This window comes from Mytilus californianus, unplaced genomic scaffold, assembly GCF_021869535.1.
Source record: "Mytilus californianus isolate M0D057914Y unplaced genomic scaffold, xbMytCali1.0.p SCAF_1, whole genome shotgun sequence".
NCBI lineage: Eukaryota > Metazoa > Mollusca > Bivalvia > Mytilida > Mytilidae > Mytilus > Mytilus californianus.
In genome coordinates this window covers 69,605,782-69,677,870 of record NW_026262581.1, presented here as the reverse complement: position 1 = coordinate 69,677,870, position 72,089 = coordinate 69,605,782, and the positions used below count along the sequence as shown (strand labels likewise).

Sequence of the window (72,089 nt, the reverse complement as noted above, 5' to 3'; positions counted from 1 at the left end):
TAATGATTAAAGTGACACTACCCAAATTCAACTTGATTTGTGTTTTATCAGTGGAAGTCAAAATTAAACATTGCATTGTATAAAGCATTGATTGTAGCTGATTCAACTATAATCATGGACAAAGGAAGATAACTCCAATAAAAAAATTACTTGATATTTAGAAGAAAATAAAAATTTTGAAATTTTTCCATTTCTTAAGGGGCATAACTCTAGAATGGTTAAAGTGACGCCACCAAAATTCAAACTTGATCTGTGTTTTGTGGTAATAAGCATTGTGTATAAGTTTCATATCATTTGGTTGAGGCAAACTAAAATTAGAGAACGGAAATGAAAAATTCAGCAATTTTTCCATTTGTAAAGGGGCATAACTCTAGACCGGTAAAAGTGACGCCACCAAAATTCATACTTGATCTGTGTTTTGTGGTAATAAGCATTGTGTATAAGTTTCATAACATTTGGTTGAGGCAAACTAAAATTAGAGAAGGGAAATGATAAATTCAGCAATTTTCCATTTGTAAAGGGGCATAACTCTAGACCGGTAAAAGTGACGCCACCAAAATTCATACTTGATCTGTGTTTTGTGGTAATAAGCATTGTGTATAAGTTTCATATCATTTGGTTGAGGCAAACTAAAATTAGAGAAGGGAAATGATAAATTCAGCAATTTTCCATTTGTAAAGGGGCATAACTCTAGAACGGTAAAAGTGACGCCACCAAAATTCAAACTTGATCTGTGTTTTGTGGTAATAAGCATTGTGTATTAGTTTCATAACATTTGGTTGAGGCAAACTAAAGTTAGAGAACGGAAACCAATTTTGGGACGTACGTACGTACAGACGGACAAGGGTAAAACTTAATGCACCCTCCGATACGGCTGGGGCACAATAAAGTGTAACAAAAGAACCTAGCATCATATTGCTAGTAGGGCCAGTAGCATTGTTTGGTGAATTTGTGCTTCTTTTTTTTAGTTTGGCTAATGGACAAAAAATGTTTGGTTCAAATCTAAATAAAATGCTTTTATCTCCCTATTACTTACATTGTTCATAGAATGGATACTACTTTGACAATTCCTTGTACATGAGAGTTGTCTGTCAAATCTTTATTTCACAAAGAATGAATTGCATAACAATGAACTGAGCTCAAAGCAAAGCACTTTAATAATACACTTAGACAATGAGCTCAATCCAGTGATATACTTTGTACTACAGGTCCTTCATAAACATACTACTGGCCAAAACCATATCTCACAAACATGCCATACTACATGGTTGGATCAGAAGTCCTGAAAAAGACATGAACTTTATTAACATATTTTACGTATATACACCGGTTAAAACTTTCACAAATTTGTGGTAAAATTATTCAGTACATGTATCTAGCAACTATCAATCGCTTCATGCACAAATTGATATAGGTTGAGTACCCCTGTGTCAGAAATAAGAACATACCTCCACCTAATTTTAGTTAACTGATGAAGAAACATTCAAAACTATAAAATGTTATCTAATAGACTAGCTGCAATGAAATCCCAGTTTTCTAAAATGGTAGGTGGAACCTAAAACTCAAAAGATTTTAAACTATGCATTTTAAATATTGCAAATATACATGCAATAATAATTCTCAAAAATTCGTTATATTTTTCCTCATTTTGTCTTTTGTTCGAGACTCTATATTGACCTCTAGATGTCTTTCAATTACATCCAGTTTGGCGTGGGTTGATGTTTGATTGTTGTACATGTTATATATCGACGTGGGATTTGTTTATACAAATTAGGCGTGAAATAATTTTGGTTAAGTGAAATCCTTTAACTTACTTCCAAATTATTTGGTTAACTGAAATCCTTTAACTTACTTCCAAATTAATGTTAATACTGAGGGAAAAAATTACATTGCTAAATAACCACTTTAAAACACATGCAAACTTTTTGAGAGGAAGGCATAATGCATGTAACATCTATAAGGTCTTTTTTTAAACCATTCTAAACTACTGATAAGTGATAAAGTTTGTTAACTGTTACTTACCTTCAAAAAGGGGGTTGCATTCACTTTACTACATATACATATAAATATAATCAACAATACTGAGTGCAACACCTAGGATAAATAGAGGATTGTTTTGTAAGAATAGTTGCTTAAATAAGCAGGCAATATTCAAAGTAGAATAAAAAATATAACAGGACTGTGTTTTACAGTAATAAGCATTGTGCAGGGCTCACGTTACCATGCTACTGGGGCGACAAAGTCGCTTTCCCCGGTCGCCACTTCGCTTTGACCGACCTTCAAAAGCGAAATCTAGTCGCCCTGTTGTTTACGATACTCGCTTTCAATCGCTTTCGTCATCGGCAATATTCAACATTTACCAAGTCGATGAAACAGCAATTTTTCATTTGAAAGTAAAGAAATTCAAAGACGTAAACAATTTATTTTCTTAAGGAGGTTAAAGCATTGATTTTAAAGTTGGTTGCATGTTATTTTCATAAAGACAATTTTTTTATCACTTCTGGTACTTGTTACTCAATTGTAGATCAAATCATTCTAACTTTCGGCAAAATAAGCTTGTTACTTCATTAGAACGTGCTGAAATTAAAGATTTCGTGCTGTTGTGCAATACACTGTGCAGTTGCGCAATACTTAATAAATCTGTCGTCAGACTATAAACAAAAAAAGTTCAATTAATTCCCAGTCATATTAGAAATTTATGAAACTGTAAAGGGAGCTTGCATCAATCGATATAAACAATTCACTTAAGTTTCATGAGAATTGCTGACAGCATTTTTGAGCTATTGTCCGAAAACTGGGAAATCACCCCTTTTTTAATGAATAAAACCCCATAACTCAGAAATGTAAAATGTAAAATTTATAAAATTTTAAACGGAGCTCACATCAATATAGATATAAACAATTCACCAAAGTTTCATACGAACTGCTGAAAGCATTTTTGATTTTTGTCCGAAACTGGAAAATCCCCCTTCTTTTAATGAATAAAACTCAGAAACGTATCATCTAAAATTTATAAAAAACGAAAGGGAGCTCATGTCAATAGATATAAACAATTCACCAAAGTTTTCTGCAAATTGGTTAAAGCTGTTTTGAGTTAATGTCCGACATGTTGACGACGGACAACGGTATACCATAGTAGGTCCCATAAACGGGCGTATAAAAATGACAGGGTGTCATAGTCATACCACACCAAAACCTTCTGAAAGAAACACTTAAGTTGGCAAACAATTTTTTTTTTTTTTCATTGACAACCCTGTATTACCTTGCAGCAGTATAGAGTCTACATGCATTACCTTGTATATTTCATGTACATTGAACTTAAAAATGTGTGGTCATTGTCAAAGTTAGTTATGTCAGTTATAATTTACACATTTACTGAAACATGCCAGAGAAGTGCATGTACAAACTTTTGAATTTAATCTGCAAACTGGGAAAGCCATCCTTTTTTACGAATAAAATCCCACAATTTATTAAATTGAAAGGGAGCTTGCATCAATAGATATATATAAACAATTAACCAAAGTTTCATGACAAATAACAACTGCTTAAAGCATTTTCGAGTTAATGTCCGAAAACATGGAAATCCCCCTTTTTGAATGAATAAAACCCCTTACATTGTAACTGGATAAGGTAAATTCTAAAATTCCAAAACAATCTAAAGGGAGCTCACATCAATACATAAATACAATCCCATATAACTCTGAAACAGGAAACCTAAAATTTATAAAATAATCAATTCACAACAGTTTCATGCAAATTGGTGAAAGCGTTGAAGAGTTGGTGAACAAAGCATTTTTAGAGTTAATGGGCGTTAACATGAAAATCCCCCTTTTTTAATGAATAAAACCTCACATTTTGAAAATGTATATTATAAAATTCCTAAAAATCTAAAAGGGAGCTCACGTCAGTAGATATAATCAATTCACCAGAGTTTCATGCAAATTGGTGAAAATATTACTGAGTTAGTGAACAACATGCTAGAAACAGACAGATCAGGGCAGACAGACGGACAAAGACATACCATAATATTTCTCATGAACAGGCGTATGAAAACTGTAGGGTACCATTCCAGGCCAACACCCTCTGAAGGAAACACTATAAGGGAGCTTCCTTTCCATTTTTATGTGGGAAAAAGGGGGGGGGGGGGGGGGGGGGGCTAGGATGAAAAAATTTTGCCTGCCTTTTTTTTTTAGTTCGAGATGTAATCTGTCCTGCCTTTTTATTTTTCACTCTTTTTTGTCCTGCCTTTTTTTCTATTAGTTTATCCCGACTTGTTTACATAAATTGTCATCCTGCCTTTTTTTTCATATTGTCTCATCCTGCCTTTTTTTCATATTTCATCCTACACCCTTATGAAATATCTTCTCATATTTGGACAGTTTTCACATTGACCCATCAATACTGGCATTTTAGAGGGTAAGAATGCCCTTTACCGTCAGACGTCAAACAGTCATTTTCGGTTACCGTTAGCATCAAATTGGTTAACATTTTACCGTGATTCGTCAACATATCCTTATCGTGATTCGTCAGAGGTCTCAAATAATTATCGTTACCGTTATTTTTGGGGAAAAATTAACGTGATTCGTCAAAATCTGTCTATTTTTTTATCGTCTTGAAGAAAGTATTTTATCGTCATGCACCAAAAATTACTGTTAACGTCATTTGGCAGGATTTTTTACCGTTATTCGTCATGAAGGTACCCCCATTACCACCCTCATTTTAACTTTCACTTTATAAGAATGTCACATGACCAACATTATGGGAATTGATTTATGCAAATGACCCATATTCCATAGGAAAACATAGTCTATATAAATAGAGCCTCAATTAGTTCATTTTTCTCTTCATTAAAGTAAGTTTAATCGACCTGCCACCCGCTATTTTCTCATATTTGGACAGTTTTCACATCGACACATCAATACTTGCATTTTTACTTTAACTTTAAAAGATTGTGACATGACCAACAGAAAAAGTCATTTACAATGCATTACATGTATGAGAGCTGATTTATGAAAATGACCCTTATTCAATAGGAAAACATAATCTAACACCTCGTTCATTTTTGATGCAAATAAGCTGAATGGCCGAGTGTGTTCAATTTGAAAATAAAGAGTTAAAATGCCGGAATCGCAAAAACAGATGTTGGACACCAGAGTAATCTCGGACAATGAATATGAGTTTTGGGCAATTTGTAAGGGGGGAGGGTTAAAGGGAAGCAAATGCTCTTTAAATTATGCATGTTTCAAAAATTGGGGAAAAATTACACAGAGAGTTGAGTCATTTTTTTTCAGACTTAATTGAAATAATGACTAATGTAGAATTACCTTCTAATTCTATAAAAAAAATTCACAACTACTGAACAGGAACAATCATGGTACTTTTTTACCTATGAAACTACACTATGACATCTGTCGATGATCTGATCTGCAAAACCTACAAACAGACACAGAAATATCATCAAATAGTGAAATAAAAGATTCATTGCACCTTGTATGGATAGTTCCGACACGTGTTACATGGGGAGCCCGTTTGTTTACAAATAATAATGTCACGTGATCACGCAATGACCGTCACAAATTTTTATCACACAATATTACTGTACTTACACAATTCACAAATGCATAACCCATTTATCTTGCGGACATGCAATGGGAATGTGCACGGTTATCAAAAACTACAAAAATATTGCATGTACAGTTAATGAAGAAGTTATTTCATCAAATAGATAAGATTTTCACTCATGTCATGACACAAATCGACTGGGTGTCATCGCCATCGGGGATAATTGATAAATGGGATTAAATTGACCGCCAAGAAGGTGAAGAGAACCACCTCTAGAGAACCTTAACATTGTTAAGTAATACTCACCAAAATTTCTCTATTATTAACGCTATTTTCTGTTGGAAAATTTCAGAAAGATGCTGATAATCTTATTTGGTGACACAGATTATTTTCTTGTATCGGCGCGAAATATATTCTTACTCTTAATGCTTGACATAACAAAATTTGTATGGAATTATATTTAACTAAAGCTCAGCGTAAATATGCAGAAGCATGACAATACATTGATAATAAAATGTGTAAATATTTCTGTAAAAGAACATAATTTTACTTTACCAGTATACTTCACTAAGAATTACATTTGAGCGCAAGAAAATCTCTATAATGTGAATCGGCTCGGGGTCGAAGTTCAACATTTCAACGGAAATTTTTGCGTGTGCTTGCGTTGCTTTAGATCGAGGCCACAGCTTTTCAACCAATCGGGGAATGTTTACTTGGGCATACATCTATTTTTACTGCAGGTTTCGACATGTTTAAATCGGGATTATAGAAAAATGGAATGTTGTTGGTAGATACAGAACAGAAAATGATGAACACTTTTAGCAAAAGATAAATTGGATCGGGGGTCTGTGAATTCAAATTAGTTGTACAACTCTCCTTACTCTTGGGAAGCGTGTGCTTTACATCGAGGCTTGCGTTGCTTTACATCGAGGCTTTCGTTGCTTTACATCGACGCCATAGTAGTTCAACCAATCGGGGAATGTTTATTTAGGGCATACATCTATTTTTACTGCAGGTTTTGGCATATTTTAATTGAAATTAGAGAAAAATGGAATGATGTTAGGAGATATAAAACAGAAAATGATAAATATTTTTAGCAAAAGATGAATTGGATCGGGGTTCTGTGTATTCACATTATTTGTACAACTCTCCTTACTGATGGCAAAAAATGGAATTTCCGTGACCTAAATGGTTCGCGAAAATTAATATTTTTATATATATATAGTAATCAGTACGCTACGGAATTGACCATTTAACTTCAAAAGGGGGGGGGGGGGGGGGGTTATGGTTTTTTCCAAAAAAAATATTCTGATTCCCAATTTTATGAGAAAAAATATAGTGTGGTCAAGCAGATGACAAAATAATGTTCTGATTCCTGATTTTCCGAGTACAGTATATTAAAGTGCTAATTTCGAAAAAAATATTTGGTGATAGCGTTGAAAAAGTAAATAATTTTCTTACTCAGAAAAAAAAACATACCCCTTTTGAAGCTAAATGGTCGGTCCGTAAATGTATTTTTTCAATATATGGACATGAATAGTATTCTGGACAATGCTGAAAGTAAAGAAATGCTGGTACCGACGTTTATATTTCAATATAAAAGACAGGAAATATATATACATAAATCAAGTCTAATCAAAAGATAAAATCCCTATCAACTCACCAACGCACGATTGATCCTATAAATAAAAAGTGTCCGTGTAATACATGTATGAGTGGCCGTTCGTGTCATTGGCGGTATGTACATACCGTATGAATTTTTCAACGCGTTGGTTTTTACTTTCAACGTGTTGGTTTTTACTTTCAACGCGTTGGTTTTTACTTTCAACACGTTGGTTTCACTTTCAACGCGTTGGTTTTCACTTTCAACGCGTTGGTTATTACTTTCAACGCGTTGATTCGTAATTCATACGGTATGAAAAACCAACGCGTTGGTTTTCAATTCCATACCGTAAGTTTTTCATTCCATACCGTAAGTTTTGCACTTTTGTCAACCAATCAAAATGTTTGTTACAAAGTATTTTCTAAAATTTTCTTATAAAAACACTTCATGTCTGCAGCTTCCCGATATTTTTTGCAAGAGTGGTAGACATGGGGAGTCATTGATTCCTTTCATCTGAATTCCAAACATTAAATTTCCAATATTTCGTTCCCCTGTTATTTCATTTTATTTGTCAAGTATAAATTAACCATATTTTTAGTCATTTTTTCTCCCAGTTCCTGACCCTAACTTATCATTCCCTCTGCTCTAACCCACTATTTTCACCCCCTCATTCCCGGGTTCCAATAACCATGCACACCTACTTATAATACTGTAAATTTAGTGTAAATACTTTACTATATATAAATTGCATATAATTTTTCAAGGAACCTCTGATAGCAATTTTAACCTATCTGAACATTATAACTTTGAAACCCAATTGTTGTAACTTTCATGGGTGCAGCTCGTTTCGTAACATGGTCGTTTCGTACATAGACGATTCGTAACTAACTAGGTCGTTTTGTAACTGAGACGTTTCGTAACCTTATCACAATATATAATAATATGAGTTGTAGGTTATGGGAAAAATGTTGAATAAAAGTTTCTACAAAACATTTGTTATTGCTTTATGGAAAATTATATCTTTTGAAGGAGTTTTCCACCTAAATAATTTTCTTTGTAGAGTGTACTGCTTGAATGTAAGCTCTGACGAGAACTCAGACTGTCAAGACATATTTTTGGACTTATCATGTAGTTTTTATTAACCCTAAACATATATCAAACATGTGTACATTCCTCGAACATTTTCTGATATATCATCGTCCATTGTATCTGAAGTGCTAATCCGGCTGCAATAATTCAGCTTTTCCTTGAATCGATCTAAAAATCGCTCCCGGTCTCCCCTACGTGTAGCCATGTAGTAAGTCAGTAAGTATCTTCAACAACGGAGAATACATTTTCCCGCCAAACTTAACAACAATCTGGAGTCCGTCCGAACGGTTAATTAGATTGTACTTTGTTAGAAAGATTTTGATTGGTAGACATAAGTGGAAAACTTACGGTATGGAATGAAAAACTTACGGTATGGAATTGAAAACCAACGCGTTGGTTTTTCATATCGTATGAATAACGAATCAACGCGTTGAAAGTGAAGACCAACGCACTGACAGTAAAAACCAACGCGTTGAAAGTAAAACCAACGCGTTGAAAGTAAAAACCAACGCGCTGAAAGTAAAAACCAACGCGTTGAAAGTAAAAACCAACGCGTTGAAAGTGAAAACCAACGCGTTGATAATAAAAACCAACGCGTTGAAAGTAAAAACCAAATTTCATACGGTATATTCATACCGCCAATGACACGAACGGCCACTCATATGTTCAAATAGGCAGCAAATCTTGAAGAAAATCTTTCAACTTATTTCACCATTTTTGGACGGTAAGCTGCGATTGGATCATAATTGTGACACGTGTTTAATCCTGATCAATACTATTAGAGACCTACAAGCATGAAAATTTAAAAAAACTAAAAACAAAATATATGCCTATATATATCTAAAAATAATGGAAATTATTACATTGGTAGCAATGAATTACATTGATTTCCCAGTCAAATAAAAACCGATAATTTCACATGTGAAATAAACGTGGTTATTTCACTCTCTGACGTCATACAACAATAGGCGTTGTCAAGACGTCGATAACGTCGGATCAAAACAAATTGTGAATGCGTAGAAAAAAGATATAGTTCCTTACATTTTCTACATTAATTTCATTTAAAAAAGCCATTTGCCAATGTAATAAAAAGAATAACTAATCAAAGAATTCAAATATCGAAAAATATTCAACTCGTGACCGAACAACACTGATAATTAATTCATGCGCTACGCGCATTCGTGAATTAATGTGTTGTTCGATCACTCGTTGAATATTTTTCTCTATTTGAATTCTTCGATTAGTTATTCTATAAATCTATTTTTTCAAAACATTTCTTTCACTAATGAAATAAGAAATTCGTTCTTTTTATACATTTATAGGCTGTTATTGAAATCATATATATTGAGTTCATATATATATTTGGGAGCAAACGGACGATTTTTATTATTTTTTTAAGGAGGAATGGGGAATGGAATGGCACATCCTGCATTTTTTCAACAAAAACGGATCAAGCCTGTTATTTTAAATGTTTAACCTCCCCTTTTTCCGTTTTTCCCCAAATAAAAATCAAATGTTAGCTTGCTTACCTCTTAAATCTTTTTCATACATTACTTACTTGAATACGTTCTCATCTAAAATTTAAAATTCTCATTCACGGTCATTTGCCATAATTCGTACTCAAATAGGTCGAATTATTGCTCATAATACAAACGTATGCAAAAACGAGAAAAATAAAGGAAAACACGTTTTTCTTTTTATCAAACACTTGAAAATCGAGAATCTGGCATATTGAACACCTGGTGAATGCTGAACTGAATTGAATAAATTAACTTGCATTTCTCAGGCCTGTATGCCAGCATACGAACCTGGTGTATGCTAAAGTCTACATTTAATTTATACATTGCATTTCTCAGGTCTGTATGCCTGCATACGAACCTGGTGTATGCAGAACGGCCAATATTGAATCAAATGTTGTATTTCGCAGGTCTGTATGCTAGCATACGCACCTGGGTGTTTCCAGAATCTTCAATGTAATGCATATGAATCAGTAGAGCATACAAACATGGTGTTGCCAAAATCCTTTACTTCAGTAGTTGTGTTTTAACACCGATTTCGATTTATTTGTTTTTAAACTACAAGTCTAAGACTGACCTCTATATTTTCTCCCGATCGGAAAACAGAAAAGCGTTAAATTGCAAGGCAAACCGGTTCTACGGCGTTTACTGTTGTAAATCTAAAAATGAAAACCGATTCTCAAGTTCCACGACTATAATCACTTTATTGACATGCAAGTTATCCGTTTTGTTTTTTGCAAATTAAAATTACGGAAAAATGAGGCGATCATACATTTGTACAAGGTTCCAAGCAGTAGGACAACCGGATGTGCCTTTTTGGCCAAAATGTGATTCGGCGGCGCTCAGTAGTCCTACGCCGAAAATTGGACTATTTTGCGTCGGCCGACGTCAACTGAAAAATGGCGCGCTTTTGTAATTTTTTTTCATTCGTTTACGGCAAAGTACCGACGGTAAATACTGTTGATTATAAGCATATCTATAAGAGAAAAATATATGAGTTTACATATTATTTTCATTTTAGAACATTAAAATAAAAGGAAATCTTATTTTTTTATATCTGAACATAGAATTTCGGATTTTGATTTTATGCACTGTAGTATTAAATAGCGATATTAAAAACGGGTACAAAAAAATACATATCCTTCGATTTTCTAAAAAATTTTACATCCTATTCTCGCTAGTTTTTGGCATCGAAATTCGTAAAGAACAGGGGTGTTCAAGCCAGGGCAAAAATTTGTACCCATTTTAAAGTAGGGTTCTCTATTTTTTATAGGTTTTTCCTTGCAAGGTCGATAGATTTAGAAATTGGAACAGTTTCTGTTTTTAAAGTAAATATTCATTCAACTGTCATGAAAAGGTGAATCCTTAGATATTTAACTCCTTTAAAAATAATAATATGTGTCCATAAATTGTAAAATTATAGATTTTTTTCGAAATTTAAGAAGGCGCCATTTTCGTCTATTTTTCTATTACGTCTATTGGTCTGCTATAATTATTAGATGTTTCTAAAAAAATCTCCGCCTCGATTTTTTTTATACTTTCAAATAATAATCTTTGGTACATAATGTATATGTTATGAAAAAATTAGGCATTTCTATCGAGTAGAAATGGAGAACGGTCATCTTTATTTTGTATGTCTCCACTATGGGGGCGTGGTCCTCCCTTAACCTTGTTTCTGAAGTACACGATAGCTATTCTTCTCTCGAAAATAATTATCAACTAAAAATTATTGAAACATAACAAATATATTTTAAGACATCAATAAGTTTTAAGTGCTAGGGATTTTTTGAAGCAGAATTGGCGGAATCGACCTCATCCGAATTAAGTGGTGTCAGTACATAGATCAACGTTGTCAATTTCCGGCGCCGAAAATGTCAACGTAAAATGTAATTAAAAGTTGGATTCTTCTTTTCTTTGTAGCAAATTTGCTTATCTTAATGTCAAGGAAGTCATGCGATATGTTGAATCCATATCAACGTTGTACCAAAAAAGGCCGAGCTTGGTAAAATATCAGCTTAAGGCCTACATAAACATGATAAACCATATATATCTTTGTCTTTGCCATCGTACTTCGTGTATCCATATTTATTTCGTGAATATTGTTACCGGCCGATGAGTCTTTTATGAACATTTACTCTAAATAGGTTTATAGATAAGCTATCTTTTTTTCATAATTTTCCTTTCGTTATTGTTGTGTGTTGTGTTTTGTTTCTTTTTTGAAAAAGAGGGGAGGGGGGTCTCTTTTAAATTTTAATTCAGGCTGAGACTAGTAGTCTTAGATTCAGGCAAAGGCGTGTGTCATTTTTAGGGGCTCGAAATACTTAATTTCTGGTTGACAGTGTAGGTTTTAAACTCTTCATGACTTTACTTTTTAAAAAATCCATGTGCAGTTTCTTAGGGCATGACTATTAATATATCTATGCATAAGGGGCACGACCATTTGCTATTCTAGGTAGGTGGTGGGAGGGGATTCCTGGTCCGTTTGCCCTGGGTCCTTTTGCCCTTATACCCATTTGGCCTGTTATTTTATTTTATTTTGATGTCTTGTTTAATGTAAATTATTTGAATGAAGTATGTAAAAGTTAGTTGACAATTTCGTGAATAAAACGCATAAGCCATAACGTTGGAGGTAGTAGGATTTTTTCTGGATAAACTATTATTTGCATCCATTACTACACATGCTTTTATTTCGAAATATATTTTCATTTATCCTATTCATGTTATTTAGGGCTTTTATACATGTAGCTTACTATGCAGTATTGGTTCTGCTCATTGTTGAAGGCAGTCAGAAACCTATACTAATTAACCTTTTCGTCATTTGGTATCTAGTGGAGAATTGTCTCATTGGCAATCAAACCCAAATTTCTTATTTTTATATTGGAACTGTTTTCGAACTGAATGGGAACTGTAGTACCTTTAAAAAATAACTACATGTACTTTCAAAAAAACCAATTACACATAAAAAAATCAACGAAATATTTCAAAGGATATAATGTAACTAGCCATATGAAATATTTTTTGTATGATTTGCACCTCTTCTTCTTTCGTTGGCAGGGGCTTTGTTGTATGGTTGGCTGTATCATAACTTGTGATAGGATATAGTTATGCAGTGTTGAATGCTGGTCTGGAAGGCACCCCCCAAATTGATAGGGATAAAATAATTAAATTCTTTCACTCAATCTCAACAACAGGGCAAAAGTCAAGGAAATGAATCTAAGCATACTAGATTTTATTTTATTATGTGATAAATACTTTAAAGTGAGCTTATTTGATCAAATCTAGCCTTGTGATACAATTTCTGGAAAAAGTATCAAAGCAAAGTTGAGTCCTTCTACAACATTTGGGTAAATGTCTAACTTTCCATGAATAAAGTCCAATAATTCTGGAATGACAAAACTTGAATTCGCCAAAAGCAAAAGGGAGCTTTATTTTAATTACACTTATGCAAAATAAAAGGGAAACACTTGAGGCCAGAGGGAAGATATATTCGGTTGTTAAAAGTATACAATAAAACATATGGAATCTTATTAATTATGTTGATTATATAAAAGTGATATTGCTTTGATAAAAAATTTCATGAAAACAACTGAGTTAATAATCTAATTTTTTTTACAAAATATTGTTACATTTCACTATGCACATTTTAATGTTGATGAGTCTCACATATTTAAAATTCCTCTATTTACAACACTTTGGAGCTCATAGTCGGCTAAAGTTTCATTTATTAAATTTTGCATTAGTTCAACAAAAATGTCTGCTAATAATCACTTGAACCAAGTTCAACTGGGTTATCTGGTGGGGTTTTCCACTCTGTACGTATACGTGAATATATCTCTCTTTACAAATTTCATATAAATTGCTGATTCCAGGTATTAAAATTTGTATCCTCCAGTAAAATTATTCTTCTGATGTGTTGTGTACTGAAATTGAGAAAATATTTTCTTATTAAATTAAGTTTGTTAATTCAATCAAAAAATAATGAAGAATGATAATTATAATATACTGTATTTCATTATTATGGCCATCTACATTGTATTACAACAATATGGTCTGCTCAAGTCATTCTCTTATCTTAAAATAAAATGCTCCGCAGGGCGCAGCTTGATACGACCGCAGAGGTCGAACCCTGAACAGTTTGGGCAAGTATGGACACAACATTCAAGCTTGATACAGCTTTGCATTTGGATTGTGATTAAATATTTGACACAGCATAGGTTTCTGACACAGAATGAATGTGGTCTAAGAACTTAAAAATTTAAAATTGGACATTCACCTATTATGGTCCAATATCCAAAATCTAAATACATGGTTAGATTCAGCATATCAAAGAACCCCAAGAATTCAATTTTTGATGAAATCAAACAAAGTTTAATTTTGGACCCTTTTGACCTCAATGTGGACAAAGTTGACAACGGGGCCCAAAAATCAAAAATCTAAATACATGGTTAGATTCAGCATATCAAAGAACCCCATATATTCAATTTTTGTTGAAATCAAACAAAGTTTAATTTTGGACCCCGATTTGGACTAACTTGAAAACTGGGCTCATAATCAAAAATCTAAATACATGTTTAGATTCAGCATATCAAAGAACCCTAAGAATTCAATTTTTGTTAAAATCAAACTAAGTTTAATTTTGGACCCTTTGGACCTTAATGTAGACCAATTTGAAAACGGAACCAAAAATTAAGAATCTAAATACACGGTTAGATTCGGCATATCAAAGAACCCCAATAATTCAATTTTTGATGAAATCAAACAAAGTTTAATTTTAGACCCTTTGGACCTCAATGTGGACCAATTTAAAAACGGGGCCCAAAATCCAAAAACTGAATACACGGTATGATTCAGCATATTAAATAAAATGCTCCGCTGGGGCGCAGCTTGATACGACCGCAGAGGTCGAACCCTGAACAGTTGGGGCAAGTATGGACACAACATTCAAGCTTGATACAGCACTGAATTTGGATTGTAATTAAATATTTGACACAGCATAGGTTTCTGACACAGAATGAATGTGGTCTAAGAACTTAAAAATTTTAAATTGGACATTCACCTATTATGGTCCAATATCCAAAATCTAAATACATGGTTAGATTCAGCATATCAAAGAACCCCAAGAATTCAATTTTTGATGAAATCAAACAAAGTTTAATTTTGGACCCTTTTGACCTCAATGTGGACAAAGTTGACAACGGGGCCCAAAAATCAAAAATCTAAATACATGGTTAGATTCAGCATATCAAAGAACCCCATATATTCAATTTTTGTTGAAATCAAACAAAGTTTAATTTTGGACCCCGATTTGGACTAACTTGAAAACTGGGCTCATAATCAAAAATCTAAATACATGTTTAGATTCAGCATATCAAAGAACCCTAAGAATTCAATTTTTGTTAAAATCAAACTAAGTTTAATTTTGGACCCTTTGGACCTTAATGTAGACCAATTTGAAAACGGAACCAAAAATTAAGAATCTAAATACACGGTTAGATTCGGCATATCAAAGAACCCCAATAATTCAATTTTTGATGAAATCAAACAAAGTTTAATTTTAGACCCTTTGGACCTCAATGTGGACCAATTTAAAAACGGGGCCCAAAATCCAAAAACTGAATACACGGTATGATTCAGCATATTAAATAAAATGCTCCGCTGGGGCGCAGCTTGATACGACCGCAGAGGTCGAACCCTGAACAGTTGGGGCAAGTATGGACACAACATTCAAGCTTGATACAGCACTGAATTTGGATTGTAATTAAATATTTGACACAGCATAGGTTTCTGACACAGAATGAATGTGGTCTAAGAACTTAAAAAAATTTTGATTTACCAATTCAAACCATATCATTATTATTTGCTTTTATATATAAATCAGAAATAACCAATTTAAAATGGAAATTTTAAAGAAAAAAAAGGAAACCCCCCCCAATTTTTTTACCCCCTTATGATTCATCACCCCCAAACTCAATCCCAGCCTTCCCTTTGTGGTATGGTACCTTACAGTATAATTTCAGAGAGATCCATACACTTGAACACAAGTTATTGTCTGGGCACTAGAAAAATGCTTTTTTTTTGGCCCCTTTTTGGCCCCAAATTCCTAAACGATTTTGGCAATTACCCCCAAACTCAAACCCAGCTTTCCCTTTGTGATATGGAACCTTGCAGTACAATTTCATAAAGATCCATACATTTTCACACACGTTATTGTCCTGAAACTAGAAAAATGCGTTTTTTTGCCCCTTTATGGCCCCTAATTCGTAAACTTTTGAGGCTATTACCCCCAAAATAAATCCAAGCCTTCCCTTTGTGGTATGGTACCTTGCAGTACAATTTCAGAGATCCATACACTTGAACACAAGTTATTGTCAGGAAACTAGAAAAATGCTTATTTTTGGTCCCTTTTTGGCCCCTAATTCCTAAAATTTGGAGGCAATTACCCCCAAAATCACTCCCAGCATTCCCTTTGTGATATGGAACCTTGTGGTACAATGTCAGAGAGATCCATACACTTACACACAAGTTATTGTCATGAAACAAGAAAAATGCTTGTTTTTTGCCCCTTTTTGGCCCCTAATTCCTAAAATTTGGAGGCAATTACCCCCAAAATCAATCCCAGCATTCCCTTTGTGATATGAAACCTTGTGGTACAATGTCAGAGAGATCCATACACTTACACACAAGTTATTGTCATGAAACTTGAAAATTGCTTGTTTTTTGCCCCTTTTTGGCCCCTAATTCCTAAAATTTGGAGGCAATTACCCCAAAAATCAATCCCAGCATTCTCTTTGTGGTATGGAACCTTGTGGTACAATGTCAGAGAGATCCATACACTAACACACAAGTAATGTCTGGAAGTTACAAAAATGCTTATTTTTGGCCCCTTTTTGGCCCCTAATTCCTTAACTGTTTTTTACCATAACCCCCAAAATCAATCCCCACCTTCCTTTTGTGGTATTGAACCTTATGGTAAAATTTCATAGAGATCCATTAACTTAAACTAAAGTTAGAGTGCGAAAACTAATGTGTCTTCGGACGACGACGCTGGACGACGACGACGACGCCAACCTTAAACCAATATACGACTACAAAAATTTTTTTGCGGTCGTATAAAAATGGTCAAATTTATAATCACTCTTCATCAAGGATTAACAGGATATGATGCACGTCATGTGAGAGTTACTTCCCTTATATTTTTTTTGATCATATAAATTAATTTTAAATTACTGTACCCTTCATTCTTGAAATTAGGTGTTAAATCCAAATGAAACAATATTGACATTTATACAGCATAGATTATAGAATAAAATCTTTAAACTATTAAAAGTATACAGTTTGGCCTTAAAGTCTGTGTAGGATTACTTGACCTATATGTAACATAAAATATAGTCCCCCATGAAATATTGTCAGTCGGAAAAGATTCCATATAAAATAGTGTCCCTGTCCATGAAATTTTTTCACGGGGACACCCCTATTTGGACAATATTTCACTATGAAATTCTGTCCATGACAATATTTCCCTATGAAATAGTGTCCACGGACAATATTTTATATAGAATTTTGTCCGACCAACAATATTCCATGGAGGACAATATGTTCACTATGAAATACTGTCCATGAAAACATTTCTCAATCAAATTATTATAAAAATTAAAAACATTACACAGGCATGCAACATGCTCATTTTTATACGACCGCAAAATTTTTTTTAGATCGTATATTGGTATGACGTTGGCGTCGTCGTCCGAAGACACATTGGTTTTCGCACAATAACTTTAGTTCAAGTGAATGGATCTCTATGAAATTTTACCATAAGGTTCAATATCACAAAAGGAAGGTTGGGATTGATTTTAGGGGTTATGGTACCAACAGTTAAGGAATAAGGGGCCAAAAAGGGGCCAAAAATAAGCATTTTTGTAACTTCCAGACAATAACTTGTGTTTAAGTGTATGGATCTCTCTGAAATTATACCACAAGTTTCCATACCACAAAGGGATGGTTAGGATTGGCTTTGGGGGGTTATGGCTCAAACCGTTTAGGAATTAAGGTGAAAAAACAAGGGTTTCCTGTTTAATATACAATTTAAAAACAGTGTGAGGGAGGTAATCCAAAAACAAAATTGTACAATGTTGGATTACCTCCCTTACACTACTTTGAAATTATCTATTTAAGACTTTTATGATGTATTTAAATTGGTAATTATGGTTGCAAACTCCATTGGAAATTTGAATTGAGATTATGACCCTATCTTGAGGGAAAGAATTTTTTTTTTGGGGAAAAGGGGAGGAGGGGGTAAAAAAAAATTGTGGGGGGCAATTTTTTTTTTTCAATTCAGATTTCAGAAATTAAAAACAAATTTTCTTCAAATAATTTTTTTTAGCAAAAAAAAGGGGGGGGGGGGGGGTTAATACGAAACAGCATAGTGTATTTCCCAAAGCCAAAAAAAAGAAGGGGGGTAAATTTTGTTGTTGTTGTTGTTTGGGGGGGGGTCAATTCGCAACAGCATAGTGTATTGCACAAAAGCAAAAAATTGAATATAAATTCAAATCATATATCCAATTCTAAGTTCTTTGACTACAGTTATTCAGTGTCAGAAACCTATTATGTGTCAAATATTTAATTACAATCCAAATTCAGACCTGTATCTAGCGCGTATATTGTGTCCATTTTCCCCCAACTGTTCAGGGTTGGACATCTGCGGTCGTATCCAGCTGCGCTCAGCGAAGAATTTTATTAAATTTATATAACTGAAATTATTTTGTAAAGCAAGTACAGTACATGATCGAACTCTTTCAAGTTTATCTTCATGAATTACAAGGTTTTTTTGTAACATCATCTGTTTTCTTGTCAAAACATTTGGAATAAATATCATTATTTTGTAAACAAAAGGAATTAGCCTTTCTTCTGATTTATTTAGTACAATGAATGTAGTCTATTCTGATTTTCAGAAATTCCTTCCGGTACAACTTTATGACTGAGATATTCTAAAAGTGTTTGTATTCCTTTAATACCATCCATGATAAGCAAAAATAGTTTTCTGTTAATATATCAATACCTGTATCTATTTATTAATTTGTGTTTATTTGTAATTATCAATCAAATAAATCACTTTAATGATATCATTATCCAACATGATATATGTTGATAACCTCCCCTTCATGAGACAAAATTTGATGACAATCTGTCTATGAAATATTGTCTTAATACAACAAATATTACCTCCCTTTATTAGGACAACATTTCATAGTATGCATCTGTATATTTCATGTCTGACTGTTAAATGCAGAATATTTTCAGTCTGTTTCCTTATGAAAACAGTTTGAATACCATGCATATTATGTTTTGTTTCATATTTTGGGGACTGAAATCATAGCACACACTTTTGTAAATACCCTAAACTAACACTTTTGGATTACTCACCCCTAATTAGTAATATATTGTAGTCCTATTGTTTTCTATTAACAAAAATAAGCTTTCAACATCACTCCATTAAAATGTGTGGTTGCAATCACATAGACATTCCATTTGATAACTGTTGTACAAGTATTTTTGTTTGTATATAAAAAGTCCTCTGTTTTGAATTTTTGATCCATAGTGAACATCTTTCTCAATCCTGTAAATATAAAGCAAATGTACATACAATTACTTAATATATAAAACTTAATTATTCAAAGCAAAATTAAACTTTGCATTGTTAAACACATGAATACAAATTTGCCAAATAATGAAATGAATAACCAATAAAATACATGTACATGTATTTATTAAGTATTATAAATAATTATCAATATGCCCCCAGGATTTTTGCTCAATACATAAAATTTACAGGCAAAGTAAACATTTCAGTCTTTAATAATAATTTTTAGGTTTAACATGGAGCAAATTCATGTTATACCAAACCTTTTGATAACATTTTTATATTTAATACTGGACATAAACATCATAACATGTCCAAAGTACAATGCATACTGAAATTTTATACATTTTGAGGTCACTTACAACCCAGTTTTTTTTTTTAATCCTGAAACCACCGGTTACCACTGTCGAGACCGTATTGACAACTTGAATTTGACAATATTAATGTAGTTTGAGAAAGTAATATTGTCAATGGATTTTCATTTCTAATAAATTTGATTGTATATATAATTATTGGAAGAATATAACATGTCAGATATAAAGAAATTGTACAGACAACAGGCATTTTAAATTTGTAAGTTTTTTGGGATACATTGTACATGTAATGCATGTATAAGCTTTCAAATGAATGGGTGATTGGTTAATAGCAGGAGTTTTATGGTAAAATGAATATCCTGATCTGGTACATGTCCATGTTATGATAAAACTGAACATAAAATAAACATTACTCAAGATTGCTGACACAGTATGAAAATGAATATTCTGTCTTATAAAATGCGGGAAATAATTGTGTAAAGATTGAAAATAAATTATTATATATTAATAGTCATAATAGCAAAATAAGAAAATGAATAAAGGGGGCCTATGTCCCTTAAAAATTCCTCCTACCCACCCACATAAAAACAATTTTTTGTATACGAGTATGAATTGCGGACATTGACAGAAACAAGTGCCTGTGATAGCTTTTCCTTTGTAAAAAAAAGCTAAGTATATAATGTGTCACTCAGAGAAACTACAGTACCTAGCTGAAACAAGCTAGCACAAAGAGACCAGTTGTGTCAAACTATATATTGATCAGGATCAGGATTGTACAGTTGTATTTATGTTCATGGAAGTTTTTATAAATATCAAATTTTGGTGTACATGTATGAAACGGGACGAATATATTTTTATTAGACCAGGTATAAAGTAGCCAAGAGTTAAAGTGAATGTGTCTCACATGCTAATGATTTGGTACATGGACTTTTGATTTGAACCTGCCCTGAGACGTTCAGCAAATTTCATGTATAGTATCGTCCTTGCATTCAAATTTGATTCATTTTGTTCCGTATTTTCTGTTAAAGGTTTACAAAGTTCCATTATCTGAGCATTAAGTGATGGCGTCAATATTTTCCACGGAGATTGTGAATAACACTTTAATTTGAGTTTCACTTTGAGCAGTTTGAAAACGGATGTTGACAACTTGTTTGGGTATAATATTTTCGGAGACAAGGGCGGATACCTAAGACCGAAATCCGAATGTAATTCATCAGTGGTTGGTGTAAATAGTGGATTCAATATATGAATAGGAATTGTCAAATGATGAAAAATAGGATTTCAATTTTACACATACATAATATTACATATCATTTTACACTTAATTTTTGCCTTTTGAATCATTTCCTGGGATCACACTTATTTGAAAATTATTAACTGAATATCTGATATAAGCGTTTACCTTTTATGTTGTGTGGCATAAAGTTTGAGCATCCAAGAATGTGATAAATGCAACATTACAACGTGGAATGCGAAATCCAACGTCAAACAATGGCCGTCATTACGTGTTGACAACGTCGTCTAGTGAACCGTATCACTGAGCACCGAAATCCTTACTCAGACGCTTCCGGTTGTCCTACTGAAGTTGTTGACAAACTTTTAAATGACGTCAGGGACCTTGTGACGTAAGGCGGAGGGAATTACAGACGGAGCACAATGAGGGCCTTGACTTACGCGAGTTACATTTACCAGTACACTTAATTAAAATAATAGCAATTGATTACAAAACAAAATAGTTTTTTTTATACTTTGTATTGGTAATTGATAAAAAGTCAAAGAACAAGTGGACTATTTATCTGCGTTGAATGACCACTAATAACCCCTTATGTCACGCGCTCCTATATGACGTCATTTCTAAATGTAAACAATGAGCATGATCAATGAAGGAGTTCCCGTCATGGAGAAGAAAATGGACAATTCATTGAAAAGTACGCTCTATTATCTAAATTTTAATATACCAGAAGCAAAACAGAATATTAGCACATTACGGTAAGTAAACCTACCGTTATTGCATAAAAAAATCAAGAATCAAGAAGCCCCCCCCAAAAAAAAATAGCCTTGCAAGATGTCATAAGTATTTGGACTACCCCCATCCCCTTGAAAGCATTTACTCAGTGATTTAGAGAAAAAAGTGAATGGGAAATACGATTAGGTGTACATCCACAGTGATGTCTCCTTGCATTAGTTACAGAGTGCGGATTTAGGGGGTGCTTTGTGGGGGAAATTTGGTTGATTATTGAGGGAAGCATGACTGGAGCGGTCCATCTCTAAGGCAGTCAGTGCCCACCCCTATCCCCCCTTATTAAACTTCTGGATCTGCTACTGAGTTAAGTCTCCCGGCTTTTTTTAAAATTGAAATTCAGCCCCTATCCAGATTTTCAAAATGCATGACCAATGCCCTTCAGTTAACCCATTCAGTTCTTATTCTAAAAAAATATTAGGGAAACAACTGTCCCAGGTAAGGACAAGGGATGAGCGCTCATATGTTAAAAGCGGCCACACTAGTCTTTATGTGCCTGTCTGCTGTCAGGAGCCTGTAGTTGAAGTTGTCATTGGTTCATGTATGTCGTATTTTTTTTTCGTAAATTGTTTTGCTATAAATTAGGTCGTTAGTTTTCTCAATTGCATTGTTTCTTATTTTTCATGTTGGGGCATTTTATCATCTGACTATACGGTATTGGTTTTTCTCATTGTTGAAGTCTGTACGGCCTATACTTGCTTACATCCACTTCATTTGGACTTTGGTGGATAGTTGTCTCATATACAATCATCCCACATCTCCTTATATTTACAAGGAGGTTGTATGATGTTCTCCTTGTTTGGGAAAACTGTACATTTGTCACATGATCATGCAGCATTCTGTGGTGTGTGTATGTAAGAAGATGTTACTGTAACAGGGTAATTTATGAAAAACAATCAACAAAATCGAAAGACAGACAGAAAACTTTTGAAATTTAGTGAGCAATAAAAAACAAAAAAGAAGGTAATTCAAACAAATTAAACATACATTTATTGCGAAAGGATCTTAAGGTAGATAGGGTGTCTTCCTCCATCTTGGATTTTGAAATACCAGAAAATAATCGGTCTAGATCTTTAATAAAATGTGCAAATTTTGAGAGTAGTGGGTAATGTGTTAGAATTTTCATTTTAATATAGAAAATGACATGTTTTATAATATTTATGGTTGTATTGTATCAAAATAATGTGAACTACCATTTATGGTAATATGACGTTGGTTGATATCTGCGTGTAATGTAACATGGTCTGCTTACTGTTCTTTTCCCTCAGACTCTCAACAGACGAACTACATCTTTGAGAGCTGGTTCTGATTTTTACATGTTCGGGGGAAACTAGCTTAGAAAAATGCCTTTGATGGTGTATGGCATTGCTGCCGATGTAAAGGCAGACTGGGCGTTGTTGCCAATATAGAGGCAGGCCGGGCGTTGTTGCCGATGTAGAGGCAGGCCGGGAACAACAACAGGAAAGAAAACCAAACTAGAATATCAAGAAACTCGCTATTAATTTAATAAAGAAAACATTGAAATAATTACAATATAATTTCAAAGTACACATTTTGAAGTCACAATAAGTTGAAAATAATGATAAAAATACTACAAACAATTCAAGTTAAATACCAAATAATAACAATGATAATTACTGTTAAAATAAACCTCTGAATTAAAATATTAGTTACTTATAAACTTTATTTATTTTTCAAACTTAATTTAAAAGAAAAATAATGTTAAATCTAAATTATTTTCAAAACCAAGAGACTCACCTAGAATATCAAGAAACTCGCTATTAATTGTATAGCGGCTTGATCAGTTTATATACTAAGTTTTGAATGTTTTAGTAATCCTTAACTGACTATAACAAACAAAAGAATTGATGATTTATGAGTTATCAATAAAATTTAGAATGGTCAAATATAGTTATGGTCTAAGATTAGGTCGAAATTACACGTCACATAAAACTGGTTTTTCTTTCATCTCTTCAATTTCTTATTCTAAAATTGCCAATTTATGTTTCGAATATATTTATTACCATTTCCCTAATTATAATATAAAACAATTACAACGTAAATCCATATAACATAATATAAAATAACATTATAAATATTAATCCGGATCTTAATTAAAAGTAATTATGGAACTAGTGTGTGCTTTATAGCTTAACACCAATAAAGCTGCTGATGTGAGTTGACCGTTGTCTGAACTTTTAAGATGTTTTATTAACTTTCCTGGACATATAATCGAAGGTCCATTTGGCCACAGCTGAAGTTTAATTGCACAGATACGTTCAATAGTTTGTTAAAGTATTTATTTGACATGTTTGAAATCTCCTACGCTTTGAAAATGTAGAACAGTTAAACAATAATTTTGTATAAAATAGTTTACAGAGTAGAACTTACATACATTAACTAATAAACTATATGAAATAAAATAAACTGCATTTTTCTATTACAATAATATAAAACGTGATAAACATAAAATCGAAGGAATAATTGTAACGTCATCTATATCCAAAATTTATGTCAAATATCTGTCACAATATATCACTCTCCTTAGAAATTTTGGACTCCAAAATTAAATAAATTAAAAAAAAATATTTTAAAGAAATCGCATACAATGTTATGTTTACTATATTAATCTGAAAATGGATTTATAACTTTTAATTATTAACGTAAATAAATAATAAATATCCATATTAAACCTCAAAACAATATAGAAGACAAGCAATTGAGAAGATTGCGATGCAAAAAAAAAAAAAGTATTATAGTATTTTGTTTTTGATTTTAAAGTAAGCGATAAAAAAACTTGAACTAATTTTTTTTTTTTTTTTTAAATATTTTTTCTCTTTTTTTTTTCTTTTTTTTCTTTTCATTTTTGAGACTGCATGTTAATCATACTGTTTAATTGGTGGTTTTATTGTAATTCTTTATAAATCAATTGATGTCTATGATGTTACAATATTTTGGTATTAATTTTAAATCTTGTTCTTGAAAGTTTGTTACCCGCATGCTTACAATTGAACGTTTATTTTTACAGTTAATGAAATTTAATTAAAAATATATGCAAAGTGTTTTAAACAAAATGTTGCAAAAATATATGAAATATGAAAAGACTAGAATAAAACTTTAACAGAATTTGACTTGCTTACTTCAGTCTCTAAGTTACTGTTTAATCGTTTTTATGGCGTTCCTGCTTCTGAGGTTACCCATTATATTAAATATTTGTGGCGTCCCTGCTCCTGAGGTAGCCCTTTCGTATATTTTTGTTTTATGGCGTTCCTGCTCCTGAGGTAACCCATTATGTCAATTATGTGTGGCGTCCCTGCTATTCAGGTAGCCTGTACAATATGCTTGCCTATATATGTATATGTTAAATTGTTATAACTTTGTACCGGTATTAGATTATCCAACAGTAAACGGCAACAAGAATCTGACTAACTTGTTCCTAATAGGTAACTTACAAACAAGGATATTTACTTTATGTAACCCTTAATGAAGTTGAACCTAATCTTAAAGATGACTGATTGCAAATGATAATATTGACAAGCGTTTGAAATACAAACAAAGTTCTAATTAACATCATTCTGAAAAGTTATTCAATGGATGATTTAAATGAATAAAATTTTACAACATTTTATCAATAAATAATTTTATAACTTATTTTAATAGTGTTTTAGTTAACTTTTGCTTAAAAATTGACAGACATGAAACGCAATACGATTTGTGAAATGAAAATGAACATTTTGTTTCATAGCTGAAAATTTAAAATTTTTGATTTTAAAAATAAGCTTTTGATGTACTCACAGTTTCATGAAAATATATGTTTACAATTAAAATACACAACAATAATAACTTTAGAGTTCTTAATGTCACCGATGTCGATAACAGCTCCCGGCTCTTTGAAAATAATGCATTACAGTGTTCTTGGATACAGAGTTCTTCTTTATGGTTGGTATCGATGTACAATTGTGTATTTTGATAAAGTCACAAATAAATCATTAACTGGAAACAAATGTAAAATTGAATAGTCCGAAAGGTACAAAAACAATGTTCAACTGTAAATATTCCGGTTCGAATTGTCGAAACACTGTCTTAGTCTCTGGCATGCTGTAAGGTCTGGATGCCGATGTTTGGTGTCAGCTTTTAAATTTCGTCCACAAATTATTGTAATAGTTCCTCCACCATATATTATAACAAAAAGTAGGTTGATATTCGTGTATCTGTCACAATAGTTGTATTTTACAAAAAAACAGAATACTTTTGTTTGATTAAATTTTTTCCAAATTTGCCACATAAGGGGAGGCAACTCAAATGTAAGGACAGATAATTCAGATAAAGTTACTTTTACAATAGAATGTGTTAGGAATTTACCTATTTTATTATGTAGCAAGAAAACGGGTCCCGTGACCCCATTTTTTCTTTTTCTTATCTGAAAGTATATTAGAGCTATCTTCTCATATTTTATCTTGAAATTCTATGGTGTAGTTTTCGTTTTTATGGCAGAAAATTGCGTTTTCCATGCATAATCTATACAAAATCTTTCAATTTTGCACAACCTGTAGCGTGAAAATAAGCCCCGTGACCCATTCTTTTTAGTATTTTTTTTAAAAAAGCATGACATAAACTACATTTTGACAAATTATAAAAATATTCTATGGATTATAATTTAGACACCCCATCTACCTTAACAGCACATTTCAAGAGTGTTCAAATTGGAAAAATGAATGTTATTAAGGAAATGACATATTTCATTGATCTTCAATCAGATGCATGGCAAAAAAAAACTTTCAAGGGAACGACTTCAATTCAACCACGAAGTTCAATAAATTCTAAAATCAGTAATTGTGATAATATTAAAGTTATGAAGTGTATAATATTTACATAATTTTTTTTATATATATTTATGTATATAATATGTAGTTTCCATTTCTCGTTTCAGAATTTTTCAAACAGTGGCTATACCTTTCATGTAACTATTTATGTGTTGCTTATGAATTGAATTGTAACACTTCTTAGTGACTCGATAGGTTAAACCAATGCCTTCCTAGAAAACTACGACACCAATGAACAGCACCTGACCTTTTACTGTTCCTGCTAATAAAGTAAAAATGGCTTCACTAGAAAAGGACGACACCTAGAAAAAGCATCAATTCTTTGGCTTTCCTGATTGAAGGATTTATTTTCATAACTCCAGTGTATATGCCAGTATACCCAATTTTTACCATAGTATAATACTATAAATTCACTGTAATTTTCATATCTGAGCCAGTCCAGGATGATATCGACTTATGATATGCAGTCAAGACAGATCATTGCAAATTGTTTAAATTACCGATAATTAAAATACATGCATGTTTGGCATAAATCTTTTTACAGCAAATTGTATACAGACATCCCCCCTAAAAGCATTTAAAAAAATACCAAACAAGAACTTTGTCATACAGCATGTTGACAGGCAGAGATGCAAACACAATGACTTAAAAACTTTGCTATATCGCTATCTATTTTATACATATTGTTCAGCTTGCTAAATATCTAATAAGTTCCACCAAATATGCAGAAATTTTAGACTGGAGGCAAACCCTACACAATTACACAAGCTCTTTGAACACCAGCTTGGTTTGACAATACTAAAATGTATGTAAAACTATAATTCAATAGAACATAGGTGGGTATACAGGCAATCAAATCTTGTATATATCCAAGTAAAAAAAATAAGCGTTCACCGTACACCAGTAATGTATGCAGGAATACCGTGAACTGAAAATGTCAAACAAATATGCAAACTTTCACGTTCAAATGTGTATAGGACTATATATATATATATATTTATTCAAGATAAAAGGCATGAATTTGACAGAATACAGATACATTAAATTACAATGACACGGATATAGCACTAGACATAGACACTAAAATGATTTACATGTTTACTAAAATTCAAAAAATAAAATTATGAAAATTGTCATGATATTTTGATAATATGAATAGACTAGATTAAAAAAATGAGTGAAATTTAAGTTGACTAGATTTTCACTGTAGCCTAATACCTTAGGATGACCCACAAAAGTTATTGAAACTTATTTCCAGTGGGGTCCTTTTATAGGTCGGTATGCCGACAAGCAAACCTATGAATTCCATTTTTTCACAAGAGTTTATTACAAAGCGGGTTGAAATACAGGTATAAACCCCTGAGTGTTGCAGTTAAGAATTGAGAGCTTTCTTTCAAATTCAAACGAATTTGAAGGCTATACATAAGTCATCCCTTACATCCATGTAATTCGGACCTTGATGGAGATATGTCTCTTTCACAATCATACACATCTCCTTATTTTTGATGGGGGGTTGGTTATGCAGACATAAGTAAATAAGAAATGTTACTACACAGTAAATGCTTAGCATTCAGGCATACAGACTTGCCACTACAAACATGTATCCAGAATAAGATTTAAGAATCCATGCAGGCATACCTGGCTGAAAAATGCCAAAATAAATAATAATTTATGTCTACATACACCAGGTTCGTATGCAGGCATACAGACCTAAACTATGCCAAAATAAATATTGTGAAGATACTAAATACACCAGATTTGTATGCAGGCATACAGACCTGACAAATACTAGTATACGCAGAGAGTGACAGTTTAGCATACGCCAGGTCGGTATGCAGGCATACAGATCTGACAAATACTAGTATACGCATACAGTGAGAGTTTAGCATACACCAGGTCAGTATGCTGGCATACAGACCTGACAAATACTAGTATACACATACAGTGAGAGTTTAGCATACATCAGGTCGGTATGCTGGCATACAGACCTGACAAATACTAGTATATGCATAGAGTGAAAGTTTAGCATACACCAGGTCGGTATGCTGGCATACCGACCTGACAAATTCTAGTATACACATAGAGTGAGAGTTTAGCATACACCAGGTCGGTATGCTGGCATACATACCTGACAAATACAAGTAAGAGAAAAAAGACTGAATTTAGCATACTATTCATTGAAACATCTGAAATAAAGATGGGTAAATGCTATGTTATGTATATATTGCAAAAATGGCATAAAAGTACAACAAAAATGCAGAATGAGTAATTTTTTAAGGTTTAATTGCTTCAACTATTTCTTGGGTGTTGAAATAGTTCATTCTAGCATCCTATGAATAAGGCTAATGCTAAAATGATGAAGTTTTGGATTCGCATTAACAAAAAAAGACCAAAAATTTTGCCAAAAAATGACAGACAAATATAAATAATGCTATACAGTGACTTTTTAACGCAAAATATATCAATCATGCCAAAAGATGTAGCTTTTTCACACAAAAATGAGTTAAATGGCATATGAGAATTTCTAATTTTAGATGAGAACGTGTTCTTGCTAAGTTGCATTATAAAAAAGGACTCAAATGTGTACGACGTTCATCTTTTACTTGATATGGTTCTTTTTTATAAAATTATTATATTTTTGAATTTCTTGAGAGAAAAAAACTCTCGGCTGAAGGAAAGTGAAAAAAAAGTTTGTTTAAACTATAACTTACATTAACTTGTATATGGTCATTTAAGTTTCTAATCTGTTTAATTCTGCTACCTCTTCTAAATGCAAAATCTACTACTTCTTTCTTGAAACGTCGTACAAGTCAGATTCAAACAAAGGTAACAAAAAACAGGCCGGAAACAAACTGCCGTATAGTTTTTCTGCACTTGTAGTCAGGTCAAGGTCCTCGGCTATCGCCTCGGACCTTCTCCTGACTATACTCGTGCAGAAAAACTATCCGGCAACGCTTGTTACCGGCCTGTTTCTTTGTTACCTTTGTATTGTATCTAATACATACATTGTATTACGTACCACCAACTGCTAATTATCACTGACTTCATCTTAATTGTCTTGAATAGCACGATATGATGGAGTAGGAATTGCTTACCCCCTGGTTGATATTTGGGGATGTTTCGTGTTCGTTTTTGGAATTTATTCTGTGTATTATTGTCAGTATTTTTTTGTCATCGACTTGCGACCTTTTATGCCCCACATATTTTGTTTATTCTTATGTTTGCCTTTGTTGTAAAGTTGAACATTATTGTATGGCTCATTTAATGCAATAACAAAACCAAATATCTATTTCTTTAGTAGAGATTTACGGAAAGTCTCGGTACAGACTGTTGACACTGACTTTGACAGGTAAAATGAAAGGGGTCGTCTCAAATGTGAATTTTACGGCGCACTTGATTCATAAGGTATTTTTGTGCAAATAAAACCAGCACAAAACCAATTTATTGCTCCGCCGGTAATACGCACCAAAATTTTAATTCAGAGTTTTCTTTAAAAAAAAAACAGCACAATTGAATCAGGTGAATCGTCAAGCTCATAGACATGATATATGACGCCAGATAAGTGCTTTTGAATGATTTTCTGCAACTACAATAGTGTATAAATTTAACAAAAATTCGGGGTTTCTGATAGAAATATTTCCCGTTCCACAGATACGCAAATAAAGGGAAGTTTAGTTAACCAGCGGAGAAAGGAGGACAGATAATCAGTGCTGATAAAAATTGTGCCAACCCGGCAATTATTCTAAGAGGCTATGTGGCCATTTTGACAACCTTCATGGGCCATCGGACACAATTTGGGAAAATGGCAACCTAAAGGAATGTCTATCAAGTGTAACAGGAGGGTCGGGCAGCTTAACGTCACCAAACCCTGCTGACTACTAAAATGTCTGATATTGCTACAAACTCAGCGGCAGACTGACAGACTGACAGACGAACGACGGATGCGACAAGTGATGTACTTTTGTGTTATGTTGCAATCAGACTGGTTCTTCCTTGTTGTACTGAGACGTATGATATTGGCAATGAGACTCTAATTTCAATCAGTTTTACATATTTTATTATCACAATGTGAAATATAACAAGTGTAAAAACAAATGTAACAGTTTACAGTATAAAAATAGATCTGAATAAATATTCAACAGTAATCTCAAAATGTATGTTTAGTAGTAAACACAGGTAGTACTGGCAAGGACTACAGCATTCACGACCTATCGGATAATCAACCGCGAGAACACACTGTGGTAGTTAGCGAAAGTTAAATATTAAGCTACATTTTAAACGGTTTCCTAAAGTTTTAAAGTGAAATTAAAAACCTAAAATTGCTTGAAACTTGTTCAATAGAGTGAAAAGTCTACATTTTAGAGACTTATTTAAATAGAGACTTCATTTAATGGTCGGATTAATGATAAATCCAAGTAGTAATAAAGGAATAGCGGATTATTGATAAATCCAGGTGGTCTTATTACCTTTAGACAGTAAAGTATTCGACAAATTAACTAAGAGACACATTTACTATAAGAAGGAAAACATAATATATTCCATATGCGGTATAAAACCGTATTTCAATCTACAAAATATCATCAAAATCTATTATAAAGATATAAATACTACTTAAATTTCTTACATAAACAACTTATTTAACTAAATGACATGCTTTATTTAGAAATTTCTACACAACACACAAAATTATTAATCACCTTGTAAATCCGGCATAATCTTGGTGTAATTCATAATAATTGAAAATCTACCCCTAACAAATAACCAATGAAAAACTTCGTATATTTAACTGCTATAGTGAAAGGAAAATGTCAACAAAGAAGCATGGGAATTTTATATCAAAAAGATCTAAAGAATTACGAGCGAAAACAGGTAAAATTAAGCACCAAAATGTATGAAATTAAAAATCAAAATGTGTGCAATAACCACATCCGCCACACAAGTTTGGTTTCAGGAATGGCCCGGGCTTATCAGTTTTTGACGATAATCTGTTATTAACCAAATCAGGTTAGGGTTCATCCATAATTGTCAACCATTTTCCAAAGTGTACAAAAAATACACTTTTTCAGACTCCCCACCCTCCCTCAAAAAGTGTACATCAACCATTTTCAGATTTCAAGACAAGAATCAATCATTCTTAATACCAAATCATTATAAGTGAGTCAGTTCTATTTGGTCTAGAATTATTCTGTAGAATACTTATCCATCTGGAAGAATTCACCTGACTTTGATCTCTTCATGGACCATGATTCCATGATAAGTTTGTGTTATAAGGGCAGTTTCTGAATTATAAGAAAATAGTCATGTTTGTGTTACAGTAAGTAATATGTCATCTGCATAATGTCTATTGGATAATTGAAAGGAGTACATCTCCGCCGTATATGATTCGTTTGACCTTAAATTTGTTTGCATATTTTATTGAATGATGAATTTAAAGTTTTCAAAATTACAGCAGACTCAGTCATAAATCAAAATATGTGTCGTAGAGAATCATTGTATTTAAAATTGAGTGTTCTGTCCATCTGCCATTTGGCGCATAGCTTATGTTGAGGTAACCGAGACAGTTGTCTCGGTAAAAAAAAAATATACAAAAAACATAAAAAATTAAAAAAAACTATTCTTTATAATCTTTTAAACAATTTTCACAAAATACAGCAGACTCGCTACTAAACGCTAATATACTGACTTGCATTGTATTGTCTTGTTGCCGCTATTGATTCATACCCTTTGCGAGTTCAAGACTCATGGAAACATTTCCCTCCTCTAATTGGAAATCCCGATCCCTTTGCGGTAGTTTTCACCAATCATAAAATGGTTAAGTCAAAGAAATCGACGCAATTGAACCTATCAAATTTATATCATACTACCCCAATTAAAACCAGTAGAACCAGATTTTGTAAAATCACTGTTTTTGTTATATTTGCAATATTTCACAAAGGGATTTTGTTATCTCAAAATAAATGTTTGTCCATTTTACCACTGTGACAATGATCCATCTCACTAGCCTTCCCCGATCGAATCACTAATGGCTTCATCGCGGTAATAAAAAAATACCGAACCCTGCGGAAACGAAAAACTTCCGGAAACAAAAAAAAAGCGTACGGTAGAAATGTTGATTTTTTAATCCCCTACCCCAAGTGTACGTTTTGTACACTTTGGAAAATAGTTGACAATTATGGATGACCCCTTATGGTAGCCAGGTTTATAAATTTGTCGAAATAATCCTTTGAAATTTTGGCGGAGGATCATTCCAGAAACATTTCTAACATCTAATTTCATACCTAAATTTCGTAGTTTTTGACGAGAAGTCGACCGCTCAAAGGCTTTGATGACCATTTTAAAAATTAGATAGGGCTGTCAGATATAAATTTTGTAGTGAACTAGATAAAGAGCATTCCTATGTTGGTCATTTTAAAAAAAATGTCGAAATTGCAAAATTGAATAAAAGTTACTATTTTTAACCATCCTCTTTATGTTGTCTATCCTGTTACTTAAACTATAGTAAGAGAATAGGCAGTAACAATATCGACAATTTTCTATATTTATTTGATGCTGTTGTGAAATAACTATACTCCATTTGTCTCAGTGATAATGTTATTTTAATTTATCTCATATAAATGGATCTAAATCGTGTTTATTATTAATTTAAAGACTCATAAATGCTACAATTTTTCCTTAAAACACTGACAACTACGTTTTTCATTAAAAATTACAAATTTTAGCATAGGTGTACTGAATTTTATTTTAAATAACCCATACACTAAGTTTGGTTCAAATACTTTTTAAGCCCGAAAAGACAACGGACAACAACGAATGCCTAGTGATCATGACAATAACACGCATACCTTTGACCCAATGAGCTAACAAAAGAGGGAAACGATTCGTGAAATTGTATTTAACAGTTTATTGTTTTTTTCTAACAGCTATTTGCAACTTGAACCTTAAAATGCTAATCGTTTACTGCATTTTTTAAAATTTTGAGACGATCCCCTTCATTTCTCCTGTCGAAGAAGTTGTAAACAATCGATACCGAGACTTTCTGTAAATCTCTAATTTCTGGAGTTGGAACAGTGAGGAAAACATATTGCGACACTTATTTACCTTTTATTGAAATCATCACTGTGCATACATGATTAATTATACTTCCCATAAAACCTTTAATGTTTAACATGTGGGGAAAATCCAGTAAAATTCAATCCAAAAAGGAATATCTTCACATTTTTCATTTCTTTTTCAGAGGAATAAACCTGTTCTTGTGTTGAATTAGAGAAAAGCATCTTTAGGCTGGAATGTTTTTTGTTTTTACGTATACACCATGAGGGCTTTGAGGATAAATTTCTGCACGCGACGAAAGCAAGTGCTTCTTTTGCTTTGTTGTTTAGTTTTTTTATATGGATACAAGTTGCATGTAGAAAACGAGGTTCAGTTTAATTTTATTCATATCAATACAAACGAGAAATGTGAAATTCCAAAAGTAAATCCTTTCGATGAATCGATATTGCCGTTCTTTTGGAAACCAGATCCTATTGTTTGTCCCGAAAACACTGAATTAGTTTATATTGATGACGATGAGATGATACACATAAACAAAAATCGAACAAAAGGAAAACATATTGAATGCTATTATCAAAGTGTGATTCGAAAACAACAAAGCGATGACGACATTTTGTTTGGTACTTCAGTATGGTTCAATGTGTCACGTAGCGCTATGATGGAATCTGATTTTGCAAAGGTAGTATGTGTCTTTGAAGGAAAAAATATCTATGAACGATTACATTACCATATAAAGAAAAAACAAAAATATGTTGAGTCAGATAATGATAGCTTTAGTGTTCTGATATTTGGAGTAGATAGTATGTCAAGACTTGCTGCTATTCGCGAACTTCCGAAAACACTAAAATATCTTGAAAAAACTCTTGGCGCTTATGTTTTTAATGGCTATACAAAAGTAGGCGGTAATTCATATCCTAACCTTATGGCACTGTTAACAGGAAATTTTAGTGTACCATTCAACAAGAAAAAGTTTTTTGACAATCAACCGTTTGTTTGGAAGAAATTTTCAGAAAGAGGTGCAGCAACGATGTATTCTGAGGATTATCCTAGGCTTTCAACGTTTAATTATCTAACTCGTGGATTTAATGAATCACCAGGGGATCATTACCTACGACCATTTTATCTTGGGATAAACTCCGAGAAAAAATACCAGGCAAAAATCACTAAGATATTTATGACTTTAGAAGATAAGGATATTACTCTAGGAGGTACATCCGCTCTTTGTTATGGCGATAATCCGAAGCACGTCATTCAAATAGATTATTTTAAACGTTTTTTGAATAAGTACAAGAACAACAGGAAGTTTGCAATGTCCTGGTTGAACGAGATAGGACATGATTTTGTGAACTTTCTGAAGTTAGGAGATGCTGATTTTTATAATTTTCTAGTCTTTTTGAAAGAAGGTGGCCACTTGAAAAGGTCAATTTTGTTTTTTATGAGTGACCATGGAACAATGATAGATAAGATAAGGAATACACCGATTGGTCGTATAGAAGCAAAACTTCCTTTCTTTTCAATAGTTCTGCCTACAATTTTGAGGCAAAAATATCCTCATTTAGATCAAAACTTACAAACTAATATCAATCGTCTGACGTCTCCATTGGATCTCCATAAAACCTTAATTGATATAGCTACCAATAGGTACAACCATCACCCAAAGGATACCGAAGCTATTCAAAATCGAGGAATTAGTTTATTCAATGAAATTCCGAAAGACAGGACTTGTGCCGATGCACATATTCCTGAATCAAGCTGTGCCTGCTATACATCGGAAGCTATTCCTACAAATAATGCCGTTATTGAAAAGATTACTAGTTCCGTTGTAGTAACCATTAACACCTATTTACAAACTCATCGATCAAAATGTGCTTTACTTACCTTGAAAAAGATTCATGAAGCCAAATTAATTCATTCTAATCTAAAACACTCAAAACCAGGAAGGAAGAAAGCTATATGGCAATATTTGTACAAACCCAAGTTAGACAAGAAGCAACGCTATTTTATTTTATTTGAAGTGATGCCAAGCGAGGGAATATTTGAAGTCACTACAGAGATCACTCAAACGAACAACTTTATTATCTTAGATAAAATAATCCGATCAAATAGATACGGGAATCAGTCTGCTTGTATTGATGATAGGGATTTAAAACCATATTGTTATTGTAAATAATAACTTTAGTGGTACAGTCCTAACGTTTATAAACAAAACTTACGGAGTGTCTAAAAAGAATGTCAATTAATGATTTTTTTTAAGTGTGTATCCTCTCGGTCTCAATGACAAAATATTAGGACAGGGGAACATAACTAAAACTTCTATCGATGTCATTAATATTGTCGATAAATGACTTAGAAATAATAGGTCTCATGGTAAAAGGAAAAACCGTAATCAACGTATTAAACATCGTATAAATTATACACTTGCTGATCTGTTATCTATAATAATAAATAATGGCAGACATCAAGTATTATGCAAACTGGGTCAGATACCAATAAGTAAATAATATGCTAGTTTTCTGGAGTGTGATAAAATTTCTTTTTTTAGCCCGTTGTATGAATACACCCGTATTATTACAACTTTTGTCATCACATGCGGTTTCCTAGTATCGATGAAAATCATAAACGTCATTTTCTTAAATTAGAATATATAAATAGAGGTATTGATTTTATCAACTTATCTAGTATATTCCATGACTTTACCATCCAAAGCTAAATACCTCCATATTTTGATAATATAGAACCACCTATTATTTCGTATTCTTATTAAAAAAAACATCAACATAGAAAATAATGTTCCTTCCACTTGAGACTGTGAAACATCTAGTTTTAGATATGTTTTCTATGGTCATGTCATTACAGGAGACCTCAACATCGTCGAAGACCGTGAGGTCAAAACTTTTCTTAAGAAAGAACCGAAATATCGTCCACCATCTATTATAGATTGGAAACAGTGTCGTCAGGTCATTAAAGACGCTCTGTCTGCCTACTGTAAAAGTTAGTGGAAACGTGAACAATCTGATAAAAAATCTCTAGACAGTTATTTGAATAAAATTATGAATACTGTTAGTATTTGTATATCTCATTTTGAAAACAATTCTGAAATTAATAATAAGGTCCATGATATTCCCATTTCTAGAATAAAAAATAAACTCCCAAGTACTCGGAAAGCGGTTTGTATTCGTACCGGCAGACAAAGCAGCCAATAATGTAGTGGTGGTGTGACGCATATACTACACGGAAGTTCTCCAAAACGAAATTATCAATTCTTCTACATTTAGGTCCGTACAATCCACAGAGAGTCAAATTGTAAACAAGCAAATCACTGCCACTACCCAGTTTAAAGCCTCTTCCGAACATTTGAAAGTCCCTACTATGTACTGGTTACCTAAATTGCACAAAAAAACATTTAAATTCCGTTTCAACTCCGCATCTAGTAAGTGTTCTACTACTAATCTATCAGTGCTTCTAACTACCTCCCTTACTACTATCAAAGAACTTGTTATTAACTTTTGTAATAAAGCTTATGAAAATAATGGTATTAATTATTTTTGGAGTGTTAAAAATTCTTTAGAGGTTGTGGATAAAATACGTGCTTTTGATGGTCCTTTTAATTCTGTTGACATTTATGATGTTTCTACTCTCTACACTACACTTCCACACAATCTTATCAAGAAAAAGTTTTCATATTTAATTGAATGGTCTTTTGAGAAATCTCGTTGCAAATTTATTTGCTGTAACTCGTTTAAAGCCTTTTTCTGTAACGAAAAAGGAAAGTATGCTAGATACACTTACTGGAAATGTGAAGATATGATTGAAGCTTTAAATTTTCTACTGGACAACATATATGTGCGTTTCGGCGATACAGTGTATCGACATGTAGTAGGTCCTTTTCTAGATGTAGACATTTCAATTTCTAAAGGGAAACTCCATACTAAAATTTACGACAAAAGAGACGATTTTTCATTCCCTATTGTTAATTTTCCCTTTTTAGACGGCGCTGTTACTTTGGCTCCATCATACGGTGTTTATATTTCCCAACTCGTTTGTTATGCCCGTGTGTGTAGTGATGTCATAAATTTTAACGAACGTAATCAATGCATCACTGGTAAATTATTAAGTCAGGGATTTCTTTACCATAAATTGCTTAAAACTTTTACTAAATTCTTTCATAGATACTAAGATTTGATTAGTAAATTTCGCTGTACCTGTAGAAAACTTATTAAAAACGGTATTTCACATCCTAAATTCTACGGTAATATTGTACTAAAAGCGCGGAAATCACTATGTGATCCGTGTAAACTCATCGAACCTTTAAACAAACTTATTAGTAAAGGTTATCTTACCAATGTTGTAATTAGATCTTTGAATATAGTTTACATTGGCACTAATGTCGATTTTGTCATCAGAAAATTAAAACTTAACTAAATATGTATTCTTTTCAAACGGGATGTATAAAGACACACCCACGTTCATCTTTATCTATTAAGAGGTTAACTCCTAACTACCCTACTGCCTGTCGATACATTTATTTTTGGCATTGCACAAGTCATGTCTTCTTTGACTGTCCATGACGTTAAAATACTAAATCCCTGGGATGTGGTTTAGTTGATTTTAGTCTCTGATGCCATGACGTTAAAATACTAAATCCCTGGGATGTGGTTTAGTTGATTTTAGTCTCTGATGCATGATTTTTTTTATCATTAATTGTTTTTGGCTTCTAGCTAGCTGTCAGTAACTGAGAGTACTCTCAAATCGTACATTCTTGTTAATTTGACTTGTTGATACTATTTGTAATGCTTTTTTGTTATTTTATGTTTACTTATTCAGGGTTATATCTGGTCTATATACCAGCTTTGATAAGTGTTTGGTATTACTATAAATTTTCACTTCTTAGAACTATGAACATCAAAATTATCTATTTTGTAAAAATATTTCCTTTCCCCTTATCAACTGTATACCTAACAACAAAATTATTTTCATTTACCTGTGTATAATATTATTGTAAATGGCGGATTTTTGTTTAAGGTTATTGTTGTTTTTCTGAAATTGTTTAACATTTCACAGCGGTATAATACTGTTACTTTAATTATTCATCCCTTATTTTATTGATTTTGTATTTACATTGTATCATAGATCAAATTTATTCCTTCAGTGTATGTTCACTTGTGTTAATATGTCTTTTGATTGAGTTAAGCCATTTCAATTGAAATTTTATAGTGTGTCTTTCTATGTTGTGATGTTACACTATTGTTTCAGATAAGGGTGAAGGTTTGGTACCATTAAAACGTTTAAACTCGCTGCATTTGTTTGCACCTGTCTTAAGTCAGGAATCTGATGTTCAGTAGTTGTCGTTTGATGATGTGGTTCATTAGTGTTTCTCGTTTCTCGTTTTTTATATAGATTAGACCGTTGGTTTTCCCGTTTAAATGGTTTTACACTAGTAATTTTTGGGGCTCTTTATAGCTTGATGGGCGGTGTGAGCCAAGGCTCCGTGTTGAAGACCGTATTTTGACCTATAATGGTTTACTTAACAAATTGTGACTTGGATGGAGAGTTGTCTCATTGGCACTAATAAAATGTACCATATATCTATATACATATGTTGCTTTAATATTTTTGGTTTGAGATCACCAGTGATGATAAATCCGTAAAAGCGATTCGGATGCATTAAAAAGTGTTATTTTCATGTTCCCAAGGGTATTATTTGCTCAGTTGTCAGTGCTTCGGTACTGATCGACATGATTTGTAACATACCAGACTTATATTCCCCGTTAATAAATTAAGATATTAAAGAAACTAAGGTTAGAACTTCCTCATTCAAGGTTGACTTTAGGTGGATTTGGTTATTTGGTCATAAAGTTCTTCAAGTATTTACGTATGTATAGGCCCTATATTCTTGGAATTCACATGCTTGAGATTGATCATTCCTGAGTCATGAAGATTAATCCAGAAAAGCCCTTCGGATGCACCAAAGGATTGATGAGAAACATTTTTTGGCCGCTAGAATTGCAAAAATTAGATGAATTATTTAAGCCTCTCAAAATTGTTTTAAATGTATTGGTAAATGAACTGGATTATATAATCTTGATACTGTAGTGCAGAAATGTCAATTGTGATGTTACTATGATGTCATAAACATGTCGAAATTTACATATATGACCTAAAAAGGTAATTGGACACAATCGATTAGGTCAAGAAGACCTTAGTACCCCGAAAAATATTTTAAAAACATTAACATCTTTATATAAAACATCTTGTCGCTATTTTTTTTTTTTTTTTTGTGAAGCCTTGGTAAATGAAAAGATTTCAAAATGAGGTTATTTTGACCGGTTTTTTTTGCATTTTTTTTTTTTTTTTTTTTTGCAGTTTTGCACTAAATGCAAGAAGTTAAAGCCATAATACAAATATTTAAGACAAATTCAAAAATATGATTACGCATGTTTGAAAGTCTTGTGAGCACCTTGTGAACACCGGAAGGATGTTGTTTTGTAGATTTTTAATACTTTTTGTTTTTTCCAAAAAGGGACCCTGTCAAACCTTCTCCTTTATACAGTGATATTTTAATGGAAAATGAAAGAAATTGTGTATAAAAAAATACCCCTAACGGTCATAAAACAAGCACAGAGAATAACAAACTTAAACAATCATCAAGCACAGAGAGCAACAAACCTAAACAATCATCAAGCACAGAGAGCAACAAACTTGAACAATCATCAAGCACAGAGAGCAACAAACTTAAACAGTCATCAAGCACAAAACAATAGCATAACACTGTCACTTAAGATTAGAACTCCAAAAGACTGAAGAAGAAAAAAGGCTTTGAATTTTGGTCTCGTATTTATCCCTTATATATCCGCTCCACCCCCCACCCCCCATCTTATTTTATGTTACAGAGCAATCGTATGCATATCACGCCATAATATTGCGTTTCTGAGTTTATATAATTATTACATCATAAAACATGATACATCTTTTAATCTCTATTGTGCATGGTCAAATTGTAAGGTGAGTCTGTAATTTCTGTTATATTTTTCTATGATAAATCTGACTTCATTTGTCAAAAACAGTGACGTGACTAAAACAATTCAAATATTGGAACAAAAATAGAAAATCGAGTGGAACAACACTATTATCATCATTTAAATATTGAGTCAAGATGGTGACAATCTATATTTCAAAGAGGGTAGCAACCCTGTTATTACCGTATAAATATGCATGGCTGCAAATAGGTAATAACGCCAATAGGGTAATGATTTAAACAAAACGTTTAAACACACTGCTGAACACTTTGTTATATTTTTATACATATAGATAGATAGAATTAACAACCATTTGTCAATTTGTTTCATACAGCTGTAACTCCTCAGGAAACGAATCATCCTCTGATTAACAAATCTGGACTCCTTTTTGGTACACGTTTAGAATTGTCAATCATAAGAATAGCGTTCTCTCGGTGTAAACCCATCGGGGAAACGTCTATCTTTATCTCTGGTGGATAGTTGCCTCATTTGCAATCATATCCCATCCTATCTATATACATCATATATTAAAAGGATATTATTGCATTCTGAAAAATAAAAAAAATAAAGTTTGTCATAGATGTATAAAATCATTCCTCAGTAAAGGACCTAAATATCGTCCCCCGTCAATTATTAATTGGAATGAGTGTCGTAATATCATCCACGACTCACTTCGTGCTTACTGTTCAGGGGCGTAGCTGGACTTAAATAAAGTGCAATCATAACGATCGCCGAGCGAAGCGATGCGAAAAAAATTTTTTGACCTTTTTATGCAGAAAATGATCGGGCATTTTCCCGGTATGCCATGCTTATGAAATTCACATCACATTCACGCCCAAACTCCTATTTTGTGAATACTTGTGGACTTTATAGTGATTCGGCAAGGGAGGAGGCTATTGACCGCCCAAAGTCCCCAGCTGGTCAAGGATAGCACCCTAGTCGGGGATTCTGGGCAGCACCGTAGACGGTGGTCTAGGGAAGCGAATCCCCATGAAGCTCCGGGCATATGAGTAATTACAGTGACTGCTTTGAACATGAAAAATACCCTATCTGTTTCTTACTATACCATATTTTCATGAAACGATAGTAAAAGTCTAGTGAGTTCCGTAATTTGCTGCTTATATATTAAACATGGTTATTTTCAAATATAAAAAAAAATTATAAAACGGAAAGATCAGGAAGAGTCGACAACCGAAGCGTTAATCAATGGACAATTGACAAACCTGGGAACAGATAAGACACAAAAGGAGAAACAAAAACATTCAACATTGAAAACTAAATACAGATGAAAAACACGGACCCAGAAAACAATGTGGCGACCTCCGGTGCTCCGGCCAAAAGGGTAAGCAGTTCCTGCTTCTTGCAAGACACCCGTAGTGTGTCTCACGAAGGTCATTCTCAAATCAAAGGAGAGGTTTCTACGACAACGGTAGAAGGTCATTTGGGACACAGATACCCCAGGTGAATCAATAGTCTTTTGGACGAACGGACAATGGGAATACGAAATCTAACGGCCACTTTTAAGTCTTGACTTATAAGAAAGGGATATAAATCTAAGATGTTTTCAAGGTGATTGTATTGAGCCTGTATTATTAAATGTTAATACTGCATGTAAGACTTAAAGTATAGTTAATATCGAAAGTCCATATATCTATTTTTTGCAAAGGCAAATGATCGCAGAACTCTCTCGGTGTTATTAATATCCATTTCTTTGTGAACATGTATGAGCGCCAACGAAGATAGTCTGTCCTGTACCATGGTTGAACGGAGATAAGTTTTCGGTCGCCTTAATGCACTAAATGTGCACCACTTATTGCGGACCTGTTTTTGTATTGTTATGAGTTACAATTTATGACTAAAATCAGCAAAGACCCATCGAAACAACATCTGATACAAAAATTTAACAATACTTTTAGATATTTGGATGATATATTGGCTCTCAATAATGACGACTTCAGTGTGTATACTAAAGAAATTTATCCTGTTGAACTTACTTTAAATAAAGCTAATACTAACAATGACCACTGTCCTTTCCTCGATCTTGATATCTATATCATTAGCGGGAAGCTTAATACAAAAATTTATGATAAAAGAGATGATTTTTCATGTCCTATCGTTAATTATCCATTTTTAGATGGTGACTTTCCTTGTCACCATCTTATGGTGTTAATATATCTCAACTTGTACGATTCGCTCGTGTATGTAACAACGTATTAGATTTTAGCGAGAGAAATTTATGTATTACTGAAAAATTATTACACCAGGGTTTTCAATATCATAAACTAGTCAAAACATTTACTAAATTTTATCATCGGTATAAGGACATCATTCGTAAATATAACTCAACATGCAGACATCTTATACGTTCGGGTATTTCACATCCAATCTTTTATGGTAATATTCTTTACAAAGCACAAAAATGTCAGTATTCACCTCAAAAGCTAACAAAACCTTTAAACAGACTTATTAAGAAGGGATATAGTTACGAAACTGTTGTCAGGTCATTAAAGATTGCATATTTTGGCTTTAATATTATTTCACTTATAGGGTCTTTGCATCGGAATTAAACATATTTATTCTAAAACCAGTTGTTGGCATGACACGGGTTATGTTCTTCTCATATATTTTATGATGATATAATACTAAACCCCTAACAGGAGGGATTGTGCCTGATATTCATATGATGAAGACATAATCTTTCAATCAGTTTAATTGAGGTCTGGAGCTGGCATGTCAGTAACTGCTAGTAGTCTGTTGTTATTTATGTATTATTGTCATTTTGTTTATTTTCTTTTGTTTCCTATTCTGACATCGGACTCGGACTTCTCTTAAACTGAGTTTTACTGTGCGTACTGTTGTACGTTTGTTTTTCTACATGGGCTAGAGGTATGGGGGGGGGGGGGGGGGTTGAGATCTCAAAAAATATGTTTAACCCCGCCGCATTTTGCGCCTGCATGTCCCAAGTCAGGAGCCTCTGGCTTTTGTTAGTCTTGTATCATTTTTAATTTTAGTTTCTTGTGTATAATTTGGAGTTTAGTATGACGTCCATTATCACTGAACTAGTATACATATTTGTTTAGGGGCCAGCTGAAGGACGTCTCCGAGTGCGGGAGTTTCTCGCTGCATTGAAGACCCATTGGTGGCATTCGGCGGTTGTCTGCTCTATGGTCGGGTTGTTGTCTCTTTGACACATTCCCCATTTCCATTCTCAATTTTATAAATTGATATTTTGGTTGCTAATAAATTAATGTAGAGTGAGACATATTTCAAGCGTTTAGTTTTTGTTGAGGCCAAGAAAAAATTGACAAGTAATTCATTAAGACGTTACACACGATACCGAGTCTCAATCGGTAACTCCGACAGACGTTTAACGCCGAAAATCGATGCCCTTTTCTTTCTTTTCGTCGGCACAGTTATTTGTAGTCAATATGTAGTCTAAACATATACATAGAAAATATTATTGTATATATCCATTATATTTACCGACTTTGTATATCATCGAGACGTTACTCTTCAGGCACAACAATTTTGTTGTCACTCTAAAGTTCTGCACATATGAATAGTTTTGAGGAAGAATAACAAATTGCAATTTTACGTTGGATGTGTTTAAAATGAAATGGCTTATTCTTTATCCCATCAACATAGACCCCTTTGACAACGTTTTGTCTTCGTTCTGAACAGCCCTAGTCATTAAAAATACTTTGTGTGGTTGTTTGTTGTCTTGCTTATTTTTATCTGAAGGGTAATATTCATAATTTGGATCATCTGGAACATGTACAGCAACTAAGTTTTCTACAAGATCATGGCATCATTTGAGTCAGAAGTCACAAACAACTTGAGTTGCAATACTATATGCTTTCTCATAATAGCTTATCTGGGTTATGGGAGGGTTGAGCGTTCACAAACATGTTTAACCCCGCCACATTCTTTATGTGCATCTCCCAATTCAGGAACCTGTAGTTCAGTGGTTGTCGTTGGTTCATGTCTGTCATATTTTTTTGGAAAATGTTTTATAATAAATTAGGCCTTCAGCTTTCTCATTTGAATTGTTTAATTTTTTTCATGTTGAGGCCTTTTATAGCAGATTATACGGTATGGGTTTTCTCATTGTTGAAGGCCGTACGGTTGCCTATAATTGCTTACATCCATTTCATTTGAACTTGGGTGGTTAGTTGTCTCATTGGCAATCATACCACATTTCCTTATTTTTAGATCACTGCATTGCATGAGTTATCATAGCTCTCGGACCTGAGGATTTGGAGTATTAGTGTGCTAATATAATTAGTTACATTTTAAGATTCTGTTCCAGGTGTTTACAGTTTTTAAAAATGGTACTTATTTAATGAAAAATTGTTTTACCTCCATATAGATAAGATCATTTAATAAATTATTCATTAAATATTTGCTGCTGTTATCTTCATTTCTATTATTTGCATATAACATAAAAGAGAAATATTTCGGGACATGAATAATTCGCAAAATTCACAATTGTTTTACTCTGTTTTGTCCTCTATAATCTTAAAATGAGTCCGAACCATACTTTTTATTTTAAAAGTTTGTAAGAAATACAAAGGCACAATCGAAGAATTATTAAAATTGCTTTTAAATGTGATAACATGTTCAAATATGGAATGAGAAAACCTTTCAATTGGTTTTCAAAAAGACATCTATAGCGTCCCGAACTGATAACGTTCAAAACGTACGAAAATCTTTGAGTGGACAAACTTGCAAGACATTGGACTTGACTGGTTCAGATCATTAATGCGATGTCCCAATCAGTTTGCAAACTATCAATAGTATGCAACTGTTTTGTAGGGTACTAGTATAATGACGGAAAAGCAATATCTTGTGTACTTGTAATCAAAATGACGTCGCAACTGACAGTCAACTTGTAAAAAGCGCCGAAATTCGATATAATGGAAATTCTTGCAAGACATTTACATGAAGCCGTTTCGTTTTTATTTGTGACGTGAAAGTTATAAAAGGCCGAATTATAAATCATCTTTGTATGTGCTTTTGTTAGCATTATATTTATCAAACGAAACATGATATTTCTTTTATTCAAAATACCCCTAACTATTGATAACTTATCATTTTCTGAAATCTGACCATAATGAAAACTCATGAAATCAATTTTGGCCATAGAATCAGCGCGAATTCGATAATAACACCATAAATTATATAAAATTAAGCATATTTTCGTGAATTTCACAATCTCCAGAAGAGTGCAAATTTGCTTTTCAAAGTTATTATGATTATCGTTTGTAACGTCTGACATGCACAATTTTGACGTTTTGTTAATAATTCTGGCGGTTATGTGAACTATTAATAAAAGTAATACCTATTGAGTTTATAGATATACAGGTTCTATAGTGCAAACAGCTGCTTATAATTGCATTTGTATATGATTTCATGCATTGACGCAATAATGTGCGAAATGCCATAGGTAAGTTCGGCAGAGTAAGTCAACTTGGATGAAGGACATGCGAACAGTATCATATAGATATAAGAAGATGTGGTATGAGTGCCAATGAGACAACTCTCAATCCAAGTCACAATTTGTAAAAGTAAACCATTATAGGTCAAAGTACGGCCTTCAACACGGAGCCTTGGCTCACACCGAACAGCAAGCTATAAAGGGCCCCAAAAATGACTAGTGTAAAACCGTTCAAACAGGAAAACCAACGGTCTAATCTAAATAAAAAACGAGAAACGAGAAAAACTTATGAACCACATCAACAAACGACAACCACTGAACATCGAGTTCCTGACGGGTTTAAACGTTTTAATAGGCACCAACCTTCACCCTACCTGAAATAATAGTGTAACATCACAACATAAAAAGACACACTATAAAATATCAATTGAAATGGCTTAACTCAATCAAAAGACATATTAACAAAAACAAGTGAACATACACTGAACGAATAAATTTGATCTATGACACAATGTAAATACAAAATTAATAAAACAAGGGGATTAGATGTAAAACAATATCAGAAAGACAACCATAACCTTGGATGGAATGACGCCAAATAAAATAACGTACAAAGGTAAATTAAAATAATTTTGTTGTAATGTAAACATGGAATACGGAAATAATTTTTACAAAATAAATAATTTTGTTGTTCCTGCTTCGAGAACAAAATTGAAAATGTATCGTCATACTAAACACTTATCAAAGGTGGTATATATTAAAATTAGTGAGACTAGATTTATCATGCCTATCTAACTAGAAATGTGTTATAAAACGTTTTTAAATGCAGGGAGTATTGTACTCTCTGACAGTCAAACATATATAAAGTCTAAATTGAAAACAACGTTCAAACCTATGATTGCGTTGGATAAAAACCGCAATTTTTATACGTGTGCATGTAAAACAAATTTCTTGGTAGAGGGGTCTAAATACAGCACAAACAACAATTTCCAAAAGACCAAAAAAAGTGAAAAAGTCTATTTTAACAAAACGCATTTGACTAACAGGTCGAACAATTGATGTTCTTAAACCCTGCTGACTGCCATTGGCGATTGCCAAATAAATTAATCACCAGATCTAACAAAATGGATCTTAATTATAATCTAATACCAAACAGAAAACAATAAACTTGTGGAAAAGATGGTACACCACAAACATGAGGTGCAAAAATTTGTACACCATATCCGGATTTCGACAATTAATGTCTCTTCAGTGATGTTAGGGATCGAAACGGTATAAAATAAAATGTATATATATTGAAACGCTGCCTCCCTGGTGCTAGAGTCGGCCACCAGGGAACACAGGGTCACAAAGAAAACTTGAAGAGAGTAAAAGGATCTATAAAGTGTAAGGTTCGACGTCCACTGTATACCGTCGGACCAAAACACTTTACAGAAAGGGAAATCGTATACTTGTAGTTATATATATATTCTCAGTTGTTAAATAAAATATCTGAATAAAATAAAGTTTCATATTTTATTAATATAAAAAAAAATAATCCACGACGGAGAGAATGGGTCTTGCAGGCTCTGTCACTGGTCTGTTCGTGTCCCCGGTAATGGTTGGTCTTACAGTATACAAACAAACTTTTGATAATAACCAGCTTATAATATATAATTCAACAGTTAAGTAACCCGGTGGTCACTTATCTAGAATCTTTCAATAATCCCAATTTAAGGATATTACTACCATTCCACATTATACAACATCAACTCAGCATAATAAAACCAACAACATGTTAATTACTTTAGAACCGTCAATATAACAACATTAGCACTGTCACCGATACATATACACTTAATTTGCACCGTCAAAAACTATATAAGCACCGGTACCATCAAAATAATTTATTGCCGTCAAAAACAACTTATACACAACCAGTAACAACATTAGCACCGTCACCGACAAACTTAATTTGCACCGTCTATATAACTACATTATGATTAGCACCGTCACCGGCAACCGTATTTAGCACCGTCACCGGCAACCCGATTTAGCACCGGCACCGACAACCTTATTTAGCACCGTCACCGGCAACCCGATTTAGCACCGTCACCGACAACCTTCAATAAAAACAAAGTTAACTTTCAACGCTTGGTTGTGATTATCAGACATATTTTAGCTTCTATTCAAATTTGTTACTTTCCAACTTTGCCAACCCAACAATCCGTCGGTTCTGTTGTTGCTTTTGCTTTTATACTTCCGACTGACCAATGGCAGAGCTTGTTACATATTGTTTACCAATCGGCAACCATGGATCACACAAGGGAAATTTCCGTAATGTTAATATCATTTTTAAACATGGATTGATCTTCATCAATAAAGATAGGTTTTGATTTTAAATACATTAGTAGATCATTAGAAGAGTTTTATACGAGTTTATATTCTAATAAGGTAACTACCGCGAAAATATGGAATCAGTACGTGAAATAAAACTTCTTATCAAACTAAGTTAAACATACACAAATCTGTCGTATCATTGAAACAACCGCCAAAATAACAAATTATAAGTCTGACATTACTTGCAACATTAGACATCTCACTAACATCTATCATTTATCCTCAATAATTTCCAGAAACTATACAGACATAGATTTACTATAAAAAAGGGGGAAGGCCGGCATTACAATATATATATATGAAAATATTGTTTGTGCTCAATTTAGACCCCTCTATAGCAATGGTGTTTGTTTATATTTATCTGTTGTGTTGTGTTGTTTCAGTTTTACATGTCCTCAATCTGTGATCACTGTTTCACCTCGCCTATTTTGAAAAATGTTTATGCAAATATTTTCTGCAATAAATTGAAAAGGCACAGCTGCTATGACTATTCAGAAATGTGAGGTATATGTCAATGAGACAACAACCCAACGACAAAAATACTGATTCTTTGCACATCTATGAATGTTTAAGAATTCTTGTGGAGGTCAAAAGCACATAACGTGTACTTATATATTGGTGACCTGGTACATGTATGTACCTATTGATGCATTCCGTCCTAAACATAAGTTGTGTGAAGAGACCAAGCAGTTAATATGATTATAAAAAAACTGATATTAAAATGAATTCCTGTATAACAAATTCCGGGAATGAGACACTATTTTATTTAAACCAGATGAGATATTAGTGGTAAAGGTTTAAACAGAAGCAGGAGATGTCAAGGGGCAATACAAAAAGTACAAGGTCATGTAACACAGATGAAAAAATGACAAATGAAAAGAAAATAACAGCCCACATAGCACTGCACCGAAACATAAACCCACAAAAGATCAGATAAAACTTGTCTACAATTTTAAATCTTTCTAATTTCAAACTCGAGTTTCACTACCCGATAGGAAAGAGTAAAGATAAGGATGTTGCAGTACTTCTGTGGTCTATGAAACAGAACATTAAAATTCTACAGTTCAGCAGAGCATTTTACTGTACTTATGATACACATTGTTTTTAATCAGGGTCTGTGATATTAAGTCTATAAAAAACTACAAATAATGACAGATTTATACTCAATATTTCATGACAGCAAAAATAGTGATTTCGACAACACTGTACATAATGTACGTTCATTTAGGAAATTCATGCAAAGGTTCCACAAATAATGTAATTGTAGGTCAATCAAAAATTAATCATTTAAATCAGTTTTCCACAGACAAATTTCTACTGGCTGCATATTTTTTTTATATAAAAAAGTTGCTTTCTGATTTCTTTTTTTGGCATGTTAAATGACTATTTTTGTTCCTGATTGAATACTATAGTAGAATGTAGGACAGTAAGTCACAGGACAAAAAGTCACGGACGAAAAGTCACAGGACAAAAAGTCACAATTCAGTTTTGAGATTATTTTTCTCTGAACAAGAAAACACTAATTTTAAAAATAATTTTTTGATTTTTTATTGAACTATAATATATGAAGCAACTTTGTAATTAAAATTTATTCAATAAATGTCAATGATGATCAAATAATTGTTATGATAACAAAATGTCAAAGTGGATTGGCACTTAAATGACTTCATGGTGCCAAGAAATATATTATTTGCATGATTAAAATTTAATAATTTTTCATTTATCAAGGCTTATGAACAATTTCCTGAACTTAAAAAATGAATAAATGTAAAAAAAGATATTATTTGAAGATCTTTCTCTTATATATTCAAACAATTGTCAATAAATTATTTGTGACTTTTTGTCCTATCCAATTTGTGACTTTTTGTACTGTGACTTTATGTCCGTTTACCCTATTCATAGTATAGCCCAGTGTTTCTGTTAAAATAAAGTTCTGGTCATGGTTAAAATAATGTCAGAATTTGTTTAGTTGTAAAAACAATTACCAAGTAATAATCCACTTAGAACTTCACCTCCGGCAAAATTCAGGTGATCGGAGGGCAATAAATTGCGTAATCGCACACCTGTGAATCCACAGTCACAACTCTAAGGAAATAATGACCGGAAAATCGGACACACATAATTTCACTGTGTAATTTAGAAGCAAACTTTAGCAAAGAAATGTTTCTTGTAATATCATGATCATGACCAGATTTTACTTTTTAAATTAAAAGAAATGCCGAAAAAAAGAAAAAAATATTTTCTCAATCAAATACATTAAAAAAAATACAACTATTTCAAGTAGTTTTTTAGAAAAAGAATTTATTTGATCTGAAATAAGTTTTCCTATTACTTTTCTTGATTAGCTATCGAGGTTATTCATCACTGACTTGTCTACATGTTGTAGAATAATTATCGACGAGAATCTCATTCCGGGCCGTGTTTTTTAACGGGATTTCACGGAGTTGCCAATCTCTGTGTATATATGTCTCTGGGCAAACCAACCCAGATTCTGGATATAGTGGGTAAAAAAAGTGGGCATGTGGGATTTACATGTATTAATAGGGGGTAAAAAAAGTTGGAAGTGGTAAAAATATGGTTACACGCCATTATTCCGATAGCCCATTAGTCACTCGCCGACGGCCCATTGTTCCGACAACCCAATAATCCGATAACCCATTGCTCCGAAAGCCCAATAAGCCGACAACCCATTAGTCTGACACTTGGAAATATTTATTGCGCGGTATCAGGGTAAAAAAAATATGTCTGTCTGTATTATAACGTATATGTTATTACATGTGTACAGAAATAATTCCGTATATATGATATAGGTAGTTTGAATACTTTTTATATACTTAATTCGAAATCTGTATATACGTAATCAAAATGTGTGTATAGAGGCAGATGTATAATACACGTATTATATGTCTCTGATAGAGGTATGATTATTCAACTATGTATTTTCGCGCCTTTTCGTATGTATATACAGATATCATTTACGTAATTACAGAATTCAAAAAAACGGATATACAGAACTATTTTCATATAGATAGACTTCGAATTTCGTATATACAGAATTATAACGTAACAATTCTTTGCATATGCAAATACAGAATTCTAATTACGTATATATATGCAGAATTCGATTTACGTTATACAGGGAATTATTTATACAGATTATCATCAAACTATTTTCGAAAAATTAGGTGGGGTCAGAACATGATTTGCTTTATAAAATACGGAATCTATTCTGTATATTGGATATTGTGTGACTTGCCACCTTAGGGATTATGTGGGCGACTCTGCGTCTCATTTAAAACAACCTACAACTGTTTTAAACAAAATCTTAAATTTGCTTAAAAGTGAGGATAACTGGTGCATTTTTTTAAAGCGACATAAGAGGGGTATTCTACTGGGGGCCCTGTATTGTGATGCATTAACATAAACTGTACATTTTACAAAATATTGTCAATAATAGTAGTATTTGTTTCTCAATATTTGCATTTTCAAATTGGCCTTCAGCAATTGTTGACGCTTTTTTAAGACATTGACGCAAGTTTACTCCAAAATCAAAACAAAAATCTATACATTAGTGTTATCAAGGATTTGTATAGTAAGATTACTTATACAATTCCTTGGTGTTATGCACAGTCATTTTGCCTCAACAATTTTCTTGAGTCAGACTTAACAAATAATGGTAGACAAACCAAGCGTTAGTCCAGGAAAAGGGAAATCATTTGACAAAGACAAACGCAGCACAATAAAGACACACAGTGTCTTAGATACACAGTTTTTTTCTAGAGTCTATTTTTTCCATTAAAAATACAAAAAAAAAAGGTTTTATAGTTAGCAGAAGCAAACTTTTTTTCAAATTATTTCAAGAAAATAATATTTTTTTAGAAACAGTATTTATTCAACATATACACAGTGTTCAAATTAAACACTTTTTTGGGGCTTTATTTATGAATCAAATAATTTTATTCAAATCAAACAATTAAGACAAAAAACATGCCCCCCCCCCTTTCCCACCTCACAAAAGATAAATAGTCTGTGGGTAATATCGGTTAAGATGCTGTACAAGTTTGTTTTTTTTAAGAAATAACATGTAGTCCACCAAAAAACATTTCTAAGGTTTCCATCAATTGGTCATTGCCAGTCTAATTTTTATTTATTTATTTATTTATTAATTTATTAATTTATTTATTTATTTATTTATTTATTTATTTATTTATTTATTTATTTACAAGTTTGATCGTTTATATAAATATACATGGTAATTTCCATTGTGTAATGCAAGGTAGGCGTACATATAATAATACTTTTTGCAGCTGATATAATAGTTTTAGGTAAATAAATTGAAGAAAAATAGCGTTTTCTTATTGGTGCATTCTGAATAAAATTCGGATCTATCATAACTTTCATTCGTATACACCTCTATGTCTTGCATTGTTCTGGACATAATATTCAATTTCATGTATGATAATATAGTATCAACATATGCTAATCTTACTTCAAGCATACGGATTCATTTCATCTCTATGGGTAGCAGATTCTGCTGAACAAATTTTATTGGTTTTAAAAAATATGGGATGTCTATATAATTCTTTCATTACCTTTTGTAGTTGAGAGGTTGTTTATTACAATTAACAACTATTATTTTTGTATACAGGATATCTTAAAAATGTGTTTGCGGATTATACAAAATAAATAGAGAATGTGTCCCCAGGGACACAGATGATGCCCCTGCTTGCATACAACATTATAAAGGGACAAACACAAGCTATATAAAAGTGACGCTACCCAAATTTGTACTTGATCTTAGTTTTGTGATAATAAGTATTGTGTATAGGTTTCATGTTTGGTTGGGGCGAACTTAAGTTACAGATCGGAAACTAAAAATTTTGCAATTTTTCGATTTATAAAGGGGCATCACTCAATAATGGTTAAAGTGACACTACCCAAATTCAACTTGATCTGTGTTTTATCAGTGGAAGGCAAAATTAAACATTGCATTGTATAAAGCATTGATTGTAGTTGATTCAACTATAATCATGGACAAAGGAAGATAACTCCAATTTTAAAAATTACTTGAACAATGGCATCATTGATATTTTTTGAAAAAAATGAAAAATTGCTATTGTAAGGGCACATAACTCTAGAACAGTAAAAGTGACGCCACCATAATTTAAACTTGATCTGTGTATTGTGGTGATAAGCATTGTGTATAAGTTTCATAACATTTGGTTGAGGCAAACTAAAGTCAGAGAACGGAAATGAAAATTTTTGCAATTTTTCCATTTATAAAGGGGCATAACTCTAAAAGTTAAAGTGACGCCACCAAATTTCAAACTTGATCTGTGTTTTGTGGAAATAAGCATTGTATATAAGTTTGGTTGAGGCAAACTTAAGTTGGAGAACGGAAACCAATTTTGGGACGTACAGACGTACGTATGTACAGACGGACAAGGGTAAAACTAAATGCCCCCTCCGCTTTGGCGGGGGCATAAAAATATGGAAATAGCATCTTCATCTTTGCAGGATGCTGATATGGCTTTAAAAAGTTCCATATTGAACACACCACTACTTGGATGCTGGCATCTAATATATATATAGACTTTGATATACCTTTTGCTTGGATGCTGGCATCCCAATTACATTTATATGCATGCAGACTCAACTTTTTGAATGGATGCTGCCATCCCATGAAAAAAATTGGATGTTCATCCTTAATCTCAGGGATGCTGGAATCCCAGTTGTTAGTAAAAGTTGTCTCAACACATTATAAATTGAATGCTGACAGTCATTTCCTTTGGATGCTGGCATCTGTTTCTGTGAAAGCCGGTCGCCGTTTTGTTTAAAGGCTGACATCTTTGCATTATATGTTTCTTTATATATTTGACCAGGTGACTTAAGTTTAATCGCTCAATTGAAAAGTCTTTTATTTTTTTTTTTAAAAATCACATATTTGGTGTTTGTTTTAATATTATTTACGGTATATAAAAAATATATAGGAAAAGCGCATAAATCTAAAACTGGTGACTTTTATTGTGATGAATTACAAAAATACAAATAAAACGAAACAGTAATATACAATATTGTATTGTATTAAAGAGTGTTTGGGGTTACTGAAAGTGAGCTTAACCTCATAGCCTGCTGAAATGATATCATAGACATACACTCTACTATTCAGATTGGTGACTGCACTTTATTAAGGTGCTTCATATGAAGTCTGTAAGCCTGCGTTATAATTTTGTGTCTATGACATTCCCCCATTTTTAATAAAAGTATATATTGGCATTAAATATATAAGATATCATAAGGAGATCTGTCTCCCCTAGTTGCCTGCATACAATAATACAGTACTGGTTTAATAACAATGCAAAATCTTTTAAATTTTTATTTTAATTATCAGTACTGGTCTCTTTCATCTGTACGTACTGGATATTGTCAATATCACTGGACTTGCTATATGCACATCATGTCATGATCTGTTTTCATTTCACAAGGAGATCTGTTTTCCCCAGTTGCCTACATACAATAATACATGTCATGCATGTATCACTTTGATAACTATTTGCAAAATCTTTTAAATTTTTATTTTAATTATACGTACTGGATATTGCCAATATCACTGGACTTGCTGTATGCAACTTCCCATGCGTAGGCACATCATGTCATGATCTACTTTCATTTCAATCACAAAACTTACATTTTCTGTATTACAATCATTGTTAAGCTTTTTTCTGTATTCAATATTTATCAATCATCTAATAAAATCGGTTACATGAACTAGAGCTTTCTAACTTTCTTTTTATCATTTATTACTTATCTGAAATCAGCTGGAATCGCAAATGATCATAATGATCTGGTGCTGTTTGGATGTTTTGTCGCCTAAATTCAACCTGTCCAGTAACTATAAAGTGTTCCGATACATAATACACAACACATGAATAGTAACATGAAAGGTTCAGCCACTGCTTAAAAAACACTGAAACGAGAATTGAAAACAGTCTAGTTTTTAATACATATAAATATTCTGACCAATATAAATGTTTAAAGAAATTGCTTAAAATGAGTTTCCTGTTGCTTACGTCTTTCATCCACGACAATTTGGGCTCATATTTGTCTCTAAGGCAATTATATCACATCTCCTTAGTTTTACATTCACAGTAAAATATAAACTTGCCTCAAGCAATCAATGATTCTATATTCTTCATATAAAATCATGCAAATATATGAAAGATTGTCAACAATAAGTTTTCGTTGTAACATCACAATACTTTTAAAGTAGATATTCATGTAGAATATAGTGTTAAAAATATATATTGCTTTCCTCCCAATGTTCAAAATGACTACTCGTGGTTGCAAAAAAAACTACTTACACCCTCCCATCCTTTTCCTCCCCCAAGAAAATGCATGATTGTTTGAAGAAAACCTCCATTTAAACTTCACTTTACCAAAGTTTTCCATACCAAGCCTGGTGCTTCTGCGTAGTCACAGATAAATCTATTAAAAAAAAACATCTGAACCACTAATTAAATCAAATTATAATTATGGAACAACACTCAGATCTATACACTATCAAATAAACAGCTGAGCCATGAGCGCATGATACGCCCGTCGCTTTTTAAAAGAATAAAGTTCAATAACTTCTCAATGTCATATCAGAAATTTATGAAAAAAAAAGGTTATCTTAATAGATATAAACCAGTCACCAAAGTTTCATGAAAACTCCTCAAAGCACTTGAAAGATATTGTCTGAAAACTGGAAAATCACCCCTTTTTTATGTATAAAATCCCACAACTCGGAAACGTAAAATCTAAAATTTATAATAATCGAAATGGAGCTTACGTCAATATATATAAACAATTCAATAAAGTTTCTTACAAATTGGTGAAAGTGTTTTTGAGTTATTTTCCCCCTTTTTAATGAATAAAACTCCATATCTTGGAAAGTTAATTTATAAAATTTATAAAAAACGAAAGGGAGCTCACGTTAACAGATATAAACAATTCACTAAAGTTTCATGCAAATTGGTTAAAGTGTTTTTGAGTTATTGTTGGACATGTTGACGACGGACCGACAGACGGACGGACAACAGTATACTATAATACGTCCCGTAAACGGGTGTATAAAAAGGATGCAATTTCATCAATGTCATTCGTTTTGGAGAAATATATCCATACATGTATTTGGAGATATTTCATGAAATTGCAATCCCATGGGTAGATTCATTTTACATCTTAATTCATGTTCCGTTTTTTGCTTGACCCAAGTCCTATAACACAAACCTTGTGTGGCGATGTTTACATTTTCTTTAATTTTTTCGTATTTTCTTTTTCATTCATTTTGCTATTTGCTATTTTCAACTTTTATAATCAAGCTGTCACGAGCTTCAAAATTAAAAAAAAAAGCAAGAAATGAAAATATCAGCTTTAAAGGGGCATGAGCTACAAGATATGGAAAAAATACTTTTCTATTTTGTTCAATCATTAATGAAAGTGAAATAGTGAAATGATAATTCGCTTTTAGCAGCCAGTTTGGTTCAATTTTGTCAAAACAAGCTAAGAAACATCGCTGATTAATTATTCACTTGCAAGTGAATAATTCGACCTCATTAAATCCATTTTTATGTGACCTTCAATAAAACCCCTAAGCTAGAGATTGATTAGACATAAACTAGGCATGTTCAGCTAATAAAAGGAAAAGAATGTCAAAATTGAAACTCAAAAAGTGAAACAAAAGTAAACCATTTGGTTGACTGATTCGATCAACAAAAACTCATTCTTATACAGGAAAAAACAATGATTAACATATTTTTTTAACCTACAATATGAAATCAAACAGACCAAGAAAAATCCAATTGCATGTGTTTGCTATCTATTTATATCTGTATTTATGTTTATATCAGGTTACATGACCGTCGGCAGTCTTGGAGGTCACCTCGATGGTTAATTAGAGGCGTCTACACTAAAATACAAACGAAATTATGATACATATTATCGAGTTCATACATTGCAAATTGTTTTAACTTTATTTAAGACTTTTTTTAAATTGGGATATATATACGTTTTAGTATGTGATAAATCAAATATGAGAATTTGAGTCATATCGGTGAACATGAATTTGACAGCTAATGCCCCTTTCAAAACACTAAATAATGAAAAGATGACGCAAAGGCATATATATATATATATATATATATATATATAGGACTAGCTTGACCCATAAAAACATGTAGCAAATTAATTTCTTCCAGTATATGTATTAGAGTAAATTTTATTTTAAGTCGATAAATCTATATGTGCTCCTTTCTTAAACATTATTTACATAGTATTCATAGTGACATTCACCCTTTAATATTCATACATGACAATGCAGTAAGGGTTTTGCTCATTGTTGAAGACCGTACAGTACCCTATAGTTGTTAACTTCAATGACATATGGTCTCAGACGGGGAGGGGGGGTGTGTACCGGGGGTCCAGATCAATGCATTTGTATGGGGACATATAGTTGGAACCCCCCCTTTATCCTGGGTTGGGAACCCCCCCCTTTTAAAAATGGCCCCTGAATCATGACACGTATATGATCCTTGTGATATGACTCGACCCTCAGTTTTAATGATATGAACTATTAAATCAACCAACTTGCTAGATGAGCAAAGTATTATCAGACTTTAAGGTAAGCCTCTATAGTAACAGGTGAAAATGAATGTTATGTCAGATAAATCCCCTCCCCTCCCCCACAAAGAATTTCAGATACTTGTTCCCTTCAGACATGTGCAATTAAGATGCGAACAACAAATTCAACTTTCTGGTAAACTGGATAGACCTTATCACTATTTGTCTGTCATTTCTGGACATCACAAAGGTTCCCGTAAAATTTTGACTTCACAATACAAAATGTCTGACGCCACAAAGGAAAAGTGATTGTTGTATGATGTCAACACTTCAAGTGAAGGAGATTATCAGGTCAAGTGTTCTGATATTCAATTAACAATATGGTCTCTTGTCTCCTGGTACGAGGAAAATTCTCCCTTACAAACACGGAAATCAGTCATTCATAGAATTTCTTTTGGTTTATATGGCTTTGTGAGGCATTTTTTTCAGGGAGAATTCAGTCTTTGAAAAGCTTCTTGACTTTCTAGACCGAAAATCAATCTTAAATCAAATTTCTTATACTTAACATTGCCTATATTAAAATTGTAAGGCCTCTTACCAGTGATGAAATTTACTGGTGTAGGTCATATGGCTAGTGGTGAACAAATTAATTTAGCTGACCGATTTTTATATTGGCCATGGCAGAAGGGCTTGTGGTTAATCGTAACTAGAGACATACATGTAGTCTTGGTGGGGTGTCATGTGCATCAGATTTTTGTCAAATCTTTTTGTTTCTCTGCGGAACAGCTTATCCCGCATAAAATTTGCATGATAGGATACATATTTTCAAAATATATGAAAAGGGAAATGGATGTCTCAGATGCTCACCGCTACTACAAAAGGATTGAAGTGCTATATGCACATATCGTTGGCCAAATGAACGACATGTTCTAATCAGTGTTTTTAAAACTTCTCAGGAAAATATTGACGGAAATGAGGAATGAGTAGTGAAAAATAAATGAAAACGGAACGACTCTGATTGTAAAAACGGATGTTAGATATACTGTATATTTAGGTTGAATGTGATTGGTTGTCAAATAATTGAAAAATATTGCATGTACAGTTAATGAAGAAATTAGTTCATCAAATAGGCTAGATAAGATAATTTTTCACTCATGACACAAATCGGCTGGGTTGACATTTCTGTCATCTGGGATAACATTGATAAATGGGATTAAACTGACCGTCAAAAAGGTCTAGAGAACCACCTCTGGAGAACCTTAACATTAATAAGTAATACTTACCAAAATTACTCTATATTATTAAACGCTACTTAAATGAAATGTCAGAAAGATTACGATATAATACTGATGCAGGCGGGGATGCAGGTTATTTTGGCGCGAAAAATATTCTTACTCCTATTGCTTGACGTAATAAAATTTGTATAGAATCAAATTTAACTAAAGTTCAGCGTAAACAAAAGTGAATATGCAGAAGCATGACAATATATTCATGATAAAATGTGTATATATTTCTGTAAAAGAAGTTGCCAGTATACTTCACTAAGCATTACATTTGAGCGCAAGGAGATCTCTATTTGTGAATTTGGTTATTAACCCCGGTTGAACCCGGGGTCGAAGTTCAACATGTTAACATCTTAACGGAAATTTACCTAATTGCATTCGGAATTCTCATGACTTTTTATACCTTCAACGTATTTTGCATTCAGAATTCTCATGACTTTTTATACCTTCAACGTATTTTCCAAATCATTATTTTATTTATTTACAAGAGTGAATATGCAGAAGCATGACAATATATTAATGATAAAATGTGTATATATTTCTGTAAAAGAAGTTGCCAGTACTTCACTAAGAATTACATTTGAGCGCAAGGAGATCTCTATTTGTCAATTGGTTTATTAACCCCGGTTGAACCCGGGGTCGAAGTTCAACATGTTAACATATTAACGGAAATTTACCAAATTGCATTCGGAATTCTCATGACGTTTTATACCTTCAACGTATTTTGCATTCAGAATTCTCATGACTTTTTATACCTCAACGTATTTTCCAAATCATTTATTTATTTAGTATATATTAACGGAAATTTACCTAATTGCATTCGAAATTCTCATGACTTTTTATACCTTCAACGTATTTTGCATTCAGAATTCTCATGACATTTTATACCTTCAACGTATTTTCGAAATCATTTATTTATTTAGTATATTTATATATAATTTACAAGTTTGATCGTTTATATAAATATACATTGTTAATTTCCGTTGTGGAGTGCAATGTAGGCGTACATATAATAATAATTTTGCAGCTGATATAATAGTTTTAGGTAAATAAATTGAAGAAAAACTACGGTTTCTTGTTGGTGCATTCTGAATAAAATTCGGATCTATCATAACTTTCATTCGTATACACCTCTATGTCTTGCATTGTTCTGGACATAATATTCAATTTCATGTATGATAATATAGTATCAACATATGCTAATCTTACTTCAAGCATACGGATTCATTTTCATCTCTATGGGTAGCAGATTCTGCTGAACAAATTTTATTGGTTTTTAAAAAATATCGGATGCCTATATAATTCTTTCATTGCCTTTTGTAGTTGAGAGGTTGTTTTATTCAATTAACAACTATAATTTTTGTATACAGGATATTTTAAAAATGTGTTGGCGGATTATACAAAATAAATGGAGAATGTGTCCCCATGGACACAGATGATGCCCCTGCTTGCATACATTATAAAGGGACATAACTCAAGAACAATAAAAGTGACGCTACCCAAATTTGTACTTGATCTTAGTTTTGTGGTAATAAGTATTGTGTATAGGTTTCATGTTTGGTTGGGGCAAACTTAAGTTACACAACGGAAACTAAACATTTTGCAATTTTTCGATTTATAAAGGGGCATCACTCAATAATGGTTAAAGTGACACTACCCAAATTCAACTTGGTCTGTGTTTTATCAGTGGAAGGCAAAATTAAACATTGCATTGTATAAAGCATTGATTGTAGTTGATTCAACTATAATCATGGACAAAGGAAGATAACTCCAATTTTAATAAAATGCTCCGCTTGGCAGCTTGATACGACCGCAGAGGTCGAACCCTGAACAGTTGGGGCAAGTATGGACACAACATTCAAGTTTGATACAGCACTGAATTTGGATTGTAATTAAATATTTGACACAGTATAGGTTTCTGAAACAGAATGAATGTGGTCTAAGAACTTAAAAAAAATTTAATTTACCTATTCAAACCATATCATTATTATTTGCTTTTATATATAAATCAGAAATAACCAATTTAAAATGAAAAATTTTAAAGAAAAAAAAGGGAAAAAAAATCCCCCCCCTCCAAATTTTTTGAACCCCCTTATGATTCATCACCCCCAAATTCAATCCCAGCCTTCCCTTTGTGGTATGGTACCTTGCAGTACAATTTCAGAGAGATCCATACACTTGAACACAAGTTATTGTCTGGAAACTAGAAAAATGCTTGTTTTCTGGCCCCTTTTTGGCCCCAATTTCCTAAACGTTTAGGGCAATTACCCCCAAACTCAAACCCAGCTTTCCCTTTGAGATATGGAACCTTGTAGTACAATTACATAATGATCCATACACTTACACACAAGTTATTGTCCTGAAACTAGAAAAATGCTTGTTTTTGTGCCCCTTTTTGGCCCCTAATTCCTAAAATTTGGAGGCAATTACCCCCAAAATCAATCCCAGTCTTCCCTTTGTAGTATGGTACCTTGCAGTACAATTTCAGAGAGATCCATACATTTGAACACAAGTTATTGTCTGGAAACTAGAAAAATGCTTATTTTTGACCCCTTTTTCCTAAACGTTTTGGGCAATTACCCCCAAACTCAGTTCCAGCTTTCCCTTTGTGATATGGAACCTTGTAGTACAATTTCATAAAGATCCATACACTTACACACAAGTTATTGTCATGAAACTAGAAAAATGCTTGTTTTTTGCCCCTTTTTTCTAAAATTTGGAGGCAATTACCCCCAAAATCAATCCCAGCATTCCCTTTGTGATATGGAACCTTGTGGTACAATGTCAGAGAGATCCATACACTAACACACAAGTTATGTCTGGAAGTTACAAAAATGCTTATTTTTGGCCCCTAATTCCTTAACTGTTGGTACCATAACCCCCAAAATCAATCCCAACCTTCCTTTTGTGGTATTGAACCTTATGGTAAAATTTCATAGAGATCCATTCACTTAAACAAAAGTTAGAGTGCGAAAACCAATTTGTCTTCGGACGACGCCGACGACGCCAACGTCATACCAATATACGACAGCAAAATTTTTTTGCGGTCATATAAAAATTACTTGAACAATGGCATCATTGATATTTTTTGAAAAAAATGAAAAATTGCTATTGTAAAGGGGCATAACTCTAGAACAGTAAAAGTGACGCCACCATAATTCAAACTTGATCTGTGTATTGTGGTGATAAGCACTGTGTATAAGTATCATAACATTTGGTTGAGGCAAACTTAAGTCAGAGAACGGAAATTATAAAGGGGCATGACTCTAGAAAGGTTAAAGTGACGCCACCAAATTTCAAACTTGATCTGTGTTTTGTGGTAATAAGCATTGTATATAAGTTTGTTTGAGGCAAACTTAAGTTAGAGAACGGAAATCAAATTTGGGACGTATGGACGTTCATACGTTCAGACGGACAAGGGTAAAACTAAATGCCCCCTCCGCTTTGGCGGGGGCATAAAAATATGGAAATAGCATCTTCATCTTTGCAGGATGCTGATATGGCTTTATAAAGTTCCATACTGAACACACCATCATTTGGATGCTGGCATCTAACATATATATAGACTTTGATATACCTTTTGTTTGGATGCTGGCATCCCAATTACATGTATATGCATGCAGACTCAACTTTCTCTTTGGATGCTGCCATCCCATGAAAAAAATTGGATGTTCATCCTTAATCTCAGGGATGCTGGAATCCCAGTTGTAAGTAAAAGTTGTCTCAACGCATGATAAATTGAATGCTGACAGTCATTTCCTTTGGATGCTGGCATCTGTTTCTGTGAAAGCCGGTGGCCGTTTTGTTTAAAGGCTGACATCTTTGCATTATATGTTTTATATTTGACCAGGTGACTTAAGTTTAATCGCTCAATTGAAAAGTCTTTTATCTTTTAAAAAAAAATTCATATTTGGTGTTTGTTTATTATTTACAGTATATAAAAAATATATAGGAAAAGCGCATAAATCTAAAACTGGTGACTTTAATTGTGATGAATTACAAAAATATAAATAAAACGAAACAGTAATATACAATATTATATTGTATTAAAGAGTGTTTGGGGTTACTGAAAGTGAGCTTAACCTCATAGCCTGCTGAAATGATATCATAGACATACACTCTACTATTCAGATTGGTGACTGCACTTTATTAAGGTGCTTCATATGAAGTATGTAAGCCTGCGTTATAATTTTGTGTCTATGAGAAACCCCCATTTTTAATTAAACTATATATTGGCATTAAATATATAAGATATCATAAGATCTGTCTTCCCTAGTTGCCTGCATACAATAATACAGTACTGGTCAAATAACAATGCAAAATCTTTTAAATTTTTATTTTAATTATCAGTACTGGTCTCTTTCATCTGTACGTACTGGATATTGTCAATATCACTGGACTTGCTATATGTACATCATGTCATGATCTGTTTTCATTTCACAAAGAGATCTGTTTTCCCCAGTTTCCTACATACAATAATACATGTCATGCATGTACCACTTTGATAACAATGCAAAATCTTTTAAATTTTAATTTTAATTATACGTACTGGATATTGCCAATATCACTGGACTTGCTGTATGCAACTTCCCATGCGTAGGCACATCATGTCATGATCTACTTTCATTTCAATCACAAAACTTACATTTTCTGTATTACGATCATTGTTAAGCTTTTTTCTGTATTCAATATTTATCAATCATCTAATAAAATCGGTTACATGAACTAGAGCTTTCTAACTTTCTTTTATCATTTATTACTTATCTGAAATCAGCTGGAATCGCAAATGAATATAATGATCTGGTGCTGTTTGGATGTTTTGTCGCCTAAATTCAACCTGTCCAGTAACTATAAAGTGTTACGATACATAATACACAACACATGAATAGTAACCGGAAAGGTACAGCCACTGCTTAAAAAACACTGAAACGAGAAATCAAAACAGTATAGTTTTTAATACAGATAAATATTCTGACCAATATAAATGTTTAAAGAAATTGCTTAAAATGAGTTTCCTGTTGCTTACGTCTTTCATCCACGACAATTTGGGCTCATATTTGTCTCTAAGGCAATTATACCACATTTCCTTAGTTTTACATTCACAGTAAAATATAAACTTGCCTCAAGCAATCAATGATTCTATATTCTTCATATAAAATCTTGCAAATATATGAAAGATTGTCAACAATATGTTTTTGTTGCAACATCACAATACTTTTAAAGTAGATATTCATGTAGAATATAGTGTTAAAAATATATTGCTTTCCTCCCAATGTTCAAAATGACTACTCGTGATCATTGAGATGGGAGCCATCTCTGTGGGCCCCACGTGAATAATGTGTGGTAAAAAATTTGTATCTTTATCATTAGACATGGGGTTGTCAATTATGACCTTGACCTTTGACCTAGGAAGTTGTACATAAATTATGACACACCCTCTGGTGTTGGTTTATATACATATCCAGTATATATATATAAACTTTGAAATCATAACGTTTCTCAAGATATAGAGCGGACATGATCTTTACCATAGGACATGGGGTTGCCAACTAAAACCAAAGTTTTTGACCTTGACCTTTGACCTAGGAAGTTGTACATACATTATGAACACATCCTCTGGTGTTGGTTAATATATAAGTCAAGTATAAACTTTGAAATCATAACGGTTCTCAAGATATAGAGCGGACACGATCTTTACCATAGGACATGGGATTGTCAATTTAAACCGAAGTTTCTGACCTTGACCTATGACCTAGGAAGTTGTACATACATTATGACACACCCTCTGGTGTTGGTTAATATACATGCCAAGTATAAACTTTGAAATCATAACGGTTCTCAAGATATAGAGCGGACACGATCTTTACCATAGCACATGGGGTTGTCAACTAAAACCAAAGTTTATGACCATGACCTTTGACCTAGGAAGTTGTACATATATTATGACACACCCTCTGGTGTTGGTTAATATACATGTCAAGTATAAACTTTGAAATCATAACGGTTCTCTAGATATAGAGCGGACACAATTTGTTAAGGACGGACGGATGGACAGACTGATCACTATAGGGCGTCCGCCATTCGGCAGGGCCCTAATGAAAAGATGACGCAAAGGCATACATATATATGAATATATAGGACTAGCTTGACCCATAAAAACATGTAGCAAATTAATTTCTTCAAGTACAAAAATATATGTATTAGAGTAAATTTTATTTTAAGTCGATAAATCTATATGTGCTCCTTTCTTAAACATTATTTACATAGTATTCATAGTGACATTCACCCTTTAATATTCATACATGACAATGCAGTAAGGGTTTTGCTCATTGTTGAAGACCGTACGCGGTACCCTATAGTTGTTAACTTCAATGACATATGGTCTCAGGCTGGTGGAGAGTTGTCTCATTGGCAATCATACCACATCTTCTTATTATTATATATGCTGTAGCTCTGGTTCCTTAACTGATTTGGGTCCTTTTCAACATTTGTATTAGCTGTGGAATCGCAGTGGCGGATCCAGGGGGGTGGGTAGAACCCCCCCTTTTTTTTGACGATCGATGCATTTGAATGGGGACATATAGTTGGAACCCCCCTTTATCCTGGGTTGGGAACCCCCCTTTTAAAAATGGCTGGATCCACCCCTGAATCATGACACATATGATTCTTGTGATTTGATTCGACCCTCAGTTTTAATGATATGAACTATTAAATCAACCAACTTGCTAGATGAGCACAGTATTATCAGACTTTAAGGTAAGCCTCTATAGTAACATGTTATGTCAGATAAATCCCCCCCTCCCCCACAAAGAATTTCAAATACTTGTTCCCTTCAGACCCATGCAATTAAGATGCGAACAACATATTCAACTTTCTGGTAAACTGGATGGACCTTATCGCTATTTGTCTATCATTTCTGGACATCACAAAGGTTCCCGTAAAATTTTGACTTTACAATACAAAATGTGTGACGCCACAAAGGAAAAGTGATTGTTGTATGACGTCAATACTTCAAGTGTAGCAGATTATCAGGTCAAGTGTTCTGATATTCAATTAACAATATGGTCTCTTGTCTCCTGGTATGAGGAAAATTCTCCCTTATAAACCCGAAAACCAGTAATTCATGGAATTACTTTTGGTTTATATGGCTTTTTTTGGTGAGGCATTTTTTTCAGGGCGAATTCAGTCTTTGAAAAGCTTCTTGACTTTCTAGACCGAAAATCAATCTTAAATCAAATTACTAATACTTTACATTGCCTGTATTAAAATTGTAACTTGTAAGGCCTCTTACCAGTGATGAAATTTACTGGTGTAGGTTATATGGCTAGTGGTGAACAAATTTATTTACCTGACTGATTTTTATATTGGCCATGGCAGTAGGGCTTGTGGTTAATCGTAATTAGAGACATAGTCTTGGTGGGGTGTCATGTGCATCAGATTTTTGTCAAATCTATTTATTTCTCTGCGGAACAGCTTAAACCTGCATTGCATGATAGGATACATATTTTTAAAATATATGAAAAGGGAAATGGATGTCCCAGATGCTCACCGATACTACAAAAGGATCGAAGTGCTATATGCACATATCATTGGCCAAATGAACGACATGTCCTAATCAGTGTTTTTAAAACTTCTCAGAAAAATATTGACGGTAATGAGGAATGAGTAGTGAAAAATAAATGAAATCAGAACGACTCTGATTCTAAAAACGGATGTTAGATATACTGCACATGTATATTTGGGTTAAGATGCATACGATGTTATATTTTTGTCCAGTTTCCCCATGTTAAATAATTAAAATGAGAAGGCATTTACCTTACAGCTTCATTTTCCAGCGATGCTGGAATGTATAAATGATATAAAACAAGGTAAGCGTCTTGGACCTACTTTATCTCTTTATTTGGATACTGGCTGATATCTTCTCAAAGTTCAACAGGAATATTAGAAAAGAACCCGGATAGAACCAAGAAGTTGGGTTTCTATAACCAAACAACCCGGATGCTGAACCAGTTACCATGTCCTAATTTGGTGTAGATAAAACTTCTAGAAAAATATAGACGGAAATAAGGGATGAGTGATAAAAAATATATGAAACTGACAGTTTCTTTCCGACTGATTTAAAAAAAAAAAGGATGTGCGCTATACTGTATATCTAGGTTTATGGAAATATCATAAGATTCTATATTTTTGTCTAGTTTCCAATGTCAAAATAATTTTTAAAAAATTTCATAGAGATCCATTCCCTTAACTAAAGTTATTGTCCAGAAACAAATGTGTCTTCAAACGACGACGCAGACGACAAGGACGACATCATACCATTATACAATCCCAAAAATTTGTTTGCAGTCATATAAAAACAGGATAAAAGCAAATGTTCATCTTTAGTTTGTAAGGTTAGTCATTTGAGATTTGAATGTCTCAAATAACTGTGCTTCTTTGGTTGTTGTTTGTACCATGTATCCATGCTGTTGTGTGTGTCTGGATATTCTAGTTGGTTTTTGAAGGTACATGTCTTTGTTGATGGCTACTTTGTCATTGACGATCTTATACATCATTGCTAGCCTGGCCTCTATGCGTCGTTCTTGGAGGCCTTTCCAACCCAATAAATTTCGTTAATCATGTCCGTGACACTTGATCTGTTTCTGTGGCGCTTGGTGACGTATCGCGCAGCCCTCCTTTGAACTTTTTCAATTTGGTCAATATGTTTTTGATGATATGGGTCCCATACTGTTGTGGCGTATTCTAGTTGGGGCCTTACTAGAGTTTTGTATGCTTGCTCTTTGGTGCTTTTAGAGCCGATGTATAGGTTTCGGTGGAGGAAACCAAGGCTTCTGCTGGCTTTGCTGGTAATGACTAATGTTGTTGATATGTTCTCCCAAGTCTAGTTCGCTTGTGATGGAATGTCCCTATGTATTTTAAAAACACATGCATCTGTCTCGTGTTAATCAGCTTATTAGGCTTACATTCAACTAAACATTCAAATACGGACCTCTTCCTCTTTAACCGGTAAGTAGCATAATTTCGTATGTACTCATCAATGATAATGTGGTATCCAGATGAATTTTCACCTGACAAATCTTCGTGAGAAAATTCCCTTAACGAAACATCTATAATATCAATAAGTACATTTTCTAATTTTCAAAAGCAACAAACAACAACAACCATAAATGAAACTGATCATCAAATACAGACATGTTTATACAAAGAATGACCCAGAATAAGCAAATTTCAGAAAATGTATAACGGAGTAAAACAGAACAAAACATCTCTGAATATATTTTATATTTAGGCGTAGAAAAGTGGTTCTTTTAATGTTACGTTTTGGTGATTTCTTGCTCCAAATAATTTTTGCCAAAAACTGACATATTAAAAATGGTTCTATACATTTACTTTCTGCCTAAACATCATTCTTCTGCAGAGTACACCAATATACCGAAAAGATTATAAACAGAAAGAACCAAAATCACAGAAAATGGTCATTTTTTTCATAATATATGAATATGAGGCAGGCGTTACCTGTGAAAGGGGACGAAGTCTGTATGAATTATTTTTTTTTAATTCAAACATATTTTAACTTCAAAATCTGTTCAAAAAGAAACGGAAATACCCTTACGTTTCCGATTTCGGTTCTGTTGTTCGGAATTTTAGTTGTGACGTTATTTTTGTTATAATGTCATATTCAATGTAAACAAAGAAACGCTATCAGGTAACGTTTTTTTCAAAATATGAGGAAGGCGCTACCTTGAATGCCAGCTTACCAAGACTATATCCTACATATTGATTGATTGTTGGTTTGCTTAAATACCAGTGGCAAATATTCCATGCATGTTCAGGACGAATGCCCTACATATAGTTTTTGTCTAAAATAAAATAATAAGTTCAGATGGAAAATGTTAAGGGAACGATCATTTAACTTCAAAAGGCAGGATGGAGTATGTTTTTTTTCTTCTTCAAAGTTATTCTGATTCCCAAATTGATGAAAAAAAAATATTCTAATCAAGCAGAGGACAAAAAAATATTCTGAATCCAGATTATCCCCATACCTTTTAGTTAATTTTTGACCAAATAATTTTGATTGATAGCGTTGAAGCCCTTTGCGTGAAAAAAAATCTAACTCAAACAAAAAACTATACCCCCCACCCATCCCTTTGAAGCTAAATGGTTGCACCCTTATTGTCCATATTGTTTTCTGCTGAAAATAAATTTATTGGTGATTTATCTAAATGACAATGTTGAAATTATTATCTTGTGCCATTTTCAAATCCATTTTTCTTTCTTTGCAAATTTTTCAAATTTAAAACAATAAGATATTTGTTTAATTTCAAAACTATGAATACTGTTATACAATCCATAACTTTATTAAATTATTTTTTTGTTGATTTTCATGAAAAGGTGGAGGATTTGGAATATCTTTTTCATCAATATCTAAAAGTTGTGGCTGTTTTTTTTATTTAGTATTGCAAACAACGCTTTCTGTTTGTTGAATTGTTTTTACATTCTAAATTAGCATGGATGTTCATATTGTATTCCCAGTTTCCTGCATCTCATATATATATGTGATCAGCAAGAGGATCATTCTGATTGTTAAAAGAAGAGTTCGAATTTACAGTGAGCCTGTTTAGAATAATGTTTTGATCAGGTTTTTCATTTTGATTTAAGCATAAGGAACCATAAATAGGATTGTTAAGTTGATAATCTAAAGATTTTGCTATATTCTAGGATGCTATTTAAAATTTGATGGGAGAACACTGCTCAGCAGTATAAATGTATTCCTGATCATCTTCTGTTTGTGGGTTTCTACATCAATTTCATGTACTAATTCAGAGTCAGTTTTATATCATTTTTGTTTTATTAGCTTACTTTTCAAGTTTTTATACGACGGCAAAATGAAATTCAGAATGGAAATGGGGAATATGTGAAAAATTTGCTTTCGAGTAATGCAATCATGTCGCTGTTGTTTTCCGAAGACACATTTGGTTTCCGGACAATAACTTTAGTTTAAGTAAATGGATCTCTATTACAATGTATGAAATTGTACCAGAAGGTTCAACTTCAATACACAAAAGGAAGGTTAGAATTGATTTTGGGGGTTATCATATGGTACCAACAGTTTAGGCGTCAGCGGTCAAAAACAACATTTTTGGGTTGTTTTTTTCCATAATTTTGGGTTTTTTTCTCCAAAAATTTACCATTTTCACATTGATTATTTCTCATTTATATATAAATGCAACACATACTGATATGACAGGAGATACACACGAAACAGGGTGTGTAAATTATTTAATCGATAATTTGTGCATTTTTCCTTTGGTGTGTACTTCTTGATAATGTCGACGTCAGTATCAGTGAACTGGTCTGTCTGGTCATGTGATAAAGAAAATATATTGGGTCAGTTCGCAATTGACATGCGCGAGTGCACCGCAAAAGGATCTTCTTTCCCTTTAATTCACAAAATTGCACATGATTTTTTTCGCAGAAACGCACAAGTTATTTCATCAATAAAACACTTTGTCATTGTTTGAAACTTTCAGTAATAAAAAGATAGTTTAGCCTTTTCGAACGATTCACTGATAGTGTGAAAATTGGAACAGAAAATGTACGATAAACCTGATAAAATTGCGTTATCAGCAGAATTATTTATAGCTTTCCTTACTATTCATTGATGTAGTATAAAATTGAGAATGGAAATGGGGAATGTGTCAAAGAGACAACAACCCGACCATAGAGCAGACAACAGCCGAATGCCACCAATGGGTCTTCAATGCAGCGAGAAACTCCCGCACCCGGAGGCGTCCTTCAGCTGGTCCCTAAACAAATATGTATACTAGTTCAGTGATAATGGACGTCATACTCAACTCCAAATTATACACAAGAAACTAAAATTAAAAATGATACAAGACTAACAAAGGCCAGAGGCTCCTGACTTGGGACAGCGCAAAAATGCGGCGGGGTTAAACATGTTTTTTGAGATCTCAACCCTCCCCTATACCTCTAGCCAATGTAGAAAAAACAAACGTACAACAGTACGCACAGTAAAACTCAGTTTAAGAGAAGTCCGAGTCCGATGTCAGAATAGGAAACAAAAGAAAATAAACAAAATGACAATAATACATAAATAACAACAGACTACTAGCAGTTACTGACATGCCAGCTCCAGACCTCAATTAAACTGATTGAAAGATTATGTCTTCATCATATGAATATCAGGCACATGTTTTTTTATGTTTTTTTTTTCTTCAAAAATATTCCGAGTGATTCCCAAATTCTAATCAAGCAGAGGACAAAAAAATATTCTGAATCCAGATTATCCCCATACCTTCTAGTGTTAATTTTTGACCAACTAATTTTGATTGATAGCGTTGAAGCCCTTTGCATGAAAAAAAATCTAACTCAAACAAAAAACCATACCCCCCCCTACCCTTTTGAAGCTAAATGGTTGCACCCTTATTGTCCATATTGTTTTCTGCTGAAAAAAATTTATTGGTGATTTATCTAAATGACAATACTGAAATTCATTATATTGTGCCATTTTCAAATCCATTTTTCTTTCTTTGCAAATTTTACAAAATTTAAAACAATAAGACATTTGTTTAATTTCAAAACTATGAATACTGTTATACAATCCATAACTTTATCAAATTAATTTTTGTTGATTTTCATGAAAAGGTGGAGGATTTGGAATATCTTTTTCATCAATATCTAAAAGTTGTAGCTGGTTTTTTTTATTTAGTATTGCAAACAACGCTTTCTGTTTGTTGA

The 72,089-nt window shown here is 33.0% G+C and overlaps 1 protein-coding gene across 1 annotated transcript; it reads left to right on the top strand.

Annotated features, from left to right (window-relative positions):
- The first annotated feature begins 33,805 nt into the window (after positions 1–33,805).
- On the top strand, positions 33,806–38,910 carry LOC127706819 (uncharacterized). The gene has a single exon (XM_052211509.1). The coding sequence runs from the start codon at positions 33,878–33,880 to the stop codon at positions 35,783–35,785; it is 1,908 nt and encodes a 635-aa protein (XP_052067469.1). The 5' UTR covers positions 33,806–33,877; the 3' UTR covers positions 35,786–38,910.
- The last annotated feature ends 33,179 nt before the right edge of the window (positions 38,911–72,089 follow it).

Excerpts from the sequence above, each read along its gene's own strand:
- LOC127706819 (XM_052211509.1), top strand. The coding sequence starts at position 33,878 with ATGAGGGCTTTGAGGATAAATTTCTGCACGCGACGAAAGCAAGTGCTT.